The sequence below is a fragment of the Asterias amurensis genome, chromosome 3 (genome assembly GCF_032118995.1).
Source record: "Asterias amurensis chromosome 3, ASM3211899v1".
NCBI classification, from domain to species: Eukaryota; Metazoa; Echinodermata; class Asteroidea; order Forcipulatida; family Asteriidae; genus Asterias; species Asterias amurensis.
The window spans coordinates 10,631,261-10,703,349 of record NC_092650.1 but is presented as its reverse complement, the minus strand read 5'-3'; positions in this window follow the sequence as shown (position 1 = coordinate 10,703,349).

Below are 72,089 nucleotides of genomic sequence, written 5' to 3'. Positions count from 1 at the left end.
TTACAGAGGGACCATGGTCTAATACATGTACACTGTGAAAGCTTTCACACAAGCAGTCAGCTTAACAATTAGCCCACTAATAACCAATTTATCACACTACATGAATACAATCTGTTAAAGACAGTGGACACTATTGGTAATTGTAAAAGACCAGTCTACTCACTTTGTGTATCTCGAAGTTGCAAGATCATAATGAAAGAAAAAACGTCTTGCCACATGAATTTGTGTGCATTTAGAAGGTTGATCTTGGGACCATGAATTCTAAATCTGAGGTCTCACATCAAATTCGTGGAAAATTACTTCTCTCTAAAAACTATGGCACTTCAGAGGGTGCCATTTTTCACAATGTTTTAAACTATAAACCTCTCCCCATTACTCGTTACCAAGTTAAGTTTTATGCTGATAAATTTATTTTGAGTAATTACGAATAGTTTCCACTGCCTTTAAAGTTATGTTTACAGGAACATTACAGAATTGGTTTTGCTTACAAAACAGTTACTGGCAGTGTAGGCACTTTATGTAATCCATCATCTACATAAAAAAACAGTATTCATTTGAGAGCGATTGACCTTCTGGGTCACATGAAAATAGTGCGACACCAATGACACCTTTGTCATGACATCAATTTTAAGAATGAAACGCTTACTGAGCAACAAACTGAAAACAGGAAATTAGTTTTATATAAACAAATATGACACTTCAGACAGAAATATTTCAAGGGATTTTTTTCTTGAAATTTTGATATAAATCTGTGATCTTGGACATGTTTTTTTCATACAAACTCTGTAATGTTCTTTTAACAAACAAATCAACAACAACGGAATAAAAGTTACTTTGGAATGTTAATGTCAACAATAATATGAACTAATAGCTGTCAGTGTAAAATTAAACCACCAATAGTCTACCAGCTAGTTATTTAAAAAATAAGTTAACTTAATGCGCGGTTTTCTCCAAACATAAACTTTTGGCTGCCAGGATTTTTCAGCCCTTCGTAAAATTACTGAAAATATGCATGCATGGGTAATCTCAGGAGTCTACACTCATTATTGGGAAATCAAAATCAACTAATTTGTTTCATATCCTTTAACTTTTTGTGGAAATAGTTTAGGTCAGAGAATGCTCTGAAGTGTAGATACATAAACTACAGATTTGCACAATTATCTTCTGCTCAGAACTATAAGGTCATTAATGGAAATTTCATATTTCTAGTAATCAAAGAATCAAAAAGTGAAAAAAGCAAACAAATTTGAAAAAGTAAATTGATGAAAATCACCAAATTAATGTTTTATTTTGAAACAAAGGTTTCTCTTTGCCAAATTCAAATCCCAATAAACCTCATTTACCAGGAGCTCAAAAATATGCAAGCATTTTTATGAGACAAATACAACTTGCAATGAAGACTGCATATAGTTCTGAACACTGTATTGACAACTGTTGCTTTGGTAAAATTCAATAAGGAATGCTGTCAAACTACAATTCCTATTTTAAAAGATGTTAAACTTTCATTCAGGATAAAGAATGATAGTTTTGGTTTCACCCCGACATCGATGTGTGTTAATACTCTATACTCTCCTGTGTATTTTCCCATGTCCTGTGAAAAGACCACTCAAGATGAATGCCCTAAGTTTTTCAGTTACAGTTAGTTCATGTCATGATTTAAGAATGGACAATGCAATTACTACCAATAAAATGTAACAAAAATTATTGAGGTATTTTATTTAAGTGTGTGCAACGAAGACTATATAATGAAACCTACTAGAAAATTGTATATCATAGAACTAGTCCCTCAATCAGAAAATTGATAAAGATAAGCAAGAAATGAGAAGAGGGATGTCTTGTTCAAAGCTTGTTGCTGATCTCTTGTTCGGTGGCCAGGATGGAGTTTCTTGGTAAGAGTATGTTAAGTGTTGGCCGACAGAATTTCAGTTTCCTTGGTCAAGTCAGTTGTGTTGACCACATTCGACCTAAACCACAGACCCTAATCCTAACTCAACCCTAACCCTAAACCCTAAGTCCATATCCAGACCCTGCTCACCTTCAAGAACCCTCAAAAACTACCAGGAACCAACTAAAGTAAGCTAAGGAATGTCTAGCTAAGCCCTACATGTACCTCAAGACCAATTCATCCACTTAATGCCAGCCGAAAAGGGTTACACCACTGTTGCCATATCTACCACAAAGTATGACCACGAAGTGGCTTAAGTTCTGTCCTCAAGAATGCCGTCTACCAAGACCAACCAAAGCCAGCAGTAGAATGCTGCCATCTAAGCCCTACCTCAAGACCAATCAATCCACTTCATGCCAGTCGAAAAAAGTAACACCACTGTGGTCATAGCTACCACAAAGTATGACCACAAGGTGACTAAAATGCTGTCAACTGACACCTACAGACGCCTACCAAGGAACCCTATCCTGGCCAATGAATGCAAGATCAACAACAAGCTAGTGTCTACTTCAGTCTCAAGCTATCAGCACACCCACGTACTGTCTCAAACAGCATCGCATCACCAATTTCAGCCAGTACGTTTGAATCCTAGTAAATGTGTTTATTGATCAAGAGTGTTCTTCAAAATTGTTAGGCAAAAAAAAACCTTTCTATTCAAAGTAAAATATTCATTTGTTGATTTGTATTTACGCTTTCAAATTTTGTATGCATTTTTTCAAAGAATGATCTTTTGACTATTAGAAAAACGAAAGCCATTAATGACCTTATAGTTCCGTGCAGCATAACATTTTGCAACTACTGTAAGGAAAATGGATGAGAATGTGTATAAATTACTAATTGTTGATAGAATGTACCAGCTGAAGGCAAGTACATCTGTAGTTTAAAATGCATCTATAATTCAGAGTCTTTTCTCTGACCTAAACTATTTCCACAAAAGCCATTGTATATTAAATAATAATAGTAAAAAAAGATACATCAAAAAAGTGTGGATTCCTGAAGATTTTTGTTACTGTAAGGAAACATCATGTGGATTATACGTAAACAATTACACAAGGCAATTCATCCTAAATTGACCTACAAGTTGATGCAGCATGAGTTCTACAGAACCACTTCAAAATTTTAACCCTTATTGTAATAACAAAGGAGTGGTAGTTTTACAACAATCATTACTGATTTTTACCTAAGCAATAGTCGGCACTGTGATTGTTAACTAAAGAGTACATTTGCATAGAATAACAGAATTAATGTTTATTGATACAATGGGATCCATTTCTGGATGCATTCTACACTGACCTGATTCCATTCTTCTTCTTGCAAGCTTGAGTGCAGATCCAACTTTGCGTCTAGACACAACTAAAGTAATGCTTGATTTCCCATCAAACAAGAAGCCCATGATTTGCAAGAAGATGATTTTGGGCATCTGCAAATAACATAAAGTTCCATTAAAAGGGCTACATGTGAATTGTATCATTTTCTGTAATACATGGGAGGCAGCCGGTCATATATCAACCACAGTAATGGATGTACATGAAGTTTAACAAGGCAAATGATCACGAGTAAGCATTTGATAATTTGTCCCCACCCTTTAATGAGATGGTGTCATCCGTTTCACCGAGGATTGATGCCGGCAGCGGGACACAGTGCATATCTAGTTGAGCACCGGTCGAAAACATGGGGGGGGGGGTCATTGATATTGTGTCCCCCTTCCTCCAAAAGTTGAAGGGACATGTAAGATCTACATGCAGATTTGACATTGAATTGTACTGATGCAACAAACTATGATCAGATGTTTTTATATAACACCATAAAAATACCTTCTGTATAGCATACACAAGTCCCGTTTTATCTGCACTCATGTAGGTCTGGAGAAACATGCTGGTTACAAAGACTATGGCCTCTGTTGCTCCATGTCTTGGCTTTTGTGCCCTTCAAAAGACTCCCTTTGACTTTAAGATTTTCAAATGGAAGTGCTCTTTTCTTTGTCCTTTCAACATGTTCAAACATGAAATTCTAGGCCTGCTCATGAGTCTGTCTACACTGCTCTCCCTTTCAATGTTGGTTTTACATGTATCTTTCACACAATGATTTGTTGTCATGATAATTCTTAGCAGTATTACCTGAGCGTCCCTTTGTTCCTAGGCAACATCTTAGCAGAATATGAACAACTGAAGAGGTTTTTCATGCGTATCTTATTTTCTTTTGTGCTTGCTTGTCTGGTCATATGCCTCTTACAGACCTGTGAAGAAAATGATGGTCTCTCTGTTTGTTTCAAACCATTTCGCACGCCAACTAAGCGTAATTTTAAGACCTTTGCATTTCTCTGAGTCCCCTGCCCTCGTTTCCTCAGTTAGTTCAAGACACACAATTCTGATGTTCCCCTCCAAGACATAGTGGTACACAGGGGTTCAACAACCTACCACACGGCCAGACATCTAACCAAGATCCTCCATACATTAGTCTGGCCTCACATCAGCAACTAAAGTTTGACATTAATGTCAGTTTTGTCAGACAACACTTGATCATCAGTTCCTCAATCACTTTAGCAATTAGGATCCACAGATGACATTGACCATTGAACTAAAGGAGACTGATACCATCCCCCTTCCATGATGATTAAGTCACCAAAAAAGCGGATAGCAAAAGGAACACAGAGTGTGACCCTATTTGACCTTTACTTCTAGTATAAACACGGAAGTTAAAGCCAACGTCAGTTTTAAACTACATGTATTTGTAACCTATAGAGAAAAAGCGCTGCAGCTTGCTGTTCCGTTCCACTGATCAACAGGTTCAAAGATAGATAGATAGATAGATAGATAGATAGATAGATAGATAGATAGATAGATAGATAGATAGATAGATAGATAGATAGATAGATAGATAGATAGATAGATAGATAGATACTAGATAGATAGATAGATAGATAGATAGATAGATAGATAGATAGATAGATAGATAGATAGATAGATAGATACTAGATAGATAGATAGATAGATAGATACTAGATAGATAGATAGATAGATAGATAGATAGATAGATAGATAGATAGACAGATAAAGTTTTGTTCACAATTGTCATCATAGGTATAAACATCACTAGCAAAAAGGGGAAAAGTGTTTACTTTATTTATTTTTGTTTGAAAACTGATTATTGATGTGATTTATAAGAATCAGACATAATACTTACTTTATAAATCATCACACCAAAATAAATTCCTTTTTTTGTGAGTGATGACTAAAATGCCACTGACAAACAAATTTAGCGACACAACTGTAAAGCAATCAATAGTCGGGACATCTTCGACACTAGTCGCAATAGTCACCCATGCTTATAAATATTGTGTCATAAAAAACTCAAAGTTATAAAATAAACTTAAAGAATCATTCACACTGTATGGTTAAAGGCACTGGACATAAATGGTAACGGCCAAAGACCAGTATTCTCACTTGCATGCATCAAATAACAAACCTGGGAAAATTTGGACTCAATTTTGGTCATTTCAATTGCAAGAGAGTAGTGGAGCAGTTTCTCCAAATGTTTTCCACCATCAAACGCTCTCCAGCTGCAGATGCATAACAAAGGCTTCTCAGCTGAAGTATTTGACTATCTGAATGAGAAATTACCTCTTTCTAAAAAGAAATATGTGTCTTGCAAATTGTTTCACTATCAACAGTTCACCATAGCACGAGTTAGTTGTTCTATTAGCTGTCAGTGTAAAATTAAACCACCAATAGTCTACCAGCTAATTATTTAAAAAATAAGTTAACTTTATGCACGGTTTTCTCCAAACATAAATATTTGGCTGCCAGGATTTTTCAGCCCTTCGTAAAATTACTGAAAATATGCATGCATGGGTAATCTCAGGAGTCTACACTCATTATTGGGAAATCAAAATCAACTAATTTGTTTCATATCCTTTGGCTTTTTGTGGAAATAGTTTAGGTCAGAGAGTGCTCTGAAGTGTCTTCTGCTCAGAACTATAAGGTCATTAATGGAAATTTCATATTTCTAGTAATCAAAGAATCAAAAAGTGAAAAAAGCAAACAAATTTGAAAAAGTAAATTGATGAAAATCAACAAAGTATTGTTTTACTTTGAAACAAAGTTTTCTCTTTGCCAAATTCAAATCCCAATAAACCTCATTTACCAGGAGCTCAAAAATATGCAAGCATTTTTATGAGACCCATACAACTTGCAATGAAGACTGCATATAGTTCTGAACACTGTATTGACAACTGTTGCTTTGGTAAAATTCAATAAGGAATGCTGTCAAACTACCATTCCTATTTTAAAAGATGTTAAACTTTCATTCAGGATAAAGAATGATAGTTTTGGTTTCACCCTGACATCGATGTGTGTTAATACTCTATACTCTCCTGTGTATTTTCCCATGTCCTGTGAAAAGACCACTCAAGATGAATGCCCTAATTTTTTCAGTTACAGTTAATTCATGTCATGTTTTAAGAATGGACAATGCAATTACTACCAATAAAATGTAACAACAATTATTGAGGTATTTTATTTAAGTGGGTGCAATGAAGACTATATAATGAAACCTACTAGAAATTTGTATATCATAGAACTAGTCCCTCAATCAGAAAATTGATAAAGATAAGCAAGAAATGAGAAGAGCGATGTCTTGTTGAAAGCTTGTTGCTGATTTCTTGTTCGGTGGCCAGGATGGAGTTTCTTGGTAAGTATGTTAAGTGTTGGCCGACAGAATTTCAGTTTCCTTGGTCAAGTCAGTTGTGTTGACCACATTCGACCTAAACCACAGACCCTAATCCTAACTCAACCCTAACCCTAAACCCTAAGTCCGTATCCAGACCCTGCTCACCTTCAAGAACCCTCAAAAACTACCAGGAACCAACTTAAGTAAGCTAAGGAATGTCTAGCTAAGCCCTACCTCAAGACCAATTCATCCACTTAATGCCAGCCGAAAAGGGTTACACCTATGTTGCCATATGTACCACAAAGTATGACCACCAAGTGGCTTAAGTTCTGTCCTCAAGAATGCCGTCTACCAAGACCAACCAAAGCCAGCAGTAGAATGCTGCCATCTAAGCCCTACCTCAAGACCAATCAATCCACTTCATGCCAGTCGAAAAAAGTAACACCACTGTGGTCATAGCTACCACAAAGTATGACCACAAGGTGACTAAAATGCTGTCAACTGACACCTACAAACGCCTACCAAGGAACCCTATCCTGGCCAATGAATGCAAGATCAACAACAAGCTACAGTGTCTACTTCAGTCTCAAGCTATCAGCACACCCACGTACTGTCTCAAACAGCATCGCATCACCAATTTCAGCCAGTACGTTTGAATCCTAGTAAATGTGTTTGTTGATCAAGAGTGTTCTTCAAAATTGTTAGGCAAAAAAAACCTTTCTATTCAAAGTAAAATATTCATTTGTTGATTTGTATTTACGTTTTCAAATTTTGTATGCATTTTTTCAAAGAATGATCTTTTGACTATTAGAAAAACGAAAGCCATTAATGACCTTATAGTTCCGAGCAGCATAACATTTTGCAACTACTGTAAGGAAAATGGATGAGAATGTGTATAAATTACTAATTGTTGATAGAATGTACCAGCTGAAGGCAAGTACATCTGTAGTTTAAAATGCATCTATAATTCAGAGTCTTTTCTCTGACCTAAACTATTTCCACAAAAGCCATTGTATATTAAATAATAGTAGTAAAAAAGATACATCAAAAAAGTGTGGATTCCTGAAGATTTTGGTTACATTTTTATATGTAGTATTGCATGGTCCTCGAAAAAACATCATGTGGATTATATGTGAACAATTACACAAGGCAGTTCATACTAAATTGCCTTAAAAGTGGATGCTGCTTGAGTTCTTCAGAACCACTTCCAAATTTTAACCCTTATTGTAATAACAAAGGAGTGGTAGTTTTACAACAATCATTACTGATTTTTACCTAAGCAATAGTCGGCACTGTGATTGTTAACTAAAGAGTACCTTTGCGTAGAATAACAGAATTAATATTTATTGATACAATGGGATCCATTTCTGGATGCATTCTACACTGACCTGATTCCATTCTTCTTCTTGCAAGCTTGAGTGCAGATCCAACTTTGCATTTAGACACAACTAAAGTACTGCTTGATTTCTCATCAAATAACCCATGATTTGCAAGAAGATGATTTTGGGCATCTGCAAATAACGTAAAGTTCCTTTAAAAGGGCTACATGTGAAATGTATCTTTTTCTGTAAAGAACATGGGAGGCAGCAGGTCATATATCAACCACCGTAATGGATGTACATGAAGTTTAACGAGGCCAATGATCATGAGTAAGCATTTGATAATTTGTCCCCACCCTTCAGAAAGGTGGTGTCATCCGTTTCACCAAGGATTGATGCCGGCAGCGGGACACAGTGTTCATCTAGTTGAGCACTGGTCGAAAACATTTCGGGGGGGGGGGGGGGGGTCATTGATATTGTGTCCCCCTTCCTCCAAAAGTTAAAGGGACATGTAAGATCTACATGCAGATTTGACATTGTTGTACTGATGTGGTGTTACATAATATAGCTTACACAAGTCCCGTTTTATCTGCACTCATGTAGGTCTGGAGAAACATGCTGGTTACAAAGACTATGGCCTCTGTTGCTCCATGTCTTGGCTTTTGTGCCCTTCAAAAGACTCCCTTTGACTTTAAGATTTTCCAATGGAAGTGCTCTTTTCTTTGTCCTTTCAACATGTTCAAACATGAAATTCTAGGCCTGCTCATGAGTCTGTCTACACTGCTCTCCCTTTCAATGTTGGTTTTACATGTATCTTTCACACAATGATTTGTTGTCATGATAATTCTTAGCAGTATTACCTGAGCGTCCCTTGTTGTTAGGTAACATCTTAGCAGAATATGAACAACTGAAGAGGTTTTTCATGCGGATCTTATTTTCTTTTGTGCTTGCTTGTCTGGTCATATGCCTCTTACAGACCTGTGAAGAAAATGATTTGGGGTTGAAAAACAAAAGTGACAAAGAGTGGGACTCAAACCAAAGACCTCCAGATCAACGAGCTGGAGCTCTACCAACTGTGTCATCTAGCCCTATGTTGGCAGTGTCCCTTTTTACAAAATATTTTTGTTTTGGGTGAAAGTCAGAAGCCATACAACCATTAACAGCGGTGTAGCAAAAGATCACAACTTGGCTACACAGCAGCTGTATGGCTGTGACTGACACCCCCCGGCCAAACAAAAGGGTAACCGCTAAAATATGACTTGATAGCTCAGTTTGTTTTTTTATAACGATCCCAAACTGGAAGCAATTAGCATACTGCAAGCTTCAAAAACATTGAGAGGGAACCAGTAGCTCTATCTTGATGCATCGTTTTGCAGTGCGCTCTGCATAGTCTTCAACATAGAATGGGTCACTCACAGGATTAATTTAGATATGCAATATAGGATATTTCAAAATCACACATCAAGGGGCTCGTTTTGGTGACAACATAATTCTGATTTTTGGGTTTTCCCTTGTGGTTTCTATTGATATGTTTTAATTCTGGACGCAAAGCTTAAACACAGGAGTTCAGTAAAACATATTTGTCAGCAGTACTGGAGTTTAGCTTATTTATTTATCGATAAAAAACAACAATTTTACTGCAACTGACCTCGTATGTTCTAGGACAATGGCAAAGATTTCACTACAGTAAAGTTTCAATCGTACTTTATGGGCACGGGTCTCTTGCAAGAGGCCCTACTGCTGGGCTGCCTCCATGCACATCTACCGGCAAACCTTCCCGTACATCTTAGACTGTCATACGTGTAGTCTCAACAATTCCTACAAGTAAAATAAAACATTGGGAATTGAGCAAAGAAAAAAAGGCCCAGTCTGTTCCCTTTAGAGTTAATGTTTAAAGACACTGTGACACTAATGGTAATTGTCAAAAACTAGCCTTCACAGTTGGTGTATCTCAACATGTGCTTAAAATATCAAACCTGTGAAAATTTGATCTCAATCTCAATGGGTTGTTGAAGTGCGAGATATTAAAAAAACAAAACAAAACAAGTGTGCACGAAGCTGTGTGCTTTCAGATGCTTGATTTTGAGACCTCAAGTTCTTAATTTTAGGTCTAAATATCAAACATGGGAAAATAACTTCTTTTTTCGAAAACTATGTCTCATCAGAGGGAGCTGTTTCTAACACTGTTTTATACTAAAGGCACAGGACACTAATGGTAGTTACTCTAAATAATTTTAAGCATAAACTTACTTGGTGATAAGCAATGGAGAGCTGTTGATAGTATAAAACATTGTGAGAAACAGCTCACCATTAAGTGTGTTGCTTTTGAGGAAGAAGTAATTTCTCACGAAAATATTTGAATTGAACTTGAGACCTAATCTGAGGTCTCAAACTCAAGCATCTGAACGCACAAAATTTGTGCGCCAGGGTGTCTTTTTTTCTTCCATTATTCTACGACCGATTTAGTTCACAGTTGCAAAGTTTTTTTAATTATATATGCATAATACGTTGAGATACACCAAGTGAGAAGACTGGTCTTGAACAATTAACGAAGGTGTCCAGTGCCTTTAAGTATTGCCATTTGTGGCGTTAGTCATTATAAAAACAACAATAATAATAATGCATTTATAATGCTATCTATCTAGTGTAAAATGTCTATTCCAAGGCGCAGCACACACAAATAACAAAGTAACAGAGAGAAATATAGAATACATGGACAAGTATATATTAATAATCTAAAACATGTTATAAGCTGGAGCTAAATAAATAAGTTTTCAGCAAGTTTGTTTAACAATTACCTGCAAGTACACTCAGAAAACAAATGGTAAAAAGATGTTATGTAAAAAAAGTTGTGTAAAAAACTACCTAAATTAAGTAAAACACGGCCAAAAATATGTACTGATTTGTAGTGTAAAAAAATCTATACATGTTTTGAGAGTAAGTATTGCAGTTAACAAAAGTTATGTAAGATTTACCGAAGTAAAGAGAAACTTTACATGGCATTGGTAGGTCTTACTAGGAACTGTGAAAAGAATCCGGTGTTTACATGCAAGTTATGTTTTTTGTTTTTCCCCTCGTGTGCGCACGCGCGTCTGCGTGACAAGTTGCTAACGTCTCAGTCCATGCAGTCATGTCGTTCGTGCTCGTCGAGCAAAAGTAACAAGAATGGAGATTTTTGCTCCTAGGTGGACGTATTAAAAGGTGAGTTTCTCAAAAGTTGTTACGATCTACAGTCATATCTACTGATGTGTGTCGTATTATTATTTGTTAGTTTTTACAACCATTCTGACCTACATGTTTGCCATGAACTTGAAGATGTATACAGCGCTATAGTGCTGCTATAACAAAACAACATATTGCAACACGTTACAACACATGCCCACTTTATAGCGCTGCAGACATCTTCACGTTTATGACAAAAATGTAGGCCGAAATGGTTGTAAAAACTAACAAATAATAATACGACACACATCAGTCTGTGTATATGACTGCAGATCGCAATTGTCTTTGAGAAACTCACCTTTCATTACGTCCATCAAGGAGCAAAATCCCCATGCTTGTAACTTTTGCTCGACGAGCACGAACAGGCAGTAAGGCCTTACTCAAACGTTCAGACGGGAAAAGGGTACAACGGTAAAAATATGTAATTGTGTACGACTACACACAATCCAAGTAAACATTTTACCTAAACAAACAGTAAAAAAATAATAATTACACAGCTATAAGGTAAATTAAAGTTTTAACCCATACAAAGGGTAACGCGGAATAGTTTTACATGTCATAAAAGTGTAAGGTTTACACAATCAATGTGTAATATTTTACATATCTAGCGTTTACTTAAAATTTAGGTAAATATGTTTACTCCTAAACGAAGTAAGTTTGTAAGTATTTGTTGTGTAAGTTTTACCCTGCAACGAACTGGTAAAAGTTTACCTAACTGTTAGCAGGTTCACCCCCTGCCTCTAAAACATGGTTTTTTTTACACAACTTGTGTAAATATTTTTCTGAGTGTAAAATCAAAGTAATGGGGTTTGAACAAAGAAAATTCAACATTCAAGTCCTGGTCTAGTCAGTTTTTCTTTGTTCAGTCAAATCTGAATTATTTAAAATCTACTTAAAATCTAGTTAGAATCGAAGTCAGATTCCCTTGTGGTTTTCTTACTTGATAAGTAAAATAAGGAGTACATGAAGTATACAAAGTATTCAAGGAATAATCTAAGACAAGTTACAAGCTTGAGTTAAATAAATGAGTTTTCAGGTAAAGCGCTCCAAAGTTCTTAAAGCACAAGTGGAATTTTACTCCCAAAATGGTGAACGTGGTAATCACTAGTAGCCACATGGCATTGATGCAATTGGTAGATACCTTGAACAAATTTGTTATGAGAATTATTTAATTTTAGGAATTCATAACTTAATTTGAACTATACAGAGTTCCCCTTAAAGGCAGTGGACACTCTTGGTAATTACTCAAAATAATTGTAAGCAATAAAACTTTCTTGGTAACTAGCAGTGGAGTAACACAGTATGAAAAAACGGCTCCATCTAAAGAAACCTAATTTTTGAGAAAGAAGTAATTTTTGCACAAATTTTATTTTGAGACCTCAAAACTAGATTTGGAGGTCACGACATCTAAAAGCCCCTATTTCGTGTGACAAGGTTGATTTTTCTTCCATATATTTCGCAACTTTGACGACCAATTGAGTTCAAATTTTCACAGGTTTGTTATTTTGTTCATACTTTGAGATACACCAAGTGAAAAGACTGGTCTTTAACAAATACAAAAAGTGTCCAGTGTCATTTTGCTGGAGTTTATTCAGGAAGCCAACTTAAATATTGAACTAAACAAGTTTTAAAGGCAGTGGACACTATTGTTAATTACTCAAAATAATTATCATCATAAAACCTTTCTTGATTACGAGTAATGGGGAGAGGTTGATTGTATAAACATTGTGAGAAACAGCTCCCTCTGAAGTGACGTAGTTATTGAGAAAGAAGTAATTTTCCACAAATTTGATTACCTCAAGTTTAGAATTTGAGGTCTCGAAATCAAGCATCAGAAAGCACACAACTTCGTGTGACAAGGGTGTTTTTTTTTCGTTATTATCTCGCAACTTCGACGACTGATTGAGCTCAAATTTTCAAATGTTTGTTATTTTAGTCTTTGACAATTACCAATAGTGTCCACTGTCTTTAAGGAGGAATAAGACAACTTTAGACAAACACGGATGGTCACCTTATTACCTTAAAACAAATTTTTGTGGGGCCTTAACTTAAACAAACTGGACAGTGTTGGATATTACTAAGACAAATTGTGAGCAAAGAAACTTACTTGGTCAAAAACCATGGAGAGTGCTAAGTAGTATAGTTCATTGCAGTAACAAAAGACTTCAGGCCTGAAGCCTTTGTTAACAACTAAAAGCATAAAAAATGCGTCAAAAAAGGGTGTTTTTTCTTTTGTTATTCCCTTGCAAGTTCAATTACCAATTAAGTCCAAATGTTCGCAGATTTATTATGCATGTTTTAGGATACACCAAGTAAGAATACTGGTCCTTGACAAGGACCAAAGGTGTCAAGTGCTTTTAATTTAAAAAAACTTAGTAAACCTAAGCCAAATAACTAAAAATGTAGCTTTTTGTTTCAACCAGATGCAACTTTAGACAAAAGAAAAAGGCCAAAGAAAAGTTACAAAGAAACAAAAAAAGGGTGTTGTTAGAAGGATATTATTAAGGAGTATACTAGAGTATTGGATGCAGGAATGAAACAGAGGTTTAAGCTACACTGAGGACAGACAGATATCATCAGAGAGTAGGGTGGAGTGTTAGATACAGGAAGGAAACAGAAGTTTCATGAAAAGAGGAACGAAATTAAGAGTGTTGTTGCTTCTATTGGTAACAAAGATAACTATACAAGTTAGGACAATTAGTGGTTCAATAGAGAAAGCTACTTAGGACAGACAGATATCCTTAGATAAAAGGCTAGAGATACATGAATGAAACAGAGGTTTTTTGAAATAGACAAAGAAACTAAATTTTCGTGGATTGTTCAGGGTTTTTGATTTGGGGTAAGAGCTAAGACAAATTTACCCAACTGATTTTATATACCCTTGAATCATTGTAGCTATGTAATGTAGTGGGAACTGGGTACTGCCCAAATGCAGCTGTTTTGCTAAGTCCAGATGCTTGACAATGTGGTCAAGTGCCACATTAAATTTTAGTCAATCAGTATTCCATGTCCTGTTTTGTAGGAATCTCTCACTTGACTGTCATGCGATCCGAGTGATACTGTGTATGAGGACATGATCCATGTGACAAGGCCCTCAAGGCCCTTGAGGATCATCACAAAGTGTGATAGAAAATTGTGTTGCTTGCTGTTTCCTTAGCAATGACCATGTAGGTCCTTAATGATGAACAAACGTCTCCAATTTGCTTACGTTGAAAATGTTGTTGGTGTTGAGCATGCCGAACAATATAAACCTGGCTGCGTTACCTGGCCTGCAAGGGGAGTGGTTCGTTAAGATAAATGCAAGTCCATGAACAATCATGAATCGTTGAAGCATGTGTCGTTTCCATCGACAGATATGTTGACAATCCTTAATCTCATTTCTGGAGAGAAGCGGTAAGTCAGCATCATGCTCGCGATCAATTCAAGACCTATGTTATGTCCCCTTTTCCATCAGTTAGCACAAGTTGAGTTTTCTGGTTAGACAACAATGTTCTGACACCCCTACTGTATTCTAACCTAATCGAACCCAATCCTAATCCCTAACCCTAGGCCCTAACTGTTACCCTTTCCCTAAAACTAATCCTAGCCTTATCCCCTTACCATACCATGACCATACCATGACCATAACCAGGTTTCAGAACAAAGGTGTCTAACCAGAAGAAGGAGAACATGAAGTCGATGTAAAGGACTCATCATCAATAAGCAAACAGTAAGTTGTTTATCCAAAGAATGGAGCCATGGAAGCCTCGTTGAAACCTTAGGTTGAAGGCTGGAGCCCGTGTTTGTTTTTGATCCATAGCAATACGAGGCAAACACATCTCATTTATACCCTCAGCTTGGTTGGGAGTTTCAGGCATTTGTTTCATTAGATATGATTTAGAAATCTTTCTATATCGTATTTCCGCCATGCAAAGTTAAAAATCCTAGATACGATTTAGCTGACTGAAAGTGGATATCGCAAGCCCAAGATGTCATTACATGTTGAGAGAGGAGTAGCCTGATGAGAGGATGTTACACTCAAGGTACCTGAACTTCTGTCAGTTAACGAAATAATAACCTCCAACTCTGAATAAGGCGGGTGGTGGGCTAAGTCCAGAACAGGTACAGGACAAGTCGACCCATTTATGCAACGACTGAAGCAAAGAATGCCTTGTTTAGACCTGAGCTTGAAAGCTGAAGTCTGTGTTTGTCCTTGGCTGTAGTGTAGTGTAGAGTAGGATAAGAAGGGACATTGTAAATAACCTCAGCTTGGTTGTGAGTTTCAGGCATTTGTTTCGCTAGATCAGCTTGGTTGTGGGTTTCAGGCATTTGTTCCCTAGATATGATTTAGCCGACCAAAGGTGGATAAAGAAAGCCAAAGACATCGACAGATGTTGGAAAAGGAGTAGCTTCAAGAGTGGATGTTACAGCCAAAGTACTTGAATTGCTGTTAGTTTGTGACAGATTTACCCGCAACGCTGACTGAGGGGTCAAGTACAACAAGTACAGGACTAACTAAGAGTACAAGAGTCGCTAAATAGAGAGAGCTACAGGGCTTATATAGATTTCATCAGAGTAGGCTAGAGTGTTAGACACATGAGGTTTCATGAAATAGAGAAAGAACTGAGGAGTGGTGTTGCTTGGCACTATTGGTTATTACTCAAAATAACTGTGAGCATAAATTAAGTTACTTGGTAACGAGCATAGAGAGCTGTTAAAAGTTTAAAACATTGTGAGAAACGGCTCCCTCCGAAGTACATAGTTTTTGATCAAGAAGTAATTTCTCAGTAAAATATTTGAACTGATCTGGTAGACTCCCTTGGGCCATATATTGTTCTCTTATACGATCAGACACTGCATAAATGATGAGATAGAAACTTGCTATTGACTATATGAAAACATGAGTAAACTTTACAAATATACATTTATTATTGAAAAAAACAAATTCCTTGAATCTATTCATTTACTTTTATACTACGCTAAGTCATTATAATTTGTGTATATTCGTAGTCACTGTACAGCCCTTTGTAACTTTTGTAAGGCGCTCTATAACAAATATTTACTGTTATTATTACTATTATTACTTCATAATCGATGGCTTTGGGGAATTTAAGTCAGAGAATAGACTCCGAAGTAAATATTCATCATTACAATGTACTCGCCGTTGGTTCATACATTCTATTAAAAATCTACAATTTCTCCTCAATTCTCCCTTAAGTATTTTGCAATTATCCTCTTCTCAGAACCATGAAGTCATCAATGGCAATTTCGTACTCGTAATGATCAAAAGGACATTAAACGTAGAATGCACACAAATTTCAAAAATAATATTATGAACAAAATATAGAAATTAATTTTGTACTATCAAAATGGAGGTTTCTTTTGAATTCTTGAAGACCATTCTTGATCAGTAAAACACGTATACAAGGAGCTCCAAGGAAATTGTACTTGACCCACACAAACTACAATAAAGCCTAATTACATTTCTGAGAAGCCATCATGATTGCATGTCAATATCATGCCTTCTCCCCATATGGTATTGTCAATTAAAGAATGTCAAATTGATTGACGTGAATGTCATTTTATGGTGTTGACTAACTTGCTTTAGTTGGTGACGTGGTGCTGTGCGAGGCAGACTAGTGGGTGACTGATTTTGGTGAGATGTCTGCTGCATTGTATGTTGGTAAACCTCTGGCACGATGGGCAGAGGGGAATATCGGGATTGTGTGACTTGCATTGAACAGGAAGCAAGGTCAGGAGGATGCAGAGGGCTGAGATGACGGTAAGTAGGTGTGTCGATGGCTTGAGACTGATGGAGAAACTGGAGAATGGTTGGTAATCTTGCGCCGATGCCAAAAATGGGGCCTATTGGTAAACGTTTGTAAGTGTTGGTCGACAGAATCTCAGTTACCTTGAGGTCGTAACCAGAGGTGGACATGATCACAGTCAAAAACAACCTAAACACAACCCCTAACCCTAAACCTAACTCTTAACTACAGTCCGTATTCAGATCCTGCAATCACTCAGAAAGGCCAAACTACCAAGGAACAACCAACAAGCCAAGCAGTGTCATCACCTAAGCTCTACCTCATGAACAAAACAAACCCTAACACTAAACCTACTCAAGTTCAAAGGCAAAACAAAAGAATGTCGCAATATTTGTAGGTAAAAGCCAAGGTTCTTACTTAGTTGTGCAACATGATATTCCATTGACATCCTGGCATCAAACAGAACTCCCTTATTACCTACAGATTTGGCAAGTAAAATAGTTGTGTCTTCATGGGCACGTTCTTTAGGGGTTCTGACGTGCATAGAGTCGCTCTCTTCACCAACATACACACAAAAGAAGATTCCATCATCTCCAAACAACGCCTCTCATGATATCTTTGATATTATGTTTTCTGTGGCGATTGCATGGTCCATTTAACCACATTGTGTAAATTACGCGTAAACAATAAAACCACCCATTCTCATTGATACAATGCACTGACCTGAGTCTAATGTTCTGCTTGCAAGCTTGAGTGCAGAACCGACCTTGACACAAATAATGATGATCAACCATATCTGCAAATACAGTTTTTGAACATAGATTTAACTGACCTGGATTTTTAACAGATTTTTGTGAAGAGCAAGGATAACAGCCATCAGAACAGATTTACAACAGTATGAACTGATGCCCCCATAAATGTGCTCTTCCATGTAGTAGGGTAGTATTTGACTTTCCACAACAACTTGTTACTGACAGGAGTGTTGCTTTTCTTCTTTTAAGATCAAACCCCTCTGTTTTTCAATAAGAATTTTGTTTTTAAAATGTGGTTTGGTGATAACACAAACTGTGCCATTGTGCTCTCATACCCCCTACTTATATATCATCTTGAAGCTACCTCTTTTTACATTTACACATACAAAACGCATAGGGTCCCAATAACATGCAATCTATAGTTTGGTAAACGGTTGTTCGTATATTTGTGGAGTAAAAGAAATGTTGTTTTTTAAAAAAGCAGGAAAAAACACAATTTAGGGCCAAGATAAATCTGTGTGGATCATTCTTTAGTAATGTTAAAATTACGCTTTTTGTACATGGACCAATGGTCATTGTGAACCAGTGTTGTCTGCAGATAACATCGATTACCAACCATAAGGCAACCATTACTGAAATGCAAGGATTCTAAAAGACAGTGAGAATTTGTGCAATTGTATTTCCTGGACGAGAGAGTAACGCTCAGTGAGAGTACAAAGAACAGTGTAGTCATGTAAACGTGAGGGGCAAAACATTTTGAGTACAGTGTTTTGTTTTGCTGTCACTCTATAAGCATATGATACAATTCATGGAGACAATACAGCAGAACAAGCTAACCAATACTTAAGTATGTATTCTCTGCATCTGTACTCATGTCCGTCTAAACTGATGCCTTTTCATAATTTTGTTCTAATATTTCACTAATGATTAGTTTTCATGATAATTCAAAGCAGTTTTACCTTAACATCCCTTGTGGCCAGACAACATCTGAGCAGAACTCAAACACTATGAGCTCATTCTATTATGAGCTTTTCAGGTCATGTCTCTCGTAGACCTGCAAAGAAAACACCAACATTTCAGAATGTAAGAAAGTACTCAAACAATATTCCACATTGATAGAAATATTTTTTTGAAGTTCAGATTGGCTATAATACCTACCTCATTATGCGCTACATGTGAAATCAAAGACTGTGAGTAATGAATGCACTGTAACCTACACTTCTTCTCTACATCCAGAATTTCAAATGGGCACATAATGCATGAGGTTTTGGTGTTGACGTTCCCCTTGCACAAAACATGGAGGTAACTTGCACTGCAGCTGCAAGTAGTCAACAATGGAAAGCAAAATGACTGAAATCAATGCTGCTAAAAAATTTAACCCTTGCAGGCACGAATGCTGAATACATTTAAGCGCTTATAAAGTGTGTCATCGGTTTTTCACTATTTTCTCAGGACCCAGATGACCCATTGAACTCAAACTTACGTATATTTTGGATTACACTGCCAGTATAACTGTTTTGTTAGCAAGAAACTTGGATGGACTCATACGTGGTAAGCAGATAGTAATTTTAACTTTCTAATTATGCAAAGATTGAAGCCAACAATGCCTCGCTGACTATTGAGGTTGAAAGGTTGGAGCCTGCTAGTCAAAGTGTTTCCGAGTCCAGGCATAAAAACTTTAGTGGGATCTTTGAAACTCTAGAGCAGTGTATTACCAACTCGACTGCCAAGATTGCCTGGTAGCTCAAGATAGTTCTAATCCTAAGTTTAGCAGCAAGGTCTGTGATGCTTCAAGATGTTAAATTTGCATCGCCTTAAAATTACAAATTACAAATTTTCGCTGCACACCGTTTACTCAGCACTGTTTACTCAGTAGTTTTTCTACGAGTCCTGTAAAAAAATGTGATTGTTTAATATTGTCGTAACACAGGGGCAAACAGTGAAAACATCAAAACTTTAGTCCAATCAAATACGATATAACTTCACACTGGTGTGCAGTGTGATTACACGCACCTCGCACAGTACAGACGCCTCTGTAAACCAACCGATATATATACCGGTGGGTTTACAGCGGCGTCTTTTCGGAGCGAATAATGCGACTGCCTTGAGCAAGGCTACAGTTGAGGTATCATACGCGGTTAGTTGACACTGCAACTTGCGTTGCTCTTTGCATTAGGCATACACAAAATGGACCTGCTCCACTCTTTGTGTGGAGGCATTAATTTGAAATACTATTCTAGAGGGGCGGACATGCATGCATCAATCCACTTCATTATTCTTAATATCATTTATTTGATTAAAAATATATAAATCAAATTTAGAAGCTGGGTTGTTGTACTTTATCAGTCCACATGTTTATTATTTCCGTACAACCTATATCCCTGTGAAGCAATGGCTCGTTCCATCATGCAGTGTGTGTGTGCCATGTGTGTCAACGTGCTGTAAAACCAATAATTTAGCAGTTTTTAACAAAAGAAAAACACCAAATTATAAACCTCTATGTCAAAACTACAGTTGTCCACCACCTCATTACATTGTCTTCCTAGACCTGCATGTATCTTCAAGTTCCTTTAAGTTTAGGAAAATCACTGTTTAACCCTTTGCGTGCTGCGGGCGCAAGTTTGCGCCCGCACTGTTTATCCCCTCACTGCTGTAGGCGCATATTTGCGCCCAACACAACATGCTATTTGTTTGCACACAATCAAGCTTTCTTTTGACCCCTGACATCCATCCGGGTACTTTTCTATACACTTCGATACACAGAGGACATGTTACGAACGAATACGCGACAGTTTTTCATGAAAAAATCTTGTATTTTCCGAGTTTTTCGGTGACTGTTTTCACCGTCAAACAAAATGGAGTAACAATGGACGCCGCAGGCAGCATTCTGGAAGATTTTCACGGATTCTAGCTTTGGAAAATAAGAGTCTAAGGATGTTTTGGGAGACGATAGAGATGATAATACTTGAGTGGGGTTATGTCTATTGACATTGGGCCAGATAACGGACACATATCTATGGAAGATGGGGCCGAATCTGACGATAGCGATGGCAGCTTTCCTATGCAAGAAGGAAACAGGGTAGAACTGTACATGGTGTTGGGGACATTTTTCGCTGTGCTTTGGAAGTGTGTACTTAATAAATTATGTACTCGAATTCAATTCTGTTTGAACTAACTGGTTGTCCGTATTATACTCTTCATTTATCTTAATTTGCATTTTGCAATAAAATAATTCCTTCACACAGAAAAATGCTTTCGAGTACAGATGTGTGTAATTTTAAAGATTCCAGCGGGCAGAGAATAGTGTGTGTAATGAATGGTAGCATGCAAAGGGTTAAATGCCGATAAATCCCAGGATGATATTTTGATCGAATGGGGTGAGTGTTTCTTGGCATTGAGAATGCACCGTCTCGAGCACTCGTAAACTTGCACTGGCACACACTGGGTTTTTAATTCTGCCCTCCCATGCTACTAATTACTATTTATAGCAATCGTGCATTACATTATTGCAAAAAAGTCGCGTTGCATAATTGGGAAGCGACTTAGTAAAGTTGAATAGTGACAGTCAATGTGAAACTATAGGAAAGTAAACAATGGTTACTCCCCATGAAGAGTAATACTAATACACCTATCAATTGTAAGACATGCGAGTCGGATTTGTGAGTCCAAAGACCCACACTGATTAAAAAAAATGACACACTTGTTGCAGATTTGGACGGTCCTCCGAACGATTTTTGACTAACCAACCGCGGAAAACAACGCACATTACCGACGCACATAAAGTCTCTATGAACTACGCAGGCGCAGTGAATACAAAGTAATTCAACCTTACAGCTACGAGAGCGAGTTTCGCGGTTTTGCAAGTGCATGCACCATTTGAGGTGTTCGAGGTGGTACCGCTCGATTTTCGAGACGAGCGGGACCCAGCGCACTAGCTAGTAAAACGCACAGAAAACAGAGTGGGGCCCTAATAACCGCAAGTCAAAGCACACCATGCACGTGTGTACACGATGGTGCACAATCTTCAAATTGCTCGATACACAATTGGAACTGCCTGTTCTGCATAGCGCAAGTTATAAATTGTGCACAAAATTGTTGTGCAAATTTGTTGATTGCGCTCGACCGATGAGCGACAGCGGATGCGTGTTTTGCTGCAAAATAAACGCTTGCAATCACGATAGCGGCTAATTAGATCGAGCAAAACACAGGTTGTGGCATTGAAAGGTTGGAATGTGTGCAAATACCAACATCATACGAAGGCAGGGAGGAAAAGTTGGCTTCATTATTTGATTCTCCACCAAATAAACAAAAAACATCGAAGGAACATGACGTTTTTGACTGACGACTTATGGATTTTGATGTACCCACCATCACTTTATTGAGAGTAAAGACGCAGACTTGACGCAACCTCCCCGGGGGTCAAGTTGTGCGTCTTACAATTGATAGGTGTACAATTTGATACACCCAGGGCCCAGGTCGGAATTCATCAACAAACAATTAGGCCTATGATTATGAACTGAATGATATTAGTCCTATTTTTGTTAAGTTATATCTCAAAAAGAATGATTGGAATAAATGGTTTAGAATGTTCAATTAGGACCGTAATTATTAGATCTCACTTACTCTGAAGTCGATCGTGGCTCGTTTTAGGGATTACTGCTAAAATGGAAAAGATAGAGATTGGTGGTGGACAGTTCGGCAACTCTCTGGGACGGGAGGTCATACAGAAATTCCATCCCTGCAACAAAATGGAATCGCCTTCTCAACTGCTCAAGAAAAAGCAGAGGTACTAGCTCAAGCTTTTTCGATGAAATGCAATCTCAACCGTGCAGATGATCCATCACCCAATATCCAGGACCGTACTGCCAAACACCTCAGCCATGTGAATTTCAGGCCACGGGACATTAAAAGAAAGTTGCACAAGCTGGACACGAACAAAGCATCAGGCCCAGATGGTATCTCTGCCAAGGTTCTGAAAAACTGCGCTGTAGAACTTGCAGCTCCCCTCGCCAAACTTTTCCGATTCAGTTTCAGCAGAGGCTATTTCCCCTCCCAGTGGAAAGTTGCATCAGTTGTTCCTGTGCACAAGAAGAATAGTCGATCTTGCCCATCAAACTACCGGCCAATTTCTCTCCTACCTATTATTAGCAAGGTGATGGAGACCATAATAAATGATCAACTACGGAAACATCTCTTTCATAACAACCTCATATCAGACAACCAATTTGCCTTCAGAAGCCTCCACTCTGCCCCTGATCTCCTCACCTTTATGTCTCATCGATTGTCCAGCACCTTAAACGAGAGAGGTGAAGCTCGAGTGGTTGCCCTGGACATAAAAGGAGCCTTTGACAGAGTATGGCATCATGGGCTGTTTCAAAAACTTACTTCATTTGGAATCACTGGCCAACTGCTTACTTGGATGAAGAGTTATTTATCTAACAGACATCTTGAGGTAGTGGTTGCTGGGCAGAAGTCAGCCTGCTATGAGATCAATGCCGGTGTTCCCCAGGGCAGTATTCTTGGCCCTACTCTGTTCCTGATCTACATCGAAGATCTGCATGATGTGATCCGCCATTCAGAACTTCTTGCCTATGCTGATGACACTACAATATTCACATCCATCAAGAACTCACCTCCTGAAACAAGATCAAGCATGAGAGCAGCTGCTGCTAATCAACTACAAGAAGACCTGGAACGAATAAAAATATGGGGTCAGACTTGGAAAGTTGAATTTGAGCCGAACAAGAGTCAGTGTCTCACTGTGTCCAACATGAAGGACATCCAAAATCATCCACCTATCATGTTCCAAGGCCAGGTTGTCAGTGACAAGCCGGAGATGAAACTTCTTGGAGTTACTTTCTCTCGTAAACTGGAATGGAAGACACATCTGAAGAACATCACTCGCACTGCTGGTCAGCGTACTTCAATGCTGCGCAGATTGGGTCCAGTCTTCGATAAGGCTGGTCTTGTTACCATCTACAAGACGTACATCAGAAGCAAGATGGAGTACGCACCTCTAGCCTGGATGGGAGCTAGCACAGTCCACCTTTCGGCTCTTGATAAAATCCAAAGGAGAGCATGTCGCCTGATAGGATTAGGCCCGGAAGAGCAACTGAGGCATAATCTTAGCAGTTTATCCCATCGAAGAAATGTTGCAGCAGCCTCCTGTTTATATAGGATGCAGTGCATCAAGTGCCCCACCTTGCTGAAATCGCTAGTCCCACCTGTAAGGCAACCTGCAGCTCGACTGACCAGGCAATCTTTGCTACTCAACAGATATGCTCTACACTCCCCGGTCCCTCAGGGTATGACTGCAGCAAGAACTCTTAGAAGTTTTGACAGGGCTTTTCTTCCTGCAGCTGTGAAGATCTGGAACAGCCTACCATCATCGGTTATCTCAGACATTACTACCCAGGGCATGCAGTCATTCAAATGTAGAGTAAATAAATACCTTAAGTAACGTCCTGTTTTACGGCAATTATGATTGCCGGTGATGCTAGTTGTTGTGTCTCTCATCACTTTCTAGTGAGTGAGGCATAGTCCAATAACCAATATCTCCTTTTCTTTCTTCTTGTTTTTTTGTTTTTTTATCTTGGAATGGTATGTTGAGACAAGCTCTTAGCTATCCCTATGGGATATTATGCTTGTCTTTTCAGGGGGCTCTCCATAAAAAAAAAAATAAAAAAAATACCGGTAACATGTACATTGTCCATGTACATACATACATGTATATGTAAACCACAACGTGAGAGGAGACCGTGGGAAGCTTCGCTTGACTACATTGTAATACTAATGTCATAGTCTGGCCCGTCAATGTGTCATGACCGTAGTTTGGAGGCAGCTTAAAAAGTACACGTATCATGAAAACAGTTCAAGGAAGTGCCAAAATGGTTTTACGGAAGTATATTTTGACAGGGATATTAAAAAACCAAAGATATACCGTTTCTCTGTAGAATTTCGAACTGCATCATGCAGACGGTTTTCCTTGCAGCTGACACTTGCGGTTTTACGAAGACGTCTTATTTTTAAATCCCGATTAAGGTTTTCAGCCCAACTGCCGTTACCCAGTGGTGGGAAACTTTAGCCAATCACCAAGAGAGGGCGCTCTCCACCACGTAATGTCAGAGCCGTAAAAAATGTCAACAACTTAGGAAAAGGAGAAGCATGAGTGACGGCCACTGACAGCAAATACCTTGTGTTTTGCGTGTTTTTGATTTTGTATTTGATTTAGCCAAATTGTATTTTGTTTCTCATAACACAATTATGTCAGCGATATTTTTTGCCCTAAAAATAATTATCAAAACGTGGGATTAAAACCGGCCCTTGTGATGTTTTAATTGTTTTGTGTTTTATTTGTTTTGTCCCTTATGGATGTACATGCTTTTTACGGTGAATTATGATGTTTTTATTGTGAATTTCAGCCACCCGCCCTCATGTTTAACCAACTAATTTTATCAAAATGCTGAAGTGGGACCATATCTCAAGAACTATACAACAGATTATCAATTTTTGTTCAGTTATAGACTCCTTGGGCATTCACGATTAGTTTGAAACAACTTTGACCCCATGTTGACCTTTACTTCCGGGTCAACCGGAAGTGAGCCCATATCTAAAAAAGTAAAAAGCTAATGTTCAAACTTCAGTTATAGACTCTAAGGCAATAGATATTAGCTTTGAAAAACTGTGACCCCAAGTTGACCTCTACTTCTGGGTCAACCGGAAGTGGGACTATATATCAAAATCTACACAACCGATTTTATAGTCTCCTTGGCATTGCAGATTAATCTTTGGTAGCTGTGGGCCCATGTTGACCTTTACTTACGTGTCAACCGGGAAGTAAGACTTTATAACAAGAGCTACACAACTTTTTTGAAACCTTTTTTCAGTTATATATTCCTTGGGCAATGAAGCACATAATCCAAGCAAAACACCACGGAACAGCTTCGTGTTTGTTCACAAACACTTAATGTCTAGTTAATTTTTATTTCCTAAATCTATTCCTCATACCCCTGGCTATATCAGATTAGCGCCCCAGTGTTTGAAGTCTGCTAATTAGCTTAGCCCAATTAATTTAGTCAATGAAGAATTTACGAATTTGTGTACTGTATGCGCTGTATGCGTAAGGTATGGGCAAATAAAAAGGCAAAAGTTCCATCTTAATTGGAAAATATTATTAATTTTTATTTCATTAGTCTGTTCATTATACCTTTGGCTATATCAAATTAGCGCCCCAGTGTTTTAAGTCTGCTATTTAGCTCAGCCCAATTAATCCAATTAGGAAAGAAATTGCGAATTTCGTACTGTATACGCTATTATGCCTAATACATGCGTGGGGTATAGGCAAAAACTAAACAAACGAATTCCATTTAAGATGGAAAATATTAATATCATTTATCTCATAAATGTGTTCCACATACCCATGGCTAAATCACATTAGCACCTCGACATGTTAACTTACCTAATTAGCGCAGCCCAATTAAATTAATCAAGAGAAGCATTCACGAATTTCTTACTATACGTTGTATGATATACTAAACACACGCGTAAGGTATGGGCAAATACAAAGCCAAGAGTTCCATCTTAATTGGAAAATATTACAAATTTTTATTTCATAAATCTATTTCTCATACCCCTGGCTATATCAGACCAGCGCCCCAACTTGTTAAGTCTGCTAATTAGCTCAGGCCAATTAATTAAATTAGGGAAGAATTTGTGAGTTTTTCTACTTTATACACTGTTTATATGCAATGCAAAGAACAAGCGTTTGGGTACGGGCATATGCAAAACCAAGAGTTCCATCATAAATCTTTTTAATTTTTATTTCATAAATCCATTCCTCATACCCCTGGCTACATCAGATTAGCACCCCAACGTGTTAAGTCTGTTAATTAGCTCAGCCCAATTAGTTTAATAAAGGAAAAATTTACGAGTTTTTGCACTTTATACGCTGTACATTATGCTATACAAAGAACACGCGTAAGGTATGGGCAATTACAAAGCCAAGAGTTCAATCTTAATTGGAAAATATTATTAATTTTCATTTCATAAATCCATTCCTTATACCCCTTGCTATATCAGATTAGCGCCCCAACTTGTTAAGTCTGCTAATTAGATCAGCCCAATTAATTTAACGAAGGAAGAATTTACGAGTTTTTCTACTTTATACGCTGATGTACATTATGCTATACAAAGAACAAGCGTAAGGTATGGACAACTACAAAGCCAAGAGTTCCATCTTAATTGGAAAATATTATTAGTTTTTATTTCATAAATCCATTCCTCATACCCCTGGCTATATTAGATTAGCGCCCCAACTTGTTAAGTCTGCTAATTAGCTCAGCCCAATTAATTTAGTCAAGGAAGAATTTACGAGTTTTGTACTTTATACGCTGATGTACATTACGCTATACAAAGAACAAGCATTAGTGTTCTTGACATCCAAGTTTATGCATTTTGGATGGGATTGGCCCCCACGAAATGGTGAGAGGCAAGGAAATTCATGGAGGTACACCGGGTCAGGGATAGCTCGGCATACTTGGGTTGGTGGGGGTGCCGTTTGCGCCTTATCAGCCCTACCCCCCTTCCATATCACCAAATTACGGGAGAGCGCAGCTGGCGCCCCCTAGCCGCGCATTAATGAAATTCAGGAAAGAGTAAAATACACTGTGCAGTAAAAGGTGGTCAAATTTTGGGTCTGCCCCTCCTTTCTTGCTTTAACGATTTTTTTTATTTTCTGGCTTCATCGTTATTGTCTTTTCCATAAATTTGAATAAATCATTGACCTTCAAAGGGAGAACTAGATTATCCGGCTGCATAACTAGTGAGTTTCAAATCCTACTTAATTAAAATTAGCCCTTGAATACACGCCTTCTGTGTCACTTCAGAGGGAGACGTTTCTCGCGATGTTTTATACGTGATGACCATTTCTTCCTTGCTCATTATCCAAGAAAGTTTTTATACTCTGAAATATTTTGAGTAATACCAATCTAGTGCCTTAAACCGGTTTTGTAAACTAAGTAAACCGCTCTATGAAATTGACCCCGCCCCTGGACGTAAGTTACATTCTGCCTCGTTTCAGAGGTCACCAATCATAACACGGAAAGTAAAAGCCCGCGAAGTTTCCATTGATTGCTACTACTACGAGATCGCAGTGATTAAAGACCAGCGCTTTCAATATCCCGTTTCTTTGTTATTTTGGGTGTGGGGCTTGCATGCTCCCTTGGCTAATTTGAAAACAAACACTGCATGGTCGAGTGGACTCGTTGCTACGCCATGGTTGGGAGTGCTTGTGTGGATCCCAAGTTAACTGTAAAATGGACGGTACCATATGTTACTGTAAAATGGCTGCAGTTAGTGGAGAGCGATTTGCCTTACTTTCATTAGTGCACTAATGATGTGTGCTGTGCTTTGTGAGTACTCTTTTTTCTTCAATAATAGGTGTATTTCATCTTTTTTCCTCAGGGCTCCGAGACCTATATTACAATACCAAATGAATTTATGCTAGTGCACAACTTCTATAGCTACGGAACGTCTCCTCGAACCTCAAACATTTTGCTCTTCGTGGTTATGCACCTGGAGTGCTATGAAACTGGATCTCACGCAATAATAAGTCTCTATAAGTTCTTGTCGAGAGCTCAGCAGCGTGGGTCCAGAAAAAAATCCACCCTGCAAAAAAGAAATTGCAAAATACATTTTCACCGTTATTCAAAATCCTCACCTGCCGTTTTTAATGGCCACCGACAACAACCCCACCGCCGACCCCAACGCCCCCTACCACCACCGCCCGACCCCAACGCCCCTACCCCCACCCCACCCCCAAATAATAAATCGTGTCTTCACTATCTTTTTAAACCTTCTGTTCACATCGCAATTGAATTGTTTCAAATTTAGACTAAGTTTCATATGAGTTATAGTGTTCGCCTCGTGTTTGTTTTCTTTTAGTTCTTTCTTTTCTGTGAAATCCCCTAATCCAAGTTACCAGTAATAGCTTAAAGGCAGTGGACATTAATTACTCAAAATAATTATTAGCATAGAGTCACTCATTATTGCAAAAGCGACAGATTAAAACTTCCATCAAAATATTGCTGCTTAATTACATGTTGACAATATGAAAAGCTGAAACTCAAAGAGGTTATCACAGGTGAGCTAAAACAATGAATACCTTAAATTGAATGGTCATCACTTCATTATTAATGTATCCACCCCTTTGACAATGATCACTGATTGTTTCTGTGATTGGTTCTATATCTGGCGAGTGACCCGTGCCCACGTTCGTCCTGGAAAAAAATAAAATACGCAACATCGGGGTCGACCCAGGGAAGCTAAACGAACGCACCCAATAAAGGGATCCCAAGTGCGCCCTCAGTGTTGAATTTGTATAAAGTTAACTTTTGGGATTGCACATTATTATTATGTCACATTCACTCTGTTTCTATCATGTTTATAACAGCTTCGTTTTCTTGAAAGAGCATTTCTCTCTGTTTTTATAGGGACCATTGCTCTGGCCATGCTCCTAAAGCTTAGTCACGTGAAAGGGACAAGCTCATAGAGCCACTCGTGAGTATTGTTTAAACCCTCAGTTTATCCGATGTAATTATTATTGTGATTTCTAGGACCTTAATTGTTTTCAAGCAAGGTATTATTATGGCTTTTTCTTTGAATTGAAAAAAAATAATTATGCCACATATAATCATGCCCTACCTTTGTTTTGTTTATAAGAAGTATGCGCATATTTGAAACTTTGTAGACATTAAAATTTTCACACCACACACCGATCTTCGATGATTTCAACAGCGTCCCATTTCTTTCGAGTTTTTCCTGTTTTCGAGGCAAACGAGAAAGTATGGTTTCCCGGTGAAGCCATAACGTGGACAAAACATCTGCAGAGATTACAAATGTTCTGTGAGACTTTGTGAATGACTTTATAGCCAGCAGTTGTTTTCATTTTTTTCAAAATATTTTGTATGACATTTCTTTGTAAAAATTACGATGGTAACTGGCAAAAAATTAAATTAATTAAAAATGTGAATAGTTTTTGGCTTCAAATCTTTTTATTTTTATTAAGTCTTTTTCCCCCTTAACATTCATAATAAAGCTAATAAATAACCAGTAATAATTCAATCACCAAGACGATGATTAAATTTTAATATTAATAAAAATAATTATGAATATTATGAGGGTTAAAAAAAAATCAGAAAAATTAGAAAATTGTGTAAAGGCAATTGGCTTCTTTATTGGCCTCTGTATTTTTCCCCCAGTATGCTCAGCAGAATGTTCAGTCACATGATTTGATCACCGTGAATTGTGAATTGAAATATTTTGTGGGCAATTTTTTTTTATATTATGGCCCCCAACAATATGACATTTGTATACCTCGTAGAAATGCCAAAAACACAAAACCTTTTTGCATTTACAACTGCAACTAACCAGAGTGGAGCCTTATGTGTTTCTAAGTTTTGGTCAAGGGAGTGGAGACTCTTTGCTTGGCACGTCAGACCAAAAACATTGGGAGTGTTTACATCGCGCACAGAGAGGTAAAAGATTTGCCTCGATTTTAGGGAAACCTTGAAAACAGGACTCTATGAGTTTACAATAACGTAACGTCTAAAGTTAAAAAAATATATATAGAAGTTTATCAAATGTATATAAAGTTTAAAAAACATACATAGAGTTTACACTTATATAACATACATTAAATATAAAAAGTTTACAAAGCAAAGTTTACAAAACATATAAAGTTTAAACAATATAGTTTACAGAAATATGTTTAAACAATGTTTGATGTCGACTTGAAACAGCACATGTCATTCTGACCGGGACGTTGACTGAACCATCTAACGGAAGTGCTGGAATCGACCTGTTCTTCTACTTCAAAAGGAGGATATTTTTTTAACAAATCCAATCTGTTTAAAGCTCTATTTAATTCAGAACCTTTTTTGTTGTAATTTTTCTTTCGATGTGTTATTCAGGTTGGCTGTTTGATGACTGACCAGGACAATGACTGAACCATCTAACGTAGTTACTGGAATCGACCTGACGCTGTATCTGGACGCCTCACTCTCTACTTCATAAGGTAGATATTTTTTCTTTTAGATAAAAAATTTTTGGACAATATCAATCTGTAAAAGCTCTATTTAATTCAGCATTTTCCTGTTGTAGTTGTATTTGATGTGTTATCCAGGTTGGCTGTTTAATGACTGACTGGAACGTTGACTGAACGGCCTAATGGGGTAACAGGGATCGACCTGACGCTGTATCTGGCTGCCTCGTTCTCTACTTCAACAAGTAGATTTTGTTTCTGTTAATTTTACATTAAAAAAAACATCACTGGTATTTTGACACAATCTCTAAAGGTATGCCATTTTATTCATTACTCTACTAGCCAAACTTTCACCTCCATCTGTCATGGTTCACAGGGTCATATGTAACAACCACCAACACCCTCTATCGCACCAAATATAATCCCAAATAAATAAGAAGAAACCTGGTTTTTAAATGTATTTTTGGATTGTATGTATTTGTTTTTTATTTCATGCAATGATGAAATGTGACTGAACAATCCAACGGAGTTGCTGAAATTGACCTGCTGCTGTATCTGGATGCCTCACTCTCTACTTCAAAAGGTGGATATTTTTTCTTTAGACAAAGAAGTTTTTAACAAATCCAATCTGTTTAAAGCTCTATTTAATTGAGGACCTTCTTTGTTTTAATTTTTCTTTTGATATGTTATTCAGGTTGGCTGCTTTATGACTGACCGGGACGTTGAATGAACCATCTAACGGAGTTGCTGGAATCGACCTGTTGCTGTAGCTGGACGCCTCACCTTCAAAAGGTGGATATCTTTTCTTACGATAAAGAAGTTTTTAATCATACTTCAAAAGGTAGATAATTTTTTCTTTAGATAAAGAAGTTTTTAACAATTCCAATCTTTATAAAGCTCCGTTTAATTCAGAAACTTCTTTTTTAAAGATTTCTTTTGATGTGCTTTTTGGGTTGGCTGCTTGATGTCTCACCGGGACGTTGACTGAACCATCTATCGGAGTTGCTGGAATTGACCTGTTGCTGTATCTGGACGCCTCACTCTCCACTTCATAAGGTAGATATTTTTTCTTTTAGATAAAGAAGTTTTGGACAATATCATTCTGCAAAAGCTCTATTTAATTCAGCATTTTCCTGTTTTAGTTGTATTTGATGTGTTATTCAGGTTGGCTGTTTAATGACTGACTTGAATGTTGACTAAACCGCCTAATGGGGTTACTGGGAACGACCTGACACTGTATCTGGCTGCCTCATTTTCTTCTTCAACTAGTAGATTTTGTTTCTGTTATTTTTACATTCAAGAAAAACATCACTAGTATTTTACACAATCTCTAAAGGTATGCCATTTTATTCATTACTCTACTAGCCAAACTTTCACCTCCATCCGTCATGGTTCACAGGGTCATATGTAGCAACCACCCACACCATCTATCGCACCGAATATAATCCCAAACTAATAAGAAGAAACCTGGTTTCTAAATGTATTTTTTGATCGTATGTATTTGTTTTTTGTTTCATGCAATGATGAAATGTGACTGAACCATCCAACGGAGTTGCTGAAATTGACCTGTCGCTGTATCTGGATGCCGCACTCTCTACTCCAAAAGGTGGATATTTTTTCTTTAGACAAAGAAGTTTTTAACAAATTCAATCTGTTTAAAGCTCTATTTAATTCAGATTCTTTGTTTTAATTTTTCTTTTGATATGTTATTCAGGTTGGCTGTTGATGACTGAACGGGATGTTGACTGAACCATAACCGAGCTGCTGGAATTGACCTGTCGCTGTATTTTGACGCCTCACTTACTACTTCCAAAGGTAGATATTTTTTCTTTAGATAAAGAAGTTTTTAACAATTCCAATCTTTATAAAGCTCCGTTTAATTCAGAAACTTCTTTTTTTAAGATTTCTTTTGATGTGCTTTTCAGGTTGGCTGCTTGATGTCTCACCGGGACGTTGACTGAACCATCTATCGCAGTTGCTGGAATCAACCTGTTGCTGTATCTGGACGCGTCACTCTCCACTTCATAAGGTATATATTTTTTTCTTTTAAATAAAGAAGTTTTGGACAATATCAAGCTGTAATAGCTCTATTTAATTCAGCATTTTCCTGTTTTAGTTTAACTTGATGTGTTATTCAGGTTGGCTGTTTAATGACTGACTGGAATGTTGACTGAACCGCCTAATGGGGTTACAGGGATCGACCTGAAGCTGTATCTGGCTGCCTGATTCTCTTTTTCAACTAGTAGATTTTGTTTCTGTTATTTTTACAATGAAGAAAAACATCACTAATATTTTTACACAATCTTTAAAGGTATGCCATTTTATTCATTACTCTACTAGCCAAACTTTCACCTCCATCCGTCATGGTTCACAGGGTCATATGTAGCAACCACCCACACCATCTATCGCACCGAATATAATCCCAAACTAATAAGAAGAAACCTGGTTTCTAAATGCATTTTTTGATTGTATGTATTTGTTTTTTTGTTTCATGCAATGATGAAATGTGACTGAACCATCCAACGGAGTTGCTGAAATTGGCCTGTCGCTGTATCTGGATGCCTCACTCTCTACTTCAAAAGGTAGATAATTTTTCTTTAGACAAAGAAGTTTTTAACAAATCCAATCTGTTTAAAGCTCTATTTAATTTAGATTCTTATTTGTTTTAGTTTTTCTTTTGATATGTTATTCAGGTTGGCTGCTGGATGACTGAACGGGATGTTGACTGAACCATAACCGAGTTGCTGGAATCGACCAGTCGCTGTATTTTGAGGCCCCACTTACTACTTCCAAAGGTATTTATTGTTTCTTTACATAAAGAAGTTTTTAACAATTCCAATCTTTATAAAGCTCCTTTTAATTCAGAAATTTCTTTTTTAAAGATTTCTTTTGTTGTGCTCTTCAGGTTGGCTGCTTGGTGTCTCACCAGGACGTTGACTGAATTATCTATCGGAGTTGCTGGAATCGACCTGTTGCTGTACCTGGACGCCTCACTCTCCACTTCTTGAGGTAGATATTTTTTCTTTTAGATAAAGAAGTTTTGGACAATATCAGTCTGTAAAAGCTCTATTCAATTCAGCATTTTCCTGTTTTAGTTGTATTTGATGTGTTATTCAGGTTGGCTGTTTAATGACTGACTGGAACGTTGACTGAACCGCCTAATGGGGTTACAGGGATCGACCTGACGCTTTATCTGGCTGCCTCATTCTCTTCTTCAACTAGTAGATTTTGTTTCTGTTATTTTTACATTCAAGAAAAACATCACTAGTATTTTAACACAATCTCTAAAGGTATGCCATTTTATTCATTACTCTACTAGCCAAACTTTCACCTCCATCCGTCATGGTTCACAGGGTCATATGTAGCAACCACCCACACCATCTATCGCACCGAATATAATCCCAAACTAATAAGAAGAAACCTGGTTTCTAAATGTATTTTTTGATCGTATGTATTTGTTTTTTGTTTCATGCAATGATGAAATGTGACTGAACCATCCAACGGAGTTGCTGAAATTGACCTGTCGCTGTATCTGGATGCCTCACTTTCTACTTCAAAAGGTGGATATTTTTTCTTTAGACAAAGAAGTTTTTTATAAATCCAATCTGTTTAAAGCTCTATTTAATTCAGGACCTTCTTTGTTTTAATTTTTCTTTTGATATGTTATTCAGGTTGGTTACTTGATGACTGACCGGGGCGTTGACTGAACCATCTAATGGAGTTGCTGGAACCGACCTGTCGCCGTATTTCTTCGCCTCACTCATACTTCAAAAGGTAGATAATTTTTTCTTTAGATAAAGAAGTTTTTAACAACTCCAATCTTTATAAAGCTCCGTTTAATTCAGAAACTTCTTTTTTAAAGATTTTTTTTGATGTGCTTTTCAGGTTGGCTGCTTGATGTCTCACCGGGACATTGACTGAACCATCGTTCGGAGTTGCTGGAATCGACCTGTTGTTGTGTCTGGACGCCTCACTCTCCACTTCATAAGGTAGATATCTTTTCTTTGAGATAAAGAAGTTTTGGACAATATCAATCTGTAAAAGCTCTATTTAATCCAGCATTTTCCTGTTTTAGTTGTATTTGATGTGTTATTCAGGTTGGCTGTTTAATGACTGACTGGAATGTTGACTGAACCGCCTAATGGGGTTACAGGGATCGACCTGAAGCTGTATCTGGCTGCCTGATTCTCTTTTTCAAGTAGTAGATTTTGTTTCTGTTATTTTTACAATGAAGAAAAACATCACTAATATTTTTACACAATCTTTAAAGGTATGCCATTTTATTCATTACTCTACTAGCCAAACTTTCACCTCCATCTGTCATGGTTCACAGGGTCATATGTAGCAACCACCCACACCATCTATCGCACCGAATATAATCCCAAACTAATAAGAAGAAACCTGGTTTCTAAATGCATTTTTTGATTGTATGTATTTGTTTTTTGTTTCATGCAATGATGAAATGTGACTGAACCATCCAACGGAGTTGCTGAAATTGGCCTGTCGCTGTATCTGGATGCCTCACTCTCTACTTCAAAAGGTAGATAATTTTTCTTTAGACAAAGAAGTTTTTAACAAATCCAATCTGTTTAAAGCTCTTTAATTTAGATTCTTATTTGTTTTAGTTTTTCTTTTGATATGTTATTCAGGTTGGCTGCTGGATGACTGAACGGGATGTTGACTGAACCATAACCGAGTTGCTGGAATCGACCAGTCGCTGTATTTTGAGGCCCCACTTACTACTTCCAAAGGTATATATTGTTTCTTTACATAAAGAAGTTTTTAACAATTCCAATCTTTATAAAGCTCCTTTTAATTCAGAAATTTCTTTTTTAAAGATTTCTTTTGTTGTGCTCTTCAGGTTGGCTGCTTGGTGTCTCACCCTGACGTTGACTGAACCATCTATCGGAGTTGCTGGAATCGACCTGGTGCTGTACCTGGACGCCTCACTCTCCACTTCTTGAGGTAGATATATTTTCTTTTAAAGAAGTTTTGGACAATATCAGTCTGTAAAAGCTCTATTTAATTCAGCACCTGCCGCTGTATCTGGATGCCTTACTCTCTACTTCAAAAGGTGGATATTTTTTCTTTAGACAAAGAAGTTTTTAACAAATCCAATCTGTTTTAAGCTCTATTTAATTGAGGACCTTCTTTGTTTTAATTTTTCTTTTGATATGTTATTCAGGTTGGCTGCTTGATGACTGACCGGGGCGTTGACTGAACCATCTAATGGAGTTGCTGGAATCGACCTGTTGCTGTAGCTGGACGCCTCACTCTCCACTTCATAAGGTAGATTTCTTTTCTTTGAGATAAAGAAGTTTTGGACAATATCAATCTGTAAAAGCTCTATTTAATCCAGCATTTTCCTGTTTTAGTTGTATTTGATGTGTTATTCAGGTTGGCTGTTTAATGACTAACTGGAACGTTGACTGAACCGCCTAATGGGGTTACAGGGATCGACCTGACGCTGTATCTGGCTGCCTCATTCTCTTCTTTAACTAGTAGATTTTGTTTCTGTTATTTTTACATTCAAGAAAAACATCACTAGTATTTTGACACAATCTCTAAAGGTATGCCATTTTTTTCATTACTCTACTTGCCAAACTTGCACCTCCTTCGTCATGGTTCACAGGGTCATATGTAGCAACCACCCACACCATCTATCGCACCGAATATAATCCCAAACTAATAAGAAGAAACCTGGTTTCTAAATGCATTTTTTGATTGTATGTATTTGTTTTTGTTTCATGCAATGATGAAATGTGACTGAACCATCCAACGGAGTTGCTGAAATTGGCCTGTCGCTGTATCTGGATGCCTCACTCTCTACTTCAAAAGGTAGATAATTTTTCTTTAGACAAAGAAGTTTTTAACAAATCCAATCTGTTTAAAGCTCTATTTAATTTAGATTCTTATTTGTTTTAGTTTTTCTTTTGATATGTTATTCAGGTTGGCTGCTGGATGACTGAACGGGATGTTGACTGAACCATAACCGAGTTGCTGGAATCGACCAGTCGCTGTATTTTGAGGCCCCACTTACTACTTCCAAAGGTATATATTGTTTCTTTACATAAAGAAGTTTTTAACAATTCCAATCTTGATAAAGCTCCTTTTAATTCAGAAATTTCTTTTTTAAAGATTTCTTTTGTTGTGCTCTTCAGGTTGGCTGCTTGGTGTCTCACCAGGACGTTGACTGAATTATCTATCGGAGTTGCTGGAATCGACCTGTTGCTGTACCTGGACGCCTCACTCTCCACTTCTTGAGGTAGATATTTTTTCTTTTAGATAAAGAAGTTTTGGACAATATCAGTCTGTAAAAGCTCTATTCAATTCAGCATTTTCCTGTTTTAGTTGTATTTGATGTGTTATTCAGGTTGGCTGTTTAATGACTGACTGGAACGTTGACTGAACCGCCTAATGGGGTTACAGGGATCGACCTGACGCTTTATCTGGCTGCCTCGTTCTCTACTTCAACAAGTAGATTTTGTTTCTGTTAATTTTACATTCATTAAAAACATCACTAGTATTTTGACACAATCTCTAAAGGTATGCCATTTTATTCATTACTCTACTAGCCAAACTTTCACCTCCATCCGTCATGGTTCACAGGGTCATATGTAACAACCACCCACACCATCTATCGCACCGAATATAATCCCAAACTAATAAAAGGAAACCTGGTTTCTAAATGTATTTTTTTATTGTATGTATTTGTTTTTTATTTCATGCAATGATGAAATGTGACTGAACCATCCAACGGAGTTGCTGAAATTGGCCTGTCGCTGTATCTGGATGCCTCACTCTCTACTTCAAAAGGTAGATAATTTTTCTTTAGACAAAGAAGTTTTTAACAAATCCAATCTGTTTTAAGCTCTATTTAATTGAGGACCTTCTTTGTTTTAATTTTTCTTTTGATATGTTATTCAGGTTGGCTGCTTGATGACTGACCGGGGCGTTGACTGAACCATCTAATGGAGTTGCTGGAATCGACCTGTTGCTGTAGCTGGACGCCTCACTCTCCACTTCATAAGGTAGATTTCTTTTCTTTGAGATAAAGAAGTTTTGGACAATATCAATCTGTAAAAGCTCTATTTAATCCAGCATTTTCCTGTTTTAGTTGTATTTGATGTGTTATTCAGGTTGGCTGTTTAATGACTAACTGGAACGTTGACTGAACCGCCTAATGGGGTTACAGGGATCGACCTGACGCTGTATCTGGCTGCCTCATTCTCTTCTTTAACTAGTAGATTTTGTTTCTGTTATTTTTACATTCAAGAAAAACATCACTAGTATTTTGACACAATCTCTAAAGGTATGCCATTTTTTTCATTACTCTACTTGCCAAACTTGCACCTCCTTCGTCATGGTTCACAGGGTCATATGTAGCAACCACCCACACCATCTATCGCACCGAATATAATCCCAAACTAATAAGAAGAAACCTGGTTTCTAAATGCATTTTTTGATTGTATGTATTTGTTTTTTGTTTCATGCAATGATGAAATGTGACTGAACCATCCAACGGAGTTGCTGAAATTGGCCTGTCGCTGTATCTGGATGCCTCACTCTCTACTTCAAAAGGTAGATAATTTTTCTTTAGACAAAGAAGTTTTTAACAAATCCAATCTGTTTAAAGCTCTATTTAATTTAGATTCTTATTTGTTTTAGTTTTTCTTTTGATATGTTATTCAGGTTGGCTGCTGGATGACTGAACGGGATGTTGACTGAACCATAACCGAGTTGCTGGAATCGACCAGTCGCTGTATTTTGAGGCCCCACTTACTACTTCCAAAGGTATATATTGTTTCTTTACATAAAGAAGTTTTTAACAATTCCAATCTTCATAAAGCTCCTTTTAATTCAGAAATTTCTTTTTTAAAGATTTCTTTTGTTGTGCTCTTCAGGTTGGCTGCTTGGTGTCTCACCAGGACGTTGACTGAATTATCTATCGGAGTTGCTGGAATCGACCTGTTGCTGTACCTGGACGCCTCACTCTCCACTTCTTGAGGTAGATATTTTTTCTTTTAGATAAAGAAGTTTTGGACAATATCAGTCTGTAAAAGCTCTATTCAATTCAGCATTTTCCTTTTTTTAGTTGTATTTGTTGTGTTATTCAGGTTGGCTGTTTAATGACTGACTGGAACGTTGACTGAACCGCCTAATGGGGTTACAGGGATCGACCTGACGCTTTATCTGGCTGCCTCGTTCTCTACTTCAACAAGTAGATTTTGTTTCTGTTAATTTTACATTCAATAAAAACATCACTAGTATTTTGACACAATCTCTAAAGGTATGCCATTTTATTCATTACTCTACTAGCCAAACTTTCACCTCCATCCGTCATGGTTCACAGGGTCATATGTAACAACCACCCACACCATCTATCGCACCGAATATAATCCCAAACTAATAAAAGGAAACCTGGTTTCTAAATGTATTTTTTTATTGTATGTATTTGTTTTTTATTTCATGCAATGATGAAATGTGACTGAACCATCCAACGGAGTTGCTGAAATTGACCTGTCGCTGTATCTGGATGCCTCACTTTCTACTTCAAAAGGTGGATATTTTTTCTTTAGACAAAGAAGTTTTTTATAAATCCAATCTGTTTAAAGCTCTATTTAATTCAGGACCTTCTTTGTTTAAATTTTTCTTTTGATATGTTATTCAGGTTGGTTACTTGATGACTGACCGGGGCATTGACTGAACCATCTAATGGAGTTGCTGGAACCGACCTGTCGCCGTATTTTTTCGCCTCACTCATACTTCAAAAGGTAGATAATTTTTTCTTTAGATAAAGAAGTTTTTAACAACTCCAATCTTTATAAAGCTCCGTTTAATTCAGAAACTTCTTTTTTAAAGATTTTTTTTGATGTGCTTTTCAGGTTGGCTGCTTGATGTCTCACCGGGACATTGACTGAACCATCGTTCGGAGTTGCCGGAATCGACCTGTTGTTGTGTCTGGACGCCTCACTCTCCACTTCATAAGGTAGATATCTTTTCTTTGAGATAAAGAAGTTTTGGACAATATCAATCTGTAAAAGCTCTATTTAATCCAGCATTTTCCTGTTTTAGTTGTATTTGATGTGTTATTCAGGTTGGCTGTTTAATGACTGACTGGAATGTTGACTGAACCGCCTAATGGGGTTACAGGGATCGACCTGAAGTTGTATCTGGCTGCCTGATTCTCTTTTTCAAGTAGTAGATTTTGTTTCTGTTATTTTTACAATGAAGAAAAACATCACTAATATTTTTACACAATCTTTAAAGGTATGCCATTTTATTCATTACTCTACTAGCCAAACTTTCACCTCCATCCGTCATGGTTCACAGGGTCATATGTAGCAACCACCCACACCATCTATCGCACCGAATATAATCCCAAACTAATAATAAGAAACCTGGTTTCTAAATGCATTTTTTGATTGTATGTATTTGTTTTTTGTTTCATGCAATGATGAAATGTGACTGAACCATCCAACGGAGTTGCTGAAATTGACCTGTCGCTGTATCTGGATGCCTCACTCTCTACTTCAAAAGGTAGATAATTTTTCTTTAGACAAAGAAGTTTTTAACAAATCCAATCTGTTTAAAGCTCTTTAATTTAGATTCTTATTTGTTTTAGTTTTTCTTTTGATATGTTATTCAGGTTGGCTGCTGGATGACTGAACGGGATGTTGACTGAACCATAACCGAGTTGCTGGAATCGACCAGTCGCTGTATTTTGAGGCCCCACTTACTACTTCCAAAGGTATATATTGTTTCTTTACATAAAGAAGTTTTTAACAATTCCAATCTTTATAAAGCTCCTTTTAATTCAGAAATTTCTTTTTTAAAGATTTCTTTTGTTGTGCTCTTCAGGTTGGCTGCTTGGTGTCTCACCGGGACGTTGACTGAACCATCTATCGGAGTTGCTGGAATCGACCTGGTGCTGTACCTGGACGCCTCACTCTCCACTTCTTGAGGTAGATATTTTTTCTTTTAGATAAAGAAGTTTTGGACAATATCAGTCTGTAAAAGCTCTATTCAATTCAGCATTTTCCTGTTTTAGTTGTATTTGATGTGTTATTCAGGTTGGCTGTTTAATGACTGACTGGAACGTTGACTGAACCGCCTAACACTGTGAATGGCCTAGATGTGATTTTACAACTAAAATGGAAAAAGGATGTGATTTCGAAAAAGCCTATCCAATATCACATCTGCACCACTGAAATCACATCCGAGCCAGAAATCACATCCATGGTTAATTGACCAATTATCAATATCACATCCACTGCCAGCGGCGTTACTAAAATCACATCCCTGTTTAGGCCTAATCCAAAATCACATCCGAGCCCGAAATCACATCCATTTTTAATTGCCAATTATCAAAATCACATCCACTGCTAGGGGCATTACTAAAATCACATCCATTGTCCAGGCCTTAGCCAAAATCACATCCCAGCTAGAAATCACATCTATGGTTAATTGACCAATTATCAAAATCACATCCACTGCTAGCGGCATTACTAAAATCACATCCACTGTTTAGGCCTGGGCCAAAATCACATCCGAGCTACAAATCACACCCATGGTTAACTGCCAATTATCAAATCACATCCACTGTCTGGCTGTATACCAAAATCACATTATGATAGTGTCTGGCCTTAGCCAAAATCCCCCCCCCCCTTCAAATCAGATGCAGGGTACATTGTGAACCCCAACATCACATACTGATTCCCCCACTAGTGCAAGGTCACACCTGAAAATGAGGACTGATGGTCAACTATGGTCAACTATGAACAACTTCAACCCGAAATTGCTGTGGAAACCCGTTTCGCCCTAAAATTACAGCAGAAGGTAAATTTAAGGCAATCTATCGGCATCTCCTGTTGCTCAGTTTTTTGGCAATGGTATTCCCAGCAATTTCAGAACAAGCCCACTTTGCCCAAGGAGACCATGCACACTCAAGAAACAGTAAACAGTGAATCATTCAATTACTGATCTAAGTGGAATTAACACCCCACAGGGATCAAGTGACCTTCAGACCATGACCTTACTTTAGGACACTCACTCAGTGGCCAGTACATGCACATGGAAGTGTATTTAGGCTACGTGTACCTACTCACCCAAACTCATGATATCTGGTATTAGCCCAAACTGTTTTAATGAAGGGAGGCCGTTCCAATGTATTGGTTAGTCTACGGATCGCGGTGACCGTTTGTCTTGAAAATTGATAACCATCGTTTTATTTATGTTTTTCGCCCGGCGACGAATCTATTTTAATTTTAGTCAGCTAGGCCCATTGAAACATTCCATCGTATGTATGCTGATTTTATGTATCGAGAAAACGGGTTGTGAAAAAGCCTACAGGTCGTGGCAGTTTTCCTGCAACTTTGGACGCCGAATCGACACAATCTTCTGACGTTCACATTTTACGTTTAGCTCGCGATAAACGTGCAGCCCAACTTCCTTATAGTATGATGTAAAGCGAGATCCACACCGGGTTCGGGCAACGTTCGATCGCACACCGGTCGAGATGTCCATGCACTATTCTGTTGTGTGGAGCAGACATTCCGCAATCTGTATTCCGTACAAGAACGCTTGGCTAGACTCCAACTCCGTACTTGTTCATGGGCCGGGTGAATTGCTGTATGCATACAGCGTGGCAGACGTCCACGAATTCTGTGCTATACACAGCCTTGGATTAAGGCCACTTCCATCGACAACTTTGGCCGATAGAGGATGCGGGGCAAAGTTCATTAGAATTTTTGTATCAATGTGCCTCGCTGATGGACCTTTAAGAAATTCTTTAAACGCAGTTCTGTGAACTTCACTTCTGTTGTTTTTCACGATTGGAAAAATGTGAGGATAATTTTTTTCCTACGGCCTTGAAAAACGTCCATACACAAAATTAATTGTCAAAAAATTGCTTGTAAAATGCTAACGCAACAAGAGAATTGTTCCAAATTTCGTTTCAGATGTCATGTCAACTATCTGAGCTCAGTCTGAAAGGCATATTTCCAAAAACTAAATTGAAAAAAAGAAATTCTTCAAAAATGTTGAATTTTTACATTTTGGCCCAATGCCTGCAAACTTATGGACAAATGAATAGCCTTTTGCTTGTAAAATGTTAACGCAACACAAGAATTGTCCCAAATTTGATTTGAGATGTCGCATCACGTATCTGATCTCAGTCTGAAACGCATATTTTCATAAACACAATTGAACAAAATTATCTTCAAAAATTTTGAATTTTTACATTTTGGCCCTCTATCTGCAAATGTATAGCTTTTTGCCCGTAAAATGTTAACGCAATACAAGATGTTGCCCCAAATTTGATTTGAGATGTCACGTCAACTACCTCAACTCTGTCAAAAAAGCGTATTTTCATTAACCCAATTTAAAAAAAGTTATCTTCAAAAATGTTGAATTTTTACTTTTTGGCCCAATGCCTGCAAACTTAAGTACAAATGAATAGCCTTTTGCTTGTAAAATGTTAACGCAACACAAGAATTGTCCCAAATTTGATTTGAGATGTCGCGTCAACTATCTGAACTCAGTCTGAAAAGCATATTTCCATAAACACAATTGAAAAAAAGTTTTCTTCAAAAATGTTGAATTTTTACATTTTGGCCCTCTATCTGCAGCTGTATAGCTTTTTGCCCGTAAAATGTTAACGCAACACAAGAATTGCCCCAAATTTGGTTTGAGATGTCGCGTCAACTACCTCAACTCTGTCAAAAAAGCGTATTTTCATTAACCCAATTTAAAAAAAGTTATCTTCAAAAATGTTGAATTTTTACATTTTGGCCCAATGCCTGCAAACTTAAGTACAAATGAATAGCCTTTTGCTTGTAAAATGTTAACGCAACACAAGAATTGTCCCAAATTTGATTTGAGATGTCGCGTCAACTATCTGAACTCAGTCTGAAAAGCATATTTCCATAAACACAATTGAAAAAAAGTTTTCTTCAAAAATGTTGAATTTTTACAAGTTGGCCCTCTATCTGCAGCTGTATAGCTTTTTGCCCGTAAAATGTTAACGCAACACAAGAATTGCCCCAAATTTGGTTTGAGATGTCGCGTCAACTACCTCAACTCTGTCAAAAAAGCGTATTTTCATTAACCCAATTTAAAAAAAGTTATCTTCAAAAATGTTGAATTTTTACATTTTGGCCCAATGCTTGCAAACTTAAGTACAAATGAATAGCCTTTTGCCCGTAAAATGTTAACGCAACACAAGAATTGTCCCAAATTTGATTTGAGATGTCGCGTCAACTATCTGAACTCAGTCTGAAAAGCATATTTTCCATAAACACAATTAAAAAAAAGTTATCTTCAAAAATGTTGATTTTTTACATTTTGGCCCTCTATCTGCAGCTGTATAGCTTTTTGCCCGTAAAATGTTAACGCAACACAAGAATTGCCCCAAATTTGGTTTGAGATGTCGCGTCAACTACCTCAACTCTGTCAAAAAAGCGTATTTTCATTAATGCAATTTAAAAAAAGTTGTCTTCAAAAATGTTGAATTTTTACATTTTGGCCCAATACCTCCAAACTTAAGTACAAATGAATAGCCTTTTGCTTGTAAAATGTTAACGCAACACAAGAATTGTCCCAAATTTGATTTGAGATGTCGCGCAAACTATCTGAACTCAGTCTGAAAAGCATATTTCCATAAACACAATTGAAAAAAAGTTATCTTCAAAAATGTTGAATTTTTACATTTTGGCCCTCTATCTGCAGCTGTATAGCTTTTTGCCCGTAAAATGTTAACGCAACACAAGAATTGCCCCAAATTTGGTTTGAGATGTCGCGTCAACTACCTCAACTCTGTCAAAAAAGCGTATTTTCATTAACGCAATTTAAAAAAAGTTGTCTTCAAAAATGTTGAATTTTTACATTTTGGCCCAATACCTCCAAACTTAAGTACAAATGAATAGCCTTTTGCTTGTAAAATGTTAACGCAACACAAGAATTGTCCCAAATTTGATTCGAGATGTCGCGCAAACTATCTGAACTCAGTCTGAAAAGCATATTTCCATAAACACAATTGAAAAAAAGTTATCTTCAAAAATGTTGAATTTTTACATTTTGGCCCTCTATCTGCAGCTGTATAGCTTTTTGCCCGTAAAATGTTAACACAACACAAGAATTGCCCCAAATTTGGTTTGAGATGTCGCGTCAACTACCTCAACTCTGTCAAAAAAGCGTATTTTCATTAACGCAATTTAAAAAAAGTTGTCTTCAAAAATGTTGAATTTTTACATTTTGGCCCAATACCTCCAAACTTAAGTACAAATGAATAGCCTTTTGCTTGTAAAATGTTAATGCAACACAAGAATTGTCCCAAATTTGATTCGAGATGTCGCGCAAACTATCTGAACTCAGTCTGAAAAGCATATTTCCATAAACACAATTGAAAAAAAGTTATCTTCAAAAATGTTGAATTTTTACATTTTGGCCCTCTATCTGCAGCTGTATAGCTTTTTGCCCGTAAAATGTTAACACAACACAAACTTGCCCCAAATTTGGTTTGAGATGTCGCGTCAACTACCTCAACTCTGTCAAAAAGCGTATTTTCATTAACCCAATTTAAAAAAAGTTATTTTCAAAAATGTTTGGCCCAATGCCTGCAAACTTAAGTACAAATGAATAGCCTTTTGCTTGTAAAATGTTAACGCAACACAAGAATGGCCCAAAATTTGTTTGAGATGACATGTCAACTACCTCCACTCTGTCAAAAAAGCATATATCCATATAAACACAATTGAAAAAAAGGTATCCCAAATAATGTTGAATTTTTACATTTTGTATTTTAACATTTTGTTACATTTTGTACATTTTTGTATTTTGCAAAGTTAAGTACAAACGAATAACCTTTTGCTTGTAAAATTTTAATGCAACACAAGAATTGTCCGACATTTGGTTTGAGATTTTGCGTTAACAACCTCAATCTGTCAAAAAAGCTTTCCGTACACACAATTGGAGGTAAAAGAATGAGGAGAAGAAGAAGTCTTGGTTTGGGGGGGGGGGGGGGTTGAAAGGAGCTGAAGAAGGAGAAATTGGTTAATGATTGGTGATAATGTCTTTCACTTGTTTCTGTCTCGACTCCTTAATAATCAAATGTTATGCTTTGCAAATTGTTACACCAAGCTTTATCAGTTGAAAATGTTGCTCTGGCTGAATCCCACCAGGCATCACTGTGCCCAGCAGGTTTTACTAGGACTACTCTCTGTTTATTCATCCAATTGATACACTGTACATCACACAGCAGATAGATCTATAACAAAGTCGACAGAGAGAAAAAAAGGCCTAATAGCCGCTAGCGCCCACCCATGTGCTGCATTATGTAATCGGCCCCTACCGAAGTGCTGGTTTTCGCGGGAAACAGACAAAAACATCAAGCTGAAACAACGTTTGTTACACAACAAACAGTGGCACACACACACTTGTTGAGTTTCCGAATCTGCTGAAAAGTAATGATTAAATCGGCCAAAGAAACCATGGATCGTCATTTAATGCAAGCAGAGTAATTTCGGAATTATAATTATTTCGTCGGTGAGCCCTTTGGATCAACGAAAAGTGGAAATGTCTCTGCGAGAAATGGAGTGCCCTGTGTGCCTGGCTGCCGGCCGGAAGCATCAACCTTGAATGCTCAGCCTATATGGGGATGGCTCAGAATCAAGATTGCAAGGTATTTAGGTATTTAATAGTCTATCAATTCATGATAAAATCATACCCTGTTCCAGCTAGGAAGTAGAAATTCACAAACCGGCAGATTTGAGTTGCAAACCTCTGCTGAATGTTCAACACGGTTATTTACATTTTGCAAGCCATAAAACTACAATAACCGTATTCCTTACTAAGTAAAAGCATGGAGAAAAGCCAACAGTGCAACTGGTACTGCTTGTATTTTGTAACAAATAATATTGCCGGCGTAAACGCAGCAAAAGTTCCTTCGTCTGTACGAGTCAAATCTTTAAATAATCCGTTTACAAACTGCCTAATTTGTAACTAACCATGACAAGATTTAGTTTATAGCGGTCGTGTCACGATTCCTCACCGCATACTTTAAAATAAATATTAAAAGAACGTTTAATATATGTAGAAGAGTCATCATATGCATCAAAATCACACCACCTTCAATTCAAACTGTTAATATTATGTCCTAGACACCCCCTCCGTTATTTACTTTTCTTTTCCGCGAACTTGATTGATCAATGGATTTTTTTTCTTCCTACGAAATTGCCACTCTCATAATGCTTTTAAATGGGATTTTTTCCGCTTTCTTTTCTCTAAATCGATTTAAAAGAGGGAATCCTTAAAAAGAATCAGGGAAAAAAATTGCCGCCAGGCATGTGCACGGCCGAATTTCATGGCTCTGCTTACTTTGCAAAGAACTTTGCGCCTACGTAAGCGTGATTCAGCGCTTACACGGCCGGGCTGCATGGATAGCCATGATTTAAAAATAATATAAAGGATTGTTAACATGCATCGAGAGAACCGAAAACAAAGACAAACATCAAAATATGTAATTAAGCATAAAACATTTTCAAAGCATTAGCTTTTACACACCATTTAAATGATGTACCAAGTACCTGATTGTGGTGTAGTTAATAATAATGTTGATTCCCAAACTAAACTATTTTTTGTAAGCAGTTAGTTCAGAGGCCCTATTCTTTCCACCTGCACGGCACAACAGGCTGCAAGGGACGACGCCATCTGGTTTTCTGTTTACGGTTTCTGTTCTTGTATGATGGAGACCATTGACTGTCTTCATCACAGCAATGTTGATTAATTTAACGGTTATATAGCCTCCATGAATGCACAAAATAAAGGTTCTGACCCGGTTCAGAACATCTGACAATTTTATTCCATCTACATGTATCACCGCTTTGTACACTGTAGATATCGAAAGGTGCTTGAGATCCAGTAATGATGAATCAGATGCGGCAAAGGAAAAAGTCATTTGGATGTGGTGGGTAAAAATGTCTCCACCAAAGCTGGTGTGCTTGTCTGCATTACATTTAGTGTCATCAACTGATATGCAAGGCTGTCGAATGTTTATGTATGGACAACAATGTTATAGGAAGGATTTATTCCTCCATGGGACAACGCACTGGATGGGATAGGGCTCTTTATAACCACGAATGTCTTTCACCTTTACTCCCATTATAGTCTTATGATGAGAAACTTAACCTGTCACTTTAAAACAATTTTTTTAAGGCAAATATAGTTTTTGCATGTTTTTGTAATGTTCCCCTACATATGACTTGCACACAAACAGTTCGTGCTCAGTCATTACTCATGGTTAACTTATTTATTGAATGCAACCATGGGGGTACAGAACTCGACTTTCATGGCACAAAAGTCATACGTAGCACCCATTATTAGAACCAATATTATTATGTGAACAAACTTGACAAAGGCATTTAGTTTTTCAACAAGAAGTGTAACGGCGACGACCCGCCCCACACATTATAATGTCAGATTTTTTTTAATGTCCAAGGGTCTAATTAGGCGAATAATTTTCGTGTCAGGAGATGAAAATTATTTCAGCATGTAAAACGTATTTTCGTGACGTTGTGTTATTCGTTTCTCAAAAAAAAACTACACCACCTCAGCATTTGACGAATGTAAGCTTTTGACGATCATTATCTTCACACGGTGTAAGTCAATCTGTGGACATTGTAATTTTCGAATGCGCGGCTTATTAACCGTAAGACTAAGAAGCAGGATGACCATTCTAGGAAAGGGCGTGGTCGCTTTCCGATTGAGGCAGAATGAACTGATGTTTTCTTTGAACAATAGTTGTTGTTTGTCACTGTCAGCATGACAGTGTTGCAACATTTGTTGTTAGGTGAATGTATTATATGACTGGAGTTGGCCTTACTCTGTCCTTACTCTATGCTCTGCCCATGGTCATACTGCATAATGACCATGCATTATGACGATACCTTACTGCAGGCATCCCTAAATAACTTACCAGTGCCAGAGCAAGGACCAGCTGTCAACAAATGATGCTGGTTCCTAAACTACTTTACACCTTTTTATGTCTCGTCATCATATTTAACTTGCTATGACTAGTGGCAAATCCGAAACCTGAGGTGAAAGTTGTTTATTACACAACTTGTTCTAAGTTAAAGAAAATAAACTTAAACAAGGATCACCATAATGGCAGCATTTCCCAAAACAATTTTCTCAAGATATTATCCTGCTTGAGCATCCAACTGCTAACTTTTGAGCCTGTATGGTTCTTTTGAATTTGTAACAAAGTCTGCGATTTTGAATTGATTACTCAATTTTTTTATTTATTTATTTTTATTTTTTTTTGGGGGGGGAAACAAATAAAAAAACAAAAACACAAAGTAATTAATCCAGTGATTGATTTCCCCCAAAATCAGTATACTACATTGTAATTGTATTATTTGACAGAACTTGTTTTTCTTTGTAGGGCCTACTTGAAAACCCATTATTTCATGGAGATATCCTAAAGTACAGTTAGGCTACATTAGGGAGACCATCATTAATATTTTCGATCCATGATCCCAAAAGGTGGAGCATAATGGCGAAACCATTAATGATGAAAATACCTCTATGACCGGAAAAGCCGAAGAGAGTTGAAAGTTGTTCAGACAGGTAATAATTTTGGTATTATCAGACAATTTGAAAATACAGATCACAAGGCTTGACAGGACAATTTGAGAAATGCTGTCCCTTGGTGTTCACTTGTTTTCAAGACGCAATGTTCTTGATTTACGAACAAGCTTAATATAAACTGGTACTAAGAAACAGGCCACATTTGTCGACAGCTGGTCTTGCCCCAGCACTGGTAAATAGTATTCAGGGATGTTTTAGGGACCATCATTACTGCAGGAAGGCGGTCACCCGTTAGTAATTAGGTTATGTAACACAGCTCTGTGGGTCAGGCCATGGCAGAGTTAACATTTATGCCAACTAAATAACAAATTGATGAACAAAATCTCAACATAAAATCGAAAGGAAAGAAAGTTTACCACCGAATAGATAATGTATATTTCAAAATTGCCTGAGTGGTGTTAATTTCAAAGAAGCAAGGTTTTATTGTGACATTAAAACGAGGTTTTCAAATCATGCATGTACATAATTTTTCAGCTGTTCAGATTTTGAAATTTCATTTTATCAGACAATAGCTTTTTATTTTCTGTGGTTTCTTTTAAATTTACACCACTTTGTTTTATATGTCAGATTGATTTTTACAATTTCGAAAACAAAATACAGTAATGAATTTGCCAACAAATTATTGGAACATAAACAATTGTAGTTTTGTTATTTTTGTCCTGCTGTGTAGGCCTACTTGCACTAACACTTATAATCATGGGGATTATGAAGTACATCATTGACTTATACATTTACAATTATGGTGACCCTCAATGAATAAATAAATCAGTAAAACAATTGTGGTCCTTGACAGACCTTGTTCTTCTGTGTAGGGCCTACTTGAAAACCTTTTATTTCATGGTTATATCTTAAATATTGAGACCATCATGATTCCATAGTCCTAAATGGTGAAACCACTATTCCTCCATGGTGAAAATAGGGGGAACACTGAATCCAGTCTACACACACATAGATACTGCATACAGTACGCCATGGGACCCACTTCTAGAGAGCATTCATCTGTAAGTTATTGGTTACATAATCGGACAAGGTTTTTGCAAAGGTCAGATCGTTGCTATGACTACTGGACATTCCGAAGCCTGTGGTGAAGGTTCTGGTTCTGGTGAATAACTGCACAATCTCCACATATCGGGATGTACACGTTAAGAAAGTCTCCACTTAGGTGGCAGAAAGGTGGGGGGGGGGTGGGGGTCATGTTAAAAAAAATGCATCCATTGGTTTTTCACTCATAGTAATTATAATGCAAAAGTTTGTTTCACCATATAAAGTTAGGTGTCACCGATGCAAACATAATATTTCGTGAACACTGTGATAAAAAAAAAATCTGCACAAAATGACTCAATATGCTTGTGTACACACTGTCAACACGTTAAATTTTTGGTTTGTTTGTTCATTTTTCAACTATGTTCTCTCAATGAAAATAGCACGCACCCCCATATAACATAAAACAACTAAAAAGTTAAAATGCTTCGGCTGAAACTATGTTTACAACTGTCACTTTACATCTACAATAACCAGGACAGGTGACAATTTGCAAAGGGGAAAATTAAATAACAGAAGGTTAAAAACGGCACTCAGACATTTTCTGTTACTCTATTCCTTGTTTTACTCATACGATAGTAAACTGGTTGGGAGTTTGTAGCAATTCGATTCCCTTGCAACCCTGGGGAATGATGACTTGATCATGATGATTATTGATCGGTAGGCTACCTTTTTATAATTGTGTTCACAGCCACTGGCTGAGCAACTGTACTGAGTGCAAGGGAGTTAAAGAACGCCTAGAAACTAGATTGCGGTACTGCATGATTTTCGGCATAGACCTTTCACCATTCTGGGTTGGGTTATGCTGGTACAATAGTATGATAGTCCACATCCCGCAAGGATAATTATGTACAACTAGGGAAGGCGAGTAAGTTTTTAAACCAGACTCGACACGCCGCACTGTTCTACTGGTTCTACACACAGTCATGGTTTCCAAAGTGCATGATGCTATAATTTTGATTTCAGAAATAAAAGCGTGTAGTTCCTGGACTCGTTCAATGTTCAAAGTTTTAGTTTTTACCATTCCAGTCCATAGTTATTTAATAGTTTCTTCTCATTCCATTTGTATCATTCATAATCATAGTGCGTGGAACCCCTTCCACTTGCTCGCAACCCAAACGCTTGCGAAACCAGTGCATGACGTACTGGACGTTGGGTTGAGAATGCGATACTGGTTAAGTTGATGTGATGTTGGTGTCAACCAGACAGTAGATGTGATTTTGATAATTGGCAGTTAACCACGGATGTGATTTTTGTCTTGGATGTGATTTTGGCTAACGGCTGGGTAGTGGATGTGATTTTAGTAATGCCCCTAGCAATAGATGTGATTTTGCTAATTGGCAATTAAACATGGATGTGATTTCTGACTGGGATGTGATTTTGGCTAAGGCCTGGACAGTGGATGTGATTTTAGTAATGCCGCTAGCAGTGGATGTGATTTTGATAATTGGCAATTAAACATGGATGTGATTTCTGTCTCTGATGTGATTTTGGCTAAGGCCTCAGCATTGGATGTGATTTTAGTAATGCCGCTAGCAGTGGATGTGATTTTGATAATTGGCAATTAAACACGGATGTGATTTCTGGCTTGGATGTGATTTGGAAAAAAATCACATCCTTTACCCAAAATCACATCCCAAAAAATAGCCTTTCCATTTTAGTTGTAAAATCACATCCAGTCCATTCACAGTGTAATGGGGTTACAGGGATCGACCTGACGCTTTATCTGGCTGCCTCATTCTCTTCTTCAACTAGTAGATTTTGTTTCTGTTATTTTTACATTCAAGAAAAACATCACTAGTATTTTAACACAATCTCTAAAGGTATGCCATTTTATTCATTACTCTACTAGCCAAACTTTCACCTCCATCCGTCATGGTTCACAGGGTCATATGTAGCAACCACCCACACCATCTATCGCACCGAATATAATCCCAAACTAATAAGAAGAAACCTGGTTTCTAAATGTATTTTTTGATCGTATGTATTTGTTTTTTGTTTCATGCAATGATGAAATGTGACTGAACCATCCAACGGAGTTGCTGAAATTGACCTGTCGCTGTATCTGGATGCCTCACTTTCTACTTCAAAAGGTGGATATTTTTTCTTTAGACAAAGAAGTTTTTTATAAATCCAATCTGTTTAAAGCTCTATTTAATTCAGGACCTTCTTTGTTTTAATTTTTCTTTTGATATGTTATTCAGGTTGGTTACTTGATGACTGACCGGGGCGTTGACTGAACCATCTAATGGAGTTGCTGGAACCGACCTGTCGCCGTATTTCTTCGCCTCACTCATACTTCAAAAGGTAGATAATTTTTTCTTTAGATAAAGAAGTTTTTAACAACTCCAATCTTTATAAAGCTCCGTTTAATTCAGAAACTTCTTTTTTAAAGATTTTTTTTGATGTGCTTTTCAGGTTGGCTGCTTGATGTCTCACCGGGACATTGACTGAACCATCGTTCGGAGTTGCTGGAATCGACCTGTTGTTGTGTCTGGACGCCTCACTCTCCACTTCATAAGGTAGATATCTTTTCTTTGAGATAAAGAAGTTTTGGACAATATCAATCTGTAAAAGCTCTATTTAATCCAGCATTTTCCTGTTTTAGTTGTATTTGATGTGTTATTCAGGTTGGCTGTTTAATGACTGACTGGAATGTTGACTGAACCGCCTAATGGGGTTACAGGGATCGACCTGAAGCTGTATCTGGCTGCCTGATTCTCTTTTTCAAGTAGTAGATTTTGTTTCTGTTATTTTTACAATGAAGAAAAACATCACTAATATTTTTACACAATCTTTAAAGGTATGCCATTTTATTCATTACTCTACTAGCCAAACTTTCACCTCCATCTGTCATGGTTCACAGGGTCATATGTAGCAACCACCCACACCATCTATCGCACCGAATATAATCCCAAACTAATAAGAAGAAACCTGGTTTCTAAATGCATTTTTTGATTGTATGTATTTGTTTTTTGTTTCATGCAATGATGAAATGTGACTGAACCATCCAACGGAGTTGCTGAAATTGGCCTGTCGCTGTATCTGGATGCCTCACTCTCTACTTCAAAAGGTAGATAATTTTTCTTTAGACAAAGAAGTTTTTAACAAATCCAATCTGTTTAAAGCTCTTTAATTTAGATTCTTATTTGTTTTAGTTTTTCTTTTGATATGTTATTCAGGTTGGCTGCTGGATGACTGAACGGGATGTTGACTGAACCATAACCGAGTTGCTGGAATCGACCAGTCGCTGTATTTTGAGGCCCCACTTACTACTTCCAAAGGTATATATTGTTTCTTTACATAAAGAAGTTTTTAACAATTCCAATCTTTATAAAGCTCCTTTTAATTCAGAAATTTCTTTTTTAAAGATTTCTTTTGTTGTGCTCTTCAGGTTGGCTGCTTGGTGTCTCACCCTGACGTTGACTGAACCATCTATCGGAGTTGCTGGAATCGACCTGGTGCTGTACCTGGACGCCTCACTCTCCACTTCTTGAGGTAGATATATTTTCTTTTAGATAAAGAAGTTTTGGACAATATCAGTCTGTAAAAGCTCTATTTAATTCAGCACCTGCCGCTGTATCTGGATGCCTTACTCTCTACTTCAAAAGGTGGATATTTTTTCTTTAGACAAAGAAGTTTTTAACAAATCCAATCTGTTTTAAGCTCTATTTAATTGAGGACCTTCTTTGTTTTAATTTTTCTTTTGATATGTTATTCAGGTTGGCTGCTTGATGACTGACCGGGGCGTTGACTGAACCATCTAATGGAGTTGCTGGAATCGACCTGTTGCTGTAGCTGGACGCCTCACTCTCCACTTCATAAGGTAGATTTCTTTTCTTTGAGATAAAGAAGTTTTGGACAATATCAATCTGTAAAAGCTCTATTTAATCCAGCATTTTCCTGTTTTAGTTGTATTTGATGTGTTATTCAGGTTGGCTGTTTAATGACTAACTGGAACGTTGACTGAACCGCCTAATGGGGTTACAGGGATCGACCTGACGCTGTATCTGGCTGCCTCATTCTCTTCTTTAACTAGTAGATTTTGTTTCTGTTATTTTTACATTCAAGAAAAACATCACTAGTATTTTGACACAATCTCTAAAGGTATGCCATTTTTTTCATTACTCTACTTGCCAAACTTGCACCTCCTTCGTCATGGTTCACAGGGTCATATGTAGCAACCACCCACACCATCTATCGCACCGAATATAATCCCAAACTAATAAGAAGAAACCTGGTTTCTAAATGCATTTTTTGATTGTATGTATTTGTTTTTTGTTTCATGCAATGATGAAATGTGACTGAACCATCCAACGGAGTTGCTGAAATTGGCCTGTCGCTGTATCTGGATGCCTCACTCTCTACTTCAAAAGGTAGATAATTTTTCTTTAGACAAAGAAGTTTTTAACAAATCCAATCTGTTTAAAGCTCTATTTAATTTAGATTCTTATTTGTTTTAGTTTTTCTTTTGATATGTTATTCAGGTTGGCTGCTGGATGACTGAACGGGATGTTGACTGAACCATAACCGAGTTGCTGGATTCGACCAGTCGCTGTATTTTGAGGCCCCACTTACTACTTCCAAAGGTATATATTGTTTCTTTACATAAAGAAGTTTTTAACAATTCCAATCTTGATAAAGCTCCTTTTAATTCAGAAATTTCTTTTTTAAAGATTTCTTTTGTTGTGCTCTTCAGGTTGGCTGCTTGGTGTCTCACCAGGACGTTGACTGAATTATCTATCGGAGTTGCTGGAATCGACCTGTTGCTGTACCTGGACGCCTCACTCTCCACTTCTTGAGGTAGATATTTTTTCTTTTAGATAAAGAAGTTTTGGACAATATCAGTCTGTAAAAGCTCTATTCAATTCAGCATTTTCCTGTTTTAGTTGTATTTGATGTGTTATTCAGGTTGGCTGTTTAATGACTAACTGGAACGTTGACTGAACCGCCTAATGGGGTTACAGGGATCGACCTGACGCTTTATCTGGCTGCCTCGTTCTCTACTTCAACAAGTAGATTTTGTTTCTGTTAATTTTACATTCATTAAAAACATCACTAGTATTTTGACACAATCTCTAAAGGTATGCCATTTTATTCATTACTCTACTAGCCAAACTTTCACCTCCATCCGTCATGGTTCACAGGGTCATATGTAACAACCACCCACACCATCTATCGCACCGAATATAATCCCAAACTAATAAAAGGAAACCTGGTTTCTAAATGTATTTTTTTATTGTATGTATTTGTTTTTTATTTCATGCAATGATGAAATGTGACTGAACCATCCAACGGAGTTGCTGAAATTGGCCTGTCGCTGTATCTGGATGCCTCACTCTCTACTTCAAAAGGTAGATAATTTTTCTTTAGACAAAGAAGTTTTTAACAAATCCAATCTGTTTTAAGCTCTATTTAATTGAGGACCTTCTTTGTTTTAATTTTTCTTTTGATATGTTATTCAGGTTGGCTGCTTGATGACTGACCGGGGCGTTGACTGAACCATCTAATGGAGTTGCTGGAATCGACCTGTTGCTGTAGCTGGACGCCTCACTCTCCACTTCATAAGGTAGATTTCTTTTCTTTGAGATAAAGAAGTTTTGGACAATATCAATCTGTAAAAGCTCTATTTAATCCAGCATTTTCCTGTTTTAGTTGTATTTGATGTGTTATTCAGGTTGGCTGTTTAATGACTAACTGGAACGTTGACTGAACCGCCTAATGGGGTTACAGGGATCGACCTGACGCTGTATCTGGCTGCCTCATTCTCTTCTTTAACTAGTAGATTTTGTTTCTGTTATTTTTACATTCAAGAAAAACATCACTAGTATTTTGACACAATCTCTAAAGGTATGCCATTTTTTTCATTACTCTACTTGCCAAACTTGCACCTCCTTCGTCATGGTTCACAGGGTCATATGTAGCAACCACCCACACCATCTATCGCACCGAATATAATCCCAAACTAATAAGAAGAAACCTGGTTTCTAAATGCATTTTTTGATTGTATGTATTTGTTTTTTATTTCATGCAATGATGAAATGTGACTGAACCATCCAACGGAGTTGCTGAAATTGACCTGTCGCTGTATCTGGATGCCTCACTTTCTACTTCAAAAGGTGGATATTTTTTCTTTAGACAAAGAAGTTTTTTATAAATCCAATCTGTTTAAAGCTCTATTTAATTCAGGACCTTCTTTGTTTAAATTTTTCTTTTGATATGTTATTCAGGTTGGTTACTTGATGACTGACCGGGGCATTGACTGAACCATCTAATGGAGTTGCTGGAACCGACCTGTCGCCGTATTTTTTCGCCTCACTCATACTTCAAAAGGTAGATAATTTTTTCTTTAGATAAAGAAGTTTTTAACAACTCCAATCTTTATAAAGCTCCGTTTAATTCAGAAACTTCTTTTTTAAAGATTTTTTTTGATGTGCTTTTCAGGTTGGCTGCTTGATGTCTCACCGGGACATTGACTGAACCATCGTTCGGAGTTGCCGGAATCGACCTGTTGTTGTGTCTGGACGCCTCACTCTCCACTTCATAAGGTAGATATCTTTTCTTTGAGATAAAGAAGTTTTGGACAATATCAATCTGTAAAAGCTCTATTTAATCCAGCATTTTCCTGTTTTAGTTGTATTTGATGTGTTATTCAGGTTGGCTGTTTAATGACTGACTGGAATGTTGACTGAACCGCCTAATGGGGTTACAGGGATCGACCTGAAGTTGTATCTGGCTGCCTGATTCTCTTTTTCAAGTAGTAGATTTTGTTTCTGTTATTTTTACAATGAAGAAAAACATCACTAATATTTTTACACAATCTTTAAAGGTATGCCATTTTATTCATTACTCTACTAGCCAAACTTTCACCTCCATCCGTCATGGTTCACAGGGTCATATGTAGCAACCACCCACACCATCTATCGCACCGAATATAATCCCAAACTAATAAGAAGAAACCTGGTTTCTAAATGCATTTTTTGATTGTATGTATTTGTTTTTTGTTTCATGCAATGATGAAATGTGACTGAACCATCCAACGGAGTTGCTGAAATTGACCTGTCGCTGTATCTGGATGCCTCACTCTCTACTTCAAAAGGTAGATAATTTTTCTTTAGACAAAGAAGTTTTTAACAAATCCAATCTGTTTAAAGCTCTTTAATTTAGATTCTTATTTGTTTTAGTTTTTCTTTTGATATGTTATTCAGGTTGGCTGCTGGATGACTGAACGGGATGTTGACTGAACCATAACCGAGTTGCTGGAATCGACCAGTCGCTGTATTTTGAGGCCCCACTTACTACTTCCAAAGGTATATATTGTTTCTTTACATAAAGAAGTTTTTAACAATTCCAATCTTTATAAAGCTCCTTTTAATTCAGAAATTTCTTTTTTAAAGATTTCTTTTGTTGTGCTCTTCAGGTTGGCTGCTTGGTGTCTCACCGGGACGTTGACTGAACCATCTATCGGAGTTGCTGGAATCGACCTGGTGCTGTACCTGGACGCCTCACTCTCCACTTCTTGAGGTAGATATTTTTTCTTTTAGATAAAGAAGTTTTGGACAATATCAGTCTGTAAAAGCTCTATTCAATTCAGCATTTTCCTGTTTTAGTTGTATTTGATGTGTTATTCAGGTTGGCTGTTTAATGACTGACTGGAACGTTGACTGAACCGCCTAATGGGGTTACAGGGATCGACCTGACGCTTTATCTGGCTGCCTCATTCTCTTCTTCAACTAGTAGATTTTGTTTCTGTTATTTTTACATTCAAGAAAAACATCACTAGTATTTTAACACAATCTCTAAAGGTATGCCATTTTATTCATTACTCTACTAGCCAAACTTTCACCTCCATCCGTCATGGTTCACAGGGTCATATGTAGCAACCACCCACACCATCTATCGCACCGAATATAATCCCAAACTAATAAGAAGAAACCTGGTTTCTAAATGTATTTTTTGATCGTATGTATTTGTTTTTTGTTTCATGCAATGATGAAATGTGACTGAACCATCCAACGGAGTTGCTGAAATTGACCTGTCGCTGTATCTGGATGCCTCACTTTCTACTTCAAAAGGTGGATATTTTTTCTTTAGACAAAGAAGTTTTTTATAAATCCAATCTGTTTAAAGCTCTATTTAATTCAGGACCTTCTTTGTTTTAATTTTTCTTTTGATATGTTATTCAGGTTGGTTACTTGATGACTGACCGGGGCGTTGACTGAACCATCTAATGGAGTTGCTGGAACCGACCTGTCGCCGTATTTCTTCGCCTCACTCATACTTCAAAAGGTAGATAATTTTTTCTTTAGATAAAGAAGTTTTTAACAACTCCAATCTTTATAAAGCTCCGTTTAATTCAGAAACTTCTTTTTTAAAGATTTTTTTTGATGTGCTTTTCAGGTTGGCTGCTTGATGTCTCACCGGGACATTGACTGAACCATCGTTCGGAGTTGCTGGAATCGACCTGTTGTTGTGTCTGGACGCCTCACTCTCCACTTCATAAGGTAGATATCTTTTCTTTGAGATAAAGAAGTTTTGGACAATATCAATCTGTAAAAGCTCTATTTAATCCAGCATTTTCCTGTTTTAGTTGTATTTGATGTGTTATTCAGGTTGGCTGTTTAATGACTGACTGGAATGTTGACTGAACCGCCTAATGGGGTTACAGGGATCGACCTGAAGCTGTATCTGGCTGCCTGATTCTCTTTTTCAAGTAGTAGATTTTGTTTCTGTTATTTTTACAATGAAGAAAAACATCACTAATATTTTTACACAATCTTTAAAGGTATGCCATTTTATTCATTACTCTACTAGCCAAACTTTCACCTCCATCTGTCATGGTTCACAGGGTCATATGTAGCAACCACCCACACCATCTATCGCACCGAATATAATCCCAAACTAATAAGAAGAAACCTGGTTTCTAAATGCATTTTTTGATTGTATGTATTTGTTTTTTGTTTCATGCAATGATGAAATGTGACTGAACCATCCAACGGAGTTGCTGAAATTGGCCTGTCGCTGTATCTGGATGCCTCACTCTCTACTTCAAAAGGTAGATAATTTTTCTTTAGACAAAGAAGTTTTTAACAAATCCAATCTGTTTAAAGCTCTTTAATTTAGATTCTTATTTGTTTTAGTTTTTCTTTTGATATGTTATTCAGGTTGGCTGCTGGATGACTGAACGGGATGTTGACTGAACCATAACCGAGTTGCTGGAATCGACCAGTCGCTGTATTTTGAGGCCCCACTTACTACTTCCAAAGGTATATATTGTTTCTTTACATAAAGAAGTTTTTAACAATTCCAATCTTTATAAAGCTCCTTTTAATTCAGAAATTTCTTTTTTAAAGATTTCTTTTGTTGTGCTCTTCAGGTTGGCTGCTTGGTGTCTCACCCTGACGTTGACTGAACCATCTATCGGAGTTGCTGGAATCGACCTGGTGCTGTACCTGGACGCCTCACTCTCCACTTCTTGAGGTAGATATATTTTCTTTTAGATAAAGAAGTTTTGGACAATATCAGTCTGTAAAAGCTCTATTTAATTCAGCACCTGCCGCTGTATCTGGATGCCTTACTCTCTACTTCAAAAGGTGGATATTTTTTCTTTAGACAAAGAAGTTTTTAACAAATCCAATCTGTTTTAAGCTCTATTTAATTGAGGACCTTCTTTGTTTTAATTTTTCTTTTGATATGTTATTCAGGTTGGCTGCTTGATGACTGACCGGGGCGTTGACTGAACCATCTAATGGAGTTGCTGGAATCGACCTGTTGCTGTAGCTGGACGCCTCACTCTCCACTTCATAAGGTAGATTTCTTTTCTTTGAGATAAAGAAGTTTTGGACAATATCAATCTGTAAAAGCTCTATTTAATCCAGCATTTTCCTGTTTTAGTTGTATTTGATGTGTTATTCAGGTTGGCTGTTTAATGACTAACTGGAACGTTGACTGAACCGCCTAATGGGGTTACAGGGATCGACCTGACGCTGTATCTGGCTGCCTCATTCTCTTCTTTAACTAGTAGATTTTGTTTCTGTTATTTTTACATTCAAGAAAAACATCACTAGTATTTTGACACAATCTCTAAAGGTATGCCATTTTTTTCATTACTCTACTTGCCAAACTTGCACCTCCTTCGTCATGGTTCACAGGGTCATATGTAGCAACCACCCACACCATCTATCGCACCGAATATAATCCCAAACTAATAAGAAGAAACCTGGTTTCTAAATGCATTTTTTGATTGTATGTATTTGTTTTTTGTTTCATGCAATGATGAAATGTGACTGAACCATCCAACGGAGTTGCTGAAATTGGCCTGTCGCTGTATCTGGATGCCTCACTCTCTACTTCAAAAGGTAGATAATTTTTCTTTAGACAAAGAAGTTTTTAACAAATCCAATCTGTTTAAAGCTCTATTTAATTTAGATTCTTATTTGTTTTAGTTTTTCTTTTGATATGTTATTCAGGTTGGCTGCTGGATGACTGAACGGGATGTTGACTGAACCATAACCGAGTTGCTGGAATCGACCAGTCGCTGTATTTTGAGGCCCCACTTACTACTTCCAAAGGTATATATTGTTTCTTTACATAAAGAAGTTTTTAACAATTCCAATCTTGATAAAGCTCCTTTTAATTCAGAAATTTCTTTTTTAAAGATTTCTTTTGTTGTGCTCTTCAGGTTGGCTGCTTGGTGTCTCACCAGGACGTTGACTGAATTATCTATCGGAGTTGCTGGAATCGACCTGTTGCTGTACCTGGACGCCTCACTCTCCACTTCTTGAGGTAGATATTTTTTCTTTTAGATAAAGAAGTTTTGGACAATATCAGTCTGTAAAAGCTCTATTCAATTCAGCATTTTCCTGTTTTAGTTGTATTTGATGTGTTATTCAGGTTGGCTGTTTAATGACTAACTGGAACGTTGACTGAACCGCCTAATGGGGTTACAGGGATCGACCTGACGCTTTATCTGGCTGCCTCGTTCTCTACTTCAACAAGTAGATTTTGTTTCTGTTAATTTTACATTCATTAAAAACATCACTAGTATTTTGACACAATCTCTAAAGGTATGCCATTTTATTCATTACTCTACTAGCCAAACTTTCACCTCCATCCGTCATGGTTCACAGGGTCATATGTAACAACCACCCACACCATCTATCGCACCGAATATAATCCCAAACTAATAAAAGGAAACCTGGTTTCTAAATGTATTTTTTTATTGTATGTATTTGTTTTTTATTTCATGCAATGATGAAATGTGACTGAACCATCCAACGGAGTTGCTGAAATTGGCCTGTCGCTGTATCTGGATGCCTCACTCTCTACTTCAAAAGGTAGATAATTTTTCTTTAGACAAAGAAGTTTTTAACAAATCCAATCTGTTTTAAGCTCTATTTAATTGAGGACCTTCTTTGTTTTAATTTTTCTTTTGATATGTTATTCAGGTTGGCTGCTTGATGACTGACCGGGGCGTTGACTGAACCATCTAATGGAGTTGCTGGAATCGACCTGTTGCTGTAGCTGGACGCCTCACTCTCCACTTCATAAGGTAGATTTCTTTTCTTTGAGATAAAGAAGTTTTGGACAATATCAATCTGTAAAAGCTCTATTTAATCCAGCATTTTCCTGTTTTAGTTGTATTTGATGTGTTATTCAGGTTGGCTGTTTAATGACTAACTGGAACGTTGACTGAACCGCCTAATGGGGTTACAGGGATCGACCTGACGCTGTATCTGGCTGCCTCATTCTCTTCTTTAACTAGTAGATTTTGTTTCTGTTATTTTTACATTCAAGAAAAACATCACTAGTATTTTGACACAATCTCTAAAGGTATGCCATTTTTTTCATTACTCTACTTGCCAAACTTGCACCTCCTTCGTCATGGTTCACAGGGTCATATGTAGCAACCACCCACACCATCTATCGCACCGAATATAATCCCAAACTAATAAGAAGAAACCTGGTTTCTAAATGCATTTTTTGATTGTATGTATTTGTTTTTTGTTTCATGCAATGATGAAATGTGACTGAACCATCCAACGGAGTTGCTGAAATTGGCCTGTCGCTGTATCTGGATGCCTCACTCTCTACTTCAAAAGGTAGATAATTTTTCTTTAGACAAAGAAGTTTTTAACAAATCCAATCTGTTTAAAGCTCTATTTAATTTAGATTCTTATTTGTTTTAGTTTTTCTTTTGATATGTTATTCAGGTTGGCTGCTGGATGACTGAACGGGATGTTGACTGAACCATAACCGAGTTGCTGGAATCGACCAGTCGCTGTATTTTGAGGCCCCACTTACTACTTCCAAAGGTATATATTGTTTCTTTACATAAAGAAGTTTTTAACAATTCCAATCTTCATAAAGCTCCTTTTAATTCAGAAATTTCTTTTTTAAAGATTTCTTTTGTTGTGCTCTTCAGGTTGGCTGCTTGGTGTCTCACCAGGACGTTGACTGAATTATCTATCGGAGTTGCTGGAATCGACCTGTTGCTGTACCTGGACGCCTCACTCTCCACTTCTTGAGGTAGATATTTTTTCTTTTAGATAAAGAAGTTTTGGACAATATCAGTCTGTAAAAGCTCTATTCAATTCAGCATTTTCCTGTTTTAGTTGTATTTGTTGTGTTATTCAGGTTGGCTGTTTAATGACTGACTGGAACGTTGACTGAACCGCCTAATGGGGTTACAGGGATCGACCTGACGCTTTATCTGGCTGCCTCGTTCTCTACTTCAACAAGTAGATTTTGTTTCTGTTAATTTTACATTCAATAAAAACATCACTAGTATTTTGACACAATCTCTAAAGGTATGCCATTTTATTCATTACTCTACTAGCCAAACTTTCACCTCCATCCGTCATGGTTCACAGGGTCATATGTAACAACCACCCACACCATCTATCGCACCGAATATAATCCCAAACTAATAAAAGGAAACCTGGTTTCTAAATGTATTTTTTTATTGTATGTATTTGTTTTTTATTTCATGCAATGATGAAATGTGACTGAACCATCCAACGGAGTTGCTGAAATTGACCTGTCGCTGTATCTGGATGCCTCACTTTCTACTTCAAAAGGTGGATATTTTTTCTTTAGACAAAGAAGTTTTTTATAAATCCAATCTGTTTAAAGCTCTATTTAATTCAGGACCTTCTTTGTTTAAATTTTTCTTTTGATATGTTATTCAGGTTGGTTACTTGATGACTGACCGGGGCATTGACTGAACCATCTAATGGAGTTGCTGGAACCGACCTGTCGCCGTATTTTTTCGCCTCACTCATACTTCAAAAGGTAGATAATTTTTTCTTTAGATAAAGAAGTTTTTAACAACTCCAATCTTTATAAAGCTCCGTTTAATTCAGAAACTTCTTTTTTAAAGATTTTTTTTGATGTGCTTTTCAGGTTGGCTGCTTGATGTCTCACCGGGACATTGACTGAACCATCGTTCGGAGTTGCCGGAATCGACCTGTTGTTGTGTCTGGACGCCTCACTCTCCACTTCATAAGGTAGATATCTTTTCTTTGAGATAAAGAAGTTTTGGACAATATCAATCTGTAAAAGCTCTATTTAATCCAGCATTTTCCTGTTTTAGTTGTATTTGATGTGTTATTCAGGTTGGCTGTTTAATGACTGACTGGAATGTTGACTGAACCGCCTAATGGGGTTACAGGGATCGACCTGAAGTTGTATCTGGCTGCCTGATTCTCTTTTTCAAGTAGTAGATTTTGTTTCTGTTATTTTTACAATGAAGAAAAACATCACTAATATTTTTACACAATCTTTAAAGGTATGCCATTTTATTCATTACTCTACTAGCCAAACTTTCACCTCCATCCGTCATGGTTCACAGGGTCATATGTAGCAACCACCCACACCATCTATCGCACCGAATATAATCCCAAACTAATAAGAAGAAACCTGGTTTCTAAATGCATTTTTTGATTGTATGTATTTGTTTTTTGTTTCATGCAATGATGAAATGTGACTGAACCATCCAACGGAGTTGCTGAAATTGACCTGTCGCTGTATCTGGATGCCTCACTCTCTACTTCAAAAGGTAGATAATTTTTCTTTAGACAAAGAAGTTTTTAACAAATCCAATCTGTTTAAAGCTCTTTAATTTAGATTCTTATTTGTTTTAGTTTTTCTTTTGATATGTTATTCAGGTTGGCTGCTGGATGACTGAACGGGATGTTGACTGAACCATAACCGAGTTGCTGGAATCGACCAGTCGCTGTATTTTGAGGCCCCACTTACTACTTCCAAAGGTATATATTGTTTCTTTACATAAAGAAGTTTTTAACAATTCCAATCTTTATAAAGCTCCTTTTAATTCAGAAATTTCTTTTTTAAAGATTTCTTTTGTTGTGCTCTTCAGGTTGGCTGCTTGGTGTCTCACCGGGACGTTGACTGAACCATCTATCGGAGTTGCTGGAATCGACCTGGTGCTGTACCTGGACGCCTCACTCTCCACTTCTTGAGGTAGATATTTTTTCTTTTAGATAAAGAAGTTTTGGACAATATCAGTCTGTAAAAGCTCTATTTAATTCAGCACCTGCCGCTGTATCTGGATGCCTTACTCTCTACTTCAAAAGGTGGATATTTTTTCTTTAGACAAAGAAGTTTTTAACAAATCCAATCTGTTTTAAGCTCTATTTAATTGAGGACCTTCTTTGTTTTAATTTTTCTTTTGATATGTTATTCAGGTTGGCTGCTTGATGACTGACCGGGGCGTTGACTGAACCATCTAATGGAGTTGCTGGAATCGACCTGTTGCTGTAGCTGGACGCCTAACTCTCCACTTCATAAGGTAGATTTCTTTTCTTTGAGATAAAGAAGTTTTGGACAAGAACAATCTGTAAAAGCTCTATTTAATCCAGCATTTTCCTGTTTTAGTTGTATTTGATGTGTTATTCAGGTTGGCTGTTTAATGACTAACTGGAACGTTGACTGAACCGCCTAATGGGGTTACAGGGATCGACCTGACGCTGTATCTGGCTGCCTCATTCTCTTCTTTAACTAGTAGATTTTGTTTCTGTTATTTTTACATTCAAGAAAAACATCACTAGTATTTTGACACAATCTCTAAAGGTATGCCATTTTTTTCATTACTCTACTTGCCAAACTTGCACCTCCTTCGTCATGGTTCACAGGGTGATATGTAACAACCACCCACACCATCTATCGCACCGAATATAATCCCAAACTAATCAGAAGAAACCTGGTTTCTTAATGTATGTTTTGATTGTATGTATTTGTTTTTTATTTCATGCAATGATGAAATGTGACTGAACCATCCAACGGAGTTGCTGAAATTGACCTGCCGCTTTATCTGGATGCCTTACGCTCTACTTCAAAAGGTGGATATTTTTTCTTTAGACAAAGAAGTTTTTAACGAATCCAATCTGTTTTAAGCTCTATTTAATTGAGGACCTTCTTTGTTTTAATTTTCCTTTTGATATGTTATTCAGGTTGGCTGCTTGATGACTGACCGGGGCGTTGACTGAACCATCTAATGGAGTTGCTGGAATCGACCTGTTGCTGTAGCTGGACGCCTCACTCTCCACTTCATAAGGTAGATATCTTTTTTTTTGAGATAAAGAAGTTTTGGACAACATTAATCTGTTAAAGCTCTATTTAATTCAGCATTTTCCTGTTTTAGTTTAATTTGATGTGTTATTCAGGTTGGCTGTTTAATGACTGACTGGAATGTTGACTAAACTGCCTAATAGGGTTACAGGGATCAACCTGACGCTGTATCTGGCTGCCTCGTTCTCTACTTCAACAAGTAGATTTTGTTTCTGTTATTTTTACATTCAAGAAAAACATCACTAGTATTTTACACAATCTGTAAAGGAATGCAATTTTATTCATTACTCTACTAGCCAAACTTTCACCTCCATCCGTCATGGTTCACAAGGTCATATGTAACAACCACCCACACAATCTATCGCACCGAATATAATCCCAAACTAATGAGATAAAACCTGGTTTCTAAATGTATTTTTTGATCATATGTATTTGTTTTTTATTTCATGCAATGATGAAATGTGACTGAACCATCCAACGGAGTTGCTGAAATTTACCTGGCGCTGTATCTGGATGCCTCACTCTCTACTTCAAAAGGTGGATATTTTTTCTTTAGACAAAGAAGTTTTTAACGAATTCAATCTTTCTAAAGCTCCGTTTAATTCAGAAACTTCTTTTTTAAAGATTTCTTTTGATGTGCTTTTCAGGTTGGCTGCTTGATGTCTCACCGGGACGTTGACTGAACCATCTATCGCAGTTGCTGGAATCGACCTGTTGCTGTATCTGGACGCGTCACTCTCCACTTCATAAGGTATATATTTTTTCTTTTAGATAAAGAAGTTTTTGACAATATCAAGCTGTAATAGCTCTATTTAATTGAGGACCATCTTTGTTTTAATTTTTCTTTTGATATGTTATTCAGGTTGGCTGTTGATGACTGAACAGGATGTTGACTGAACCATAACCGAGCTGCTGGAATCGACCTGTCGCTGTATTTTGACGCCTCACTTACTACTTCCAAAAGTAGATATTTTTTCTTTAGATAAAGAAGTTTTTAACAATTCCAATCTTTCTAAAGCTCCGTTTAATTCAGAAACTTCTTTTTTTAAGATTTCTTTTGATGTGCTTTTCAGGTTGGCTGCTTGATGTCTCACCGGGACGTTGACTGAACCATCTATCGCAGTTGCTGGAATCGACCTGTTGCTGGAATCGACCTGTTGCTGTATCTGGACGCGTCACTCTCCACTTCATAAGGTATATATTTTTTTCTTTTAAATAAAGAAGTTTTGGACAATATCAAGCTGTAATAGCTCCATTTAATTCAGCATTTTCCTGTTTTAGTTTAATTTGATGTGTTATTCAGGTTGGCTGTTGATGACTGAACAGGATGTTGACTGAACCATAACCGAGCTGCTGGAATCGACCTGTCGCTGTATTTTGACGCCTCACTTACTACTTCCAAAAGTAGATATTTTTTCTTTAGATAAAGAAGTTTTTAACAATTCCAATCTTTCTAAAGCTCCGTTTAATTCAGAAACTTCTTTTTTTAAGATTTCTTTTGATGTGCTTTTCAGGTTGGCTGCTTGATGTCTCACCGGGACGTTGACTGAACCATCTATCGCAGTTGCTGGAATCGACCTGTTGCTGGAATCGACCTGTTGCTGTATCTGGACGCGTCACTCTCCACTTCATAAGGTATATATTTTTTTCTTTTAGATAAAGAAGTTTTGGACAATATCAGTCTGTAAAAGCTCTATTTAATTCAGCATTTTCCTGTTTTAGTTGTATTTGATGTGTTATTCAGGTTGGCTGTTTAATGACTGACTTGAATGTTGACTGAACCGCCTAATGGGGTTACAGGGATCGACCTGAAGCTGTGTCTGGCTGCCTGATTCTCTTCTTCAACTAGTAGATTTTGTTTCTGTTATTTTTACAATAAAGAAAAACATCACTAATATCTTTACACAATCTTTAAAGGTATGCCATTTTATTCATTACTCTACTAGCCAAACTTTTACCTCCATCCGTCATGGTTCACAGGGTCATATGTAGCAACCACCCACACCATCTATCGCACCGAATATAATCCCAAACTAATAAGAAGAAACCTGGTTTCTAAATGCATTTTTTGATTGTATGTATTTGTTTTTTGTTTCATGCAATGATGAAATGTGACTGAACCATCCAACGGAGTTGCTGAAATTGGCCTGTCGCTGTATCTGGATGCCTCACTCTCTACTTCAAAAGGTAGATAATTTTTCTTTAGACAAAGAAGTTTTTAACAAATCCAATCTGTTTAAAGCTCTATTTAATTTAGATTCTTATTTGTTTTAGTTTTTCTTTTGATATGTTATTCAGGTTGGCTGCTGGATGACTGAACGGGATGTTGACTGAACCATAACCGAGTTGCTGGAATCGACCAGTCGCTGTAATTTGAGGCCCCACTTACTACTTCCAAAGGTATATATTGTTTCTTTACATAAAGAAGTTTTTAACAATTCCAATCTTTATAAAGCTCCTTTTAATTCAGAAATTTCTTTTTTAAAGATTTCTTTTGTTGTGCTCTTCAGGTTGGCTGCTTGGTGTCTCACCAGGACGTTGACTGAATTATCTATCGGAGTTGCTGGAATCGACCTGTTGCTGTACCTGGACGCCTCACTCTCCACTTCTTGAGGTAGATATTTTTTCTTTTAGATAAAGAAGTTTTGGACAATATCAGTCTGTAAAAGCTCTATTCAATTCAGCATTTTCCTGTTTTAGTTGTATTTGATGTGTTATTCAGGTTGGCTGTTTAATGACTGACTGGAACGTTGACTGAACCGCCTAATGGGGTTACAGGGATCGACCTGACGCTTTATCTGGCTGCCTCGTTCTCTACTTCAACAAGTAGATTTTGTTTCTGTTAATTTTACATTCAATAAAAACATCACTAGTATTTTGACACAATCTCTAAAGGTATGCCATTTTATTCATTACTCTACTAGCCAAACTTTCACCTCCATCCGTCATGGTTCACAGGGTCATATGTAACAACCACCCACACCATCTATCGCACCGAATATAATCCCAAACTAATAAAAGGAAACCTGGTTTCTAAATGTATTTTATTATTGTATGTATTTGTTTTTTATTTCATGCAATGATGAAATGTGACTGAACCATCCAACGGAGTTGCTGAAATTGACCTGTCGCTGTATCTGGATGCCTCACTTTCTACTTCAAAAGGTGGATATTTTTTCTTTAGACAAAGAAGTTTTTTATAAATCCAATCTGTTTAAAGCTCTATTTAATTCAGGACCTTCTTTGTTTAAATTTTTCTTTTGATATGTTATTCAGGTTGGTTACTTGATGACTGACCGGGGCGTTGACTGAACCATCTAATGGAGTTGCTGGAACCGACCTGTCGCCGTATTTTTTCGCCTCACTCATACTTCAAAAGGTAGATAATTTTTTCTTTAGATAAAGAAGTTTTTAACAACTCCAATCTTTATAAAGCTCCGTTTAATTCAGAAACTTCTTTTTTAAAGATTTTTTTTGATGTGCTTTTCAGGTTGGCTGCTTGATGTCTCACCGGGACATTGACTGAACCATCGTTCGGAGTTGCCGGAATCGACCTGTTGTTGTGTCTGGACGCCTCACTCTCCACTTCATAAGGTAGATATCTTTTCTTTGAGATAAAGAAGTTTTGGACAATATCAATCTGTAAAAGCTCTATTTAATCCAGCATTTTCCTGTTTTAGTTGTATTTGATGTGTTATTCAGGTTGGCTGTTTAATGACTGACTGGAATGTTGACTGAACCGCCTAATGGGGTTACAGGGATCGACCTGAAGTTGTATCTGGCTGCCTGAATCTCTTTTTCAAGTAGTAGATTTTGTTTCTGTTATTTTTACAATGAAGAAAAACATCACTAATATTTTTACACAATCTTTAAAGGTATGCCATTTTATTCATTACTCTACTAGCCAAACTTTCACCTCCATCCGTCATGGTTCACAGGGTCATATGTAGCAACCACCCACACCATCTATCGCACCGAATATAATCCCAAACTAATAAGAAGAAACCTGGTTTCTAAATGCATTTTTTGATTGTATGTATTTGTTTTTTGTTTCATGCAATGATGAAATGTGACTGAACCATCCAACGGAGTTGCTGAAATTGACCTGTCGCTGTATCTGGATGCCTCACTCTCTACTTCAAAAGGTAGATAATTTTTCTTTAGACAAAGAAGTTTTTAACAAATCCAATCTGTTTAAAGCTCTTTAATTTAGATTCTTATTTGTTTTAGTTTTTCTTTTGATATGTTATTCAGGTTGGCTGCTGGATGACTGAACGGGATGTTGACTGAACCATAACCGAGTTGCTGGAATCGACCAGTCGCTGTATTTTGAGGCCCCACTTACTACTTCCAAAGGTATATATTGTTTCTTTACATAAAGAAGTTTTTAACAATTCCAATCTTTATAAAGCTCCTTTTAATTCAGAAATTTCTTTTTTAAAGATTTCTTTTGTTGTGCTCTTCAGGTTGGCTGCTTGGTGTCTCACCGGGACGTTGACTGAACCATCTATCGGAGTTGCTGGAATCGACCTGGTGCTGTACCTGGACGCCTCACTCTCCACTTCTTGAGGTAGAATTTTTTTCTTTTAGATAAAGAAGTTTTGGACAATATCAGTCTGTAAAAGCTCTATTTAATTCAGCACCTGCCGCTGTATCTGGATGCCTTACTCTCTACTTCAAAAGGTGGATATTTTTTCTTTAGACAAAGAAGTTTTTAACAAATCCAATCTGTTTTAAGCTCTATTTAATTGAGGACCTTCTTTGTTTTAATTTTTCTTTTGATATGTTATTCAGGTTGGCTGCTTGATGACTGACCGGGGCGTTGACTGAACCATCTAATGGAGTTGCTGGAATCGACCTGTTGCTGTAGCTGGACGCCTCACTCTCCACTTCATAAGGTAGATTTCTTTTCTTTGAGATAAAGAAGTTTTGGACAAGAACAATCTGTAAAAGCTCTATTTAATCCAGCATTTTCCTGTTTTAGTTGTATTTGATGTGTTATTCAGGTTGGCTGTTTAATGACTAACTGGAACGTTGACTGAACCGCCTAATGGGGTTACAGGGATCGACCTGACGCTGTATCTGGCTGCCTCATTCTCTTCTTTAACTAGTAGATTTTGTTTCTGTTATTTTTACATTCAAGAAAAACATCACTAGTATTTTGACACAATCTCTAAAGGTATGCCATTTTTTTCATTACTCTACTTGCCAAACTTGCACCTCCTTCGTCATGGTTCACAGGGTGATATGTAACAACCACCCACACCATCTATCGCACCGAATATAATCCCAAACTAATCAGAAGAAACCTGGTTTCTTAATGTATGTTTTGATTGTATGTATTTGTTTTTTATTTCATGCAATGATGAAATGTGACTGAACCATCCAACGGAGTTGCTGAAATTGACCTGCCGCTGTATCTGGATGCCTTACGCTCTACTTCAAAAGGTGGATATTTTTTCTTTAGACAAAGAAGTTTTTAACAAATCCAATCTGTTTTAAGCTCTATTTAATTGAGGACCTTCTTTGTTTTAATTTTTCTTTTGATATGTTATTCAGGTTGGCTGCTTGATGACTGACCGGGGCGTTGACTGAACCATCTAATGGAGTTGCTGGAATCGACCTGTTGCTGTAGCTGGACGCCTCACTCTCCACTTCATAAGGTAGATATCTTTTTTTTTGAGATAAAGAAGTTTTGGACAACATTAATCTGTAAAAGCTCTATTTAATTTAGCATTTTCCTGTTTTAGTTTAATTTGATGTGTTATTCAGGTTGGCTGTTTAATGACTGACTGGAATGTTGACTAAACTGCCTAATAGGGTTACAGGGATCAACCTGACGCTGTATCTGGCTGCCTCGTTCTCTACTTCAACAAGTAGATTTTGTTTCTGTTATTTTTACATTCAAGAAAAACATCACTAGTATTTTACACAATCTGTAAAGGAATGCAATTTTATTCATTACTCTACTAGCCAAACTTTCACCTCCATCGTCATGGTTCACAAGGTCATATGTAACAACCACCCACACAATCTATCGCACCGAATATAATCCCAAACTAATGAGATAAAACCTGGTTTCTAAATGTATTTTTTGATCATATGTATTTGTTTTTTATT